The 72,089-nt window shown below is 36.0% G+C and overlaps 1 protein-coding gene and 1 long non-coding RNA gene across 4 annotated transcripts; both read left to right on the top strand.

Moving 5' to 3' along the window:
• The first annotated feature begins 4,033 nt into the window (after positions 1–4,033).
• Positions 4,034–5,576, top strand: LOC115959470. Its single transcript, XR_004084883.1, has 3 exons — positions 4,034–4,096; positions 4,571–4,876; positions 5,032–5,576. It is a non-coding gene; the product is annotated as an uncharacterized LOC115959470 (long non-coding RNA).
• A 21,484-nt stretch (positions 5,577–27,060) lies between these two features.
• On the top strand, positions 27,061–68,255 carry LOC115960988 (general transcription factor 3C polypeptide 3). 3 transcript variants are annotated; one of them, XM_031080026.1, is made up of 20 exons: positions 27,061–27,490; positions 28,688–28,896; positions 28,992–29,056; positions 29,147–29,249; positions 29,907–30,014; positions 31,499–31,680; positions 41,737–41,932; positions 48,459–48,716; positions 48,871–49,017; positions 51,967–52,045; positions 54,690–54,803; positions 54,892–55,058; positions 56,047–56,165; positions 62,871–62,994; positions 63,083–63,154; positions 63,229–63,355; positions 63,596–63,710; positions 67,067–67,257; positions 67,370–67,482; positions 67,655–68,255. In XM_031080026.1, exons 2-20 carry the CDS (start codon positions 28,792–28,794, stop codon positions 67,931–67,933), a joined length of 2,664 nt encoding a protein of 887 aa, XP_030935886.1. In that variant the 5' UTR covers positions 27,061–27,490; positions 28,688–28,791; the 3' UTR covers positions 67,934–68,255. The 3 variants fall into 3 exon arrangements, with proteins under 3 accessions (XP_030935886.1, XP_030935884.1, XP_030935883.1); XM_031080024.1 differs by having other exon boundaries at positions 28,688–29,056; positions 63,086–63,154; XM_031080023.1 differs by having other exon boundaries at positions 28,688–29,056.
• Positions 68,256–72,089: the final 3,834 nt, after the last annotated feature.

Genomic DNA, 72,089 nt, shown 5'->3' with positions numbered 1-72,089 from the left:
TTAGATGAACCTCTAACGCAGGACAACCAAAACAAAACTGAAATAACGGAAAAATAAAAGATATGACCTAGGAGTCAACACCTAGGCCTTACTTGTAGTCAGCACCAAGCGGGAAAATCACTAGGAGTCAGCACCTAGGGTAGACCTGGAGTCAACACCAGACCAAAAGAGACCAAACGGCCATTGTTTTCATTTATCAAAATATCAGCTATCTCCTCAATGAGTACAATAAGTTGCTTACAAAGGATTGCTAAACCCTAGTTCTAATTAGCTAGGAAACCCTAATTGCCTTATTACAAAAATACCCTTACTTCTAAATTAAAATACTAATAACTCAATAAACTAATAGGACCTAAAACATAAAAATACAATTGACTTGCAAACATAAATAATATTAAATAATAATTTTCTTGCATCTCCCGCATCATTCTCCTCTGGTTGGAGAAAACTCAACCTCGAGTTTTAAAGCATTGAAGGAATAAGATGCTGACAAATAACACTTGCTTCAAGTCTAAAATCACCTTAGGGAGCACAGTGAAAAGAAAAACCTTGAATTCCACCACATCAAACTCATTTGGAATAACAAAATCAATGTGTGGAATCAGTATAATCTCTTCTTGAACCTTATGAACCATAGGAAGCATTGTGGTTTTAACCTCTTCGACTTCACCAAGATGTAGATCTTCAAAGACTATGGAGGGTTGATCAGAAGCACGTTCAACAACTTCAACTTTCACATCATGTGCACCCTCTAACATAGTACTCTCTTTAGGTGCAATCTTTTCACATTGCTGCTCTTCAATAGATTCATTTCCTTGCATGCATGTTAAAGCAACACTTGTCGAGGCATGTACGTCTATGTCAACATTAGGTTGTGGGGTTGCTTGAGGATTCTCCATGGCCAAGATATCATCATCAATGCTGTCTTCTATAGGGGCAACAATAAGTTCATTATGATCAACTATCCTTGGTTTTCCAATTGAATCGATTTAAGTCTTCATTTGCTTCATCTGAGCAATCATGTCTTGAACATTTTTCATGAGCTTTACAGATAATTCCTTTAATTCCTTGATAGATTGTTCAAAAGTGCACTGAGGACATGAAATGGGATGAGGATGAGGATTCATCGTATTTGCTTCAACTTGAAAAGTACCACACTGAGATTGGGGTAGATACTTAGCTCGATAGTATGGTGATAAATACTAATAGCAGGTTCATAATTCATATAGCGGAAATATTCAAGATTCTCCCAAAACCTTTGTGCTTTACCTTTTAACTTCGACTTGGCATACCTAACCTTTTTGTTATCTACAAAATCTGCTTGCTCAAGGAATTGCTCCATCCCATTCATCCAGTTGACAAAATCTCGTGGATAAGTTTCATAACCATCAAAGTACGGTGCTCCTAGTATTTCCATGATTCTCTAAAATAGTGCTTCAACAAATAGTTAGAAGTTGGAACAAGAACCAGGGTTGCTGTGATGTTCTTTGGACAGGTTGTTGGAATGGGCTTCTAAGACTATTATCTCAAATAGTTGCTGGGGCTGGGCTGGTTGACAGGTTTGGATTTCGTGGGCTGGGTCTTTTTTTTTTCTTTTTTTTAAAGAAAACTGGTGTTGTAAAATGTGGGCTTTGGGCTTGTGAACAAATGGATCGGGCAAGTGCTTGAGTGACTGTGTACAAGGAGTTTGTTGTTTTGACTGGGCAATTTAATGGGTTTCGATTTGGAAATGGTCTAGGTTATAAAGGTGGGTCAGACCAGCTTTTTTTTATTTATTTTTTTTTTTAATTTATCAAAGGATGGGTTTAGACAAGGCTAGGGGGTTACCTCATGAGATCGGATTGACGGAGACTGATGAGATTGCGGTGGCCTGACAATGGGCAAAACCGACATCATGGCGGTGCAACAACAGGGAAGGCAGTGGCGGCATAAGACTTGAAGGAGTGGTGATGATGGTGTCGGTGGCGGTGGCTAGTGGGTTGACGGCAGCTAAGTGCTGATCTGTGGGTTTCAGCAGCTGATGGGTCAATATCAGCAGTGGTTGGTCAAGGTTGCCGATGGTTCCAACGTGGGTCTCTTCTCTCTGTCCGTGGTTGCAAGGGATTTGGAAACTTGATTGTGGGTTTTGGATTGGAGTCTTTGGTTGGCTTGAATATCTAGTCTTCTGATGGATAGCACAATTATAGGACAGCAGCTTTTCTTTTCTTTCTTTCCGATGGTTCCAACGTGGGTCTCTTCTCTCTGTCTGTGGTTGCAAGGGATTTGGAAACTTGATTGTGGGTTGTGGATTGGAGTCTTTGGTTGGCTTGAATATCTAGTCTTCTGATGGATAGCACAACTATAGGACAGCAGCTTTTCTTTTCTTTCTTTTTTTTTTTTTGATTCTTTCCTGCAGTCATACTTCAACGGATCGGTGTTTGCTCTGATACCAAATATGACGCAGGACAACCAAAATAAAACTGAAATAACGGAAAAATAAAAGATATGACCTAGGAGTCAGCACCTAGGCCTTACTTGGAGTCACAGCACCAAGCGGGAAAACCACTAGGAGTCAGCACCTAGGGTAGACCTGGAGTCAGCACCAGACCAAAAGAGACCAAACGGCCATTGTTTTCATTCATCAAAATATCAGCTATCTCCTCAATGAGTACAATAAGTTGCTTATAAAGGATTGCTAAAACCTAGTTCTAATTGGCTAGGAAACCCTAATTGCCTTATTACAAAACTACTCTTACTTCTAAATTAAAATACTAATAACCCAATAAACTAATAGGACCTAAAACATAAAAATACAATTGACTTGCAAACATAAATAATATTAAATAATAATTTTCTTGCATCTCCCGCATCAACCTCTATGTGTAAAAACTGGGTTATAGTGACCCATTTAATTCTTATGGAATGGCCAGAAAAATCTTCAACTTTCTTGCAATTAATTATCCTCTTCATGATGTCTGTAATTTAAATTTCTTATGAAAGTATTTATGACTGGAGGAATTGCATAGCGTTTGTATGTTGGATTGTATTGACAGCCCTATACTGTTAAGGGATGTTTAGCATATCACAAAACTAGGCCAACCAAGAACAACTTAACTAGTTTTAATTTTTTTAGTTCAAAAAACTAGTTCAAAATGGGACGCAATATGTTCCTTTAAAAAACAAGTTTTAACTTCTACCAAAAAAAAAAAAAAAAAAAACTAGTTTTAACTTTGGTTCTTTCAAATATACATTCTCTCCAAAATCAAGTTCTGAAAATTTTGATGTTTTCATATGCATATTCTCACCATAATCTAGTTTTAAATTAGGAAATTTTGCATGCCTATTAAGTAAAATTGGTTTTGATATGATTCTAGACAGACTCGAAATAAAATAAACCAGTTCAGTTTTGTTTTTGGTTCCACTTGTATTAGAACTGAACTAGTTCTGTTGTTTCCCAAACATCCCTTATTGTCTGAATTGGGTAGGTGGTTTAATGGGATGATCAAAGGGGTAGCTCCATCTGATCATGACTATTGGATTTGTGACAGACAATTGAGGTTGTGGCACATCATTTGAAAGGGTTTATCACTTTTTTCTTTGAATTAGATATGATTTTTTTTTTAATGTGAGATTGATATGATATGGTGAATTGTAATTGACTTTCACATGCGTCCATCACTAACATCATTATATTGTTTAGCATTAACAACTTGTCACCTCAATAGTTGTGAAAAATAATGTTAATTATGTCTATAAACTTACTGATAATGAATTATTGGAATGAAACTAGGTTGATTCAAGAGCTATAGCAGATGGAGATGTGATGACAATTTATGTCAGTACAATAGACCCAAGGGAGTCATCTTGTGTTCCTAGAGAAGTACAAGTAGTAGTTGTCCAAAGATCACAAGCGCATGCTGAGAAAAATTATACAAAAGCAGATGCAATTCACGAAAAAATTATTGAGTCCGGATATCGGTTAGTCATCTACTAGGCATAGGCCTAGATTCCAATTTTGATTCAATATTATAGTTTTGTAATTGCCTTCTTCCACTAGGGTACTCGATTTTCAGAACAATGAGGAAATCCTCGCTTGAATTTATCGAATTCGACTAAGGTAAAATTACCTAAAATTCAAATAGCTAATCTTCTAGTTTTTTGGTTAATTGCAATTTGCCCCCCTAAAAAATTGGGTCAAATTCAATCCCCCACTAATTGTGAAATCAAGCGAGTCTCCACTAATTAATTGGTGATTGAAAAAATATCCCTCGCAGTTAATAATTTCCATCAATTTCAAACTTTTAACAAAAAAATTTTGAAATCAAACAATATCCGCATAGAGAATTTCTCCAATAATGGATTTGTGAGATTTTAGTTAAAATTTTGAAATTAATGGAAATTGTTTACAGTGGGAGGCATTTAGCGTACTATCAATCAATTAGGGGGTTGATTGTATAGCTTATTGCGCTGGGGGGTGGGGGGGTGGAATTAAACTTCACTCCATAGTTTAAGAGGACAAAGTGCAGTTAATATCTTTTTTTATTTATTAGTTATATATATATAGCATCAGTTGTTAATAGCTTCTGAACAGGGGAATAGATGCACCAGAGAATGCAATGCCATATGGGAAAGAAGCAAAGGAGGAGCTAACAAAGATTGTGCAAGGAAAGTGCTTGCGAGTCCTTATTTATGGGGAAGATCAATATGGCCGTTGCATAGCTAACATATATTGTGATGGCAAATTTGTTCAGGTGCTGTTTCTCAGAACATTGGTTCCTTTTGCGCTTGTTAACACTGAGCTAACTTATCCCTCTTTTCTCACTGCCAAGAATTAATGCTCAAGAAAGGTTTTGCATGGCACTATGCAACCTACGACCAATGCCCAGAACTTGCAAGAGTAAGAAATTACCTTTACTTCATTCTTGTACTTTCTCCATGTTAAGCCTTTTTAATCTGACACTATGTTTGTGAGTTTTCAATAAAAATAAAAGGTAAAGATAAGACTTACTGACAAGAATTGTAAATCTCTATGTTTATGAATTATGATACCAGTGGGAAAAAGAGGCTCAAGCCACAAGAGTTGGACTGTGGGCTTCATCGAATCCTGAGAAGCCGTGGGAATGGAGAAAGAAGAATTAGAAGAAAGGACAAAAGAGAATAAGGAGAAAGGACAAAAGTGAAGGTAGATGACATTTTCCAAATAGGAAGGAAAGTGAGACCTCCTTTTGACTAATTATCTCATGCAACGGATTCCTTCCTCTATCATTGTATGAACCTTGCAATCCTATAAGATTCACACATTGTGAAAGGAAGGATGAATATTTATCTCCGATGTATGAGGTACTTGTTACGGGTGACTGCTTTTAACCATATGAGGCTAGAAGGCAAAGCCAATGCAATATATTAGGACGTACTTCCCAAACTAGGAGTTCGTAGCAACTTGACACCAAATGTCAAAAGCATCTCTCTTCATTTTTATGTACCAGTCATATGAACCATTATGTATTTAATCTTAGTAAAGGCTGTTGTAAGTTATGTTTGAATCAACAACCCAAGTAAGAGGTGGGTTGTAATTTGTAAGTTGTGTTACCTGAACAAAATAAATCAAATGACTATTGTGCAAAAGAGAATATGTATGCTAGTATACTGTACAGTATTAGAGGCCTGTTATTTAAGTGAATTCCTGTTGAATCCAACGCAAATTTATACAATGCAAGACCATTCAAAATTACCACTCAACAAACCAAGTGATATATTTAGAATCAATAGAAGAAAGGACAAGGGCAGGTTTTTACTGGGGAATTGATGAATTCCATAAATGGAAATATCCCCATTATAAAATTCTCTTTTACGATTGATCCTCTTTCTTTTTTGCACTTTGCATTTGCTCACCAACAAAAGGAAGCATGCAGACAATAGTCAAAGATTGAACAAAAATTATAAAGATGGGCTTCAACTCGATCAAGATCATTGAGATCTTTTGGCTCTAAAAAAAAGATCTTCTGACTCCACTTCCCAAAAGAAAAGAATTGATATCGTGGGGCCCAAATGGTAAAGCCCTCACATGCCTTCTGACGATGGATGGGAAATTGAAGTCCATGAAACTAAAGTTTGTGGCTATAAAATGAGATTGGTTGCTCTTGCTCCTGACAGAGTACATGCCTCTTGGGAAAATGGTATTTTTTTTTTTTTTTTTTGGAGGATCAATACGGTGAAATGTTATTAGAAAACTATAAATCTGAAAGTACAAAAGGAATCACATCCGGTGGAACATGCTCCATCCAGACTAACAATGGAAATGCAAATCTTGCTCTCTTTGCTAAGGCATGAGCTACACAATTACCCTGCCTCCTAATATGAGAGAAAGAGAAAGTTCGAAACGAACCGGAAATAGACATTATGTCTTTCACATACTGACCAATTGAGGAGTGACCCACATCACCTGACTTCAAAGCCTTGTAAACACTCTCTGAGTCTCCTTCAAATATTGACTGTGCCATGCCCAATTCTGCAATGAACTGTACAGCCCTTCTTGCAGCTAGGATTTCCACCAACTCCACCGTACCGGGGTAAGGTATTTTTTCTGAGAGTGCAGCAAGTACTTCGCCATTTCCGTTTCGCACCACCACACCTATCCCTGCCTCTCCCGCCTCTTCAAAAACTGCTCCATCATAGTTGGTTTTATACCCCTCGCCCAGTGGTGGACTCCACTTCGTTGCAGTCGCAGGGGACTTAGCCATTTTTTCTGGAAATTTCATCTGGAACGCCGAGAGATACTGAGCTGCTGTACTGAAAATTCTGCTCTTGTCCAAGCTGGATTCTTGGAGCCGTATTTTGTTCCGGCGATTCCAAACAAACCAAGCCACTACCGCAAATAATTCCAGCCTCTGTTTTTGTACTCCAATCAGATTAATTAGTTCCTGTACTTCATTAATATTCGGATGCTCTGTTCTAACCCAGCTGAAACAGGGGAGCCAAACTTCTTTCAATTCATCACAATTCCATATTGCATGGAGGGTGGTCTCTTGAGCAGAAAGACAGGCGCCACATCTAGTGTCCTCAAGGATTTTTCTTTTCTTCAAATTCACTTTTGTAGGTAGTGCGTCGAAGCATACTCGCCATAGAAAAGTTTTGATTTTGTTTGGCACCCGTAACTTCCATAGACGTTTCCAGAAGGCTTTCTGGATTGAGGCATCCGAGGCCGATGCTTCCATCATGTTTTCCTCCTCACACAACTGTTTGTACCCAGATTTCACTAAATACTCCCCATTTGTACAGCCCGGCCCTATTAACACATCCCGTTGGTTTGTCAAGCACAAAGGAATGGTCATTATGCGTTGGGCTTCAAAGGAGAGGAAGTGTTGAGATATCAGATCCTTATCCCAAGTTCCTGTGTCCTGGGATATAAGAGCCGACACCTTTGCCCCTTCTAGCTCAGGTACCCGTGGAGAGACTATTTTGGATGACCCTCCGCCTGGGAGCCAATTGTCACAGTACAGACTTATATTGTCGCCATCACCAATTCTCCACTTCATTCCTCCAGAAATTACCTTCCTGGCTTTCATGATACTTTGCCAAGCATATGACCCCGATGAAGTTGTAGCTTCCAAGACCGAACCATTTGGAAAATATTTGGCCTTGAAGACACGGAAGAAGAGAGAATTCTGATCCCTTAGCAGCCTCCATACCTGCTTAGCTAGCATAGCATCGTTGAATTTTTCCAGACTCTTGAATCCCATGCCACCCTCCACCTTTGGTTTGCAAAGAATTTCCCATTTTTTCCAATGGATCTTTCTTTGTTCCCCCTTCTGCCCCCAATAGAATTTTCGGATCATAGCCTCAATCTCATTGCATAAACTCACCGGTAATTTGAAGCAGCTCATTGCGAAGGATGGAATTGCTTGCACTACCGCCTTCAATAGGATTTCTCTACCCGCTTGGGATAGTAGTTTTTCTTTCCATCCTTGTATTTTATTCCAAACCCTTTCCTTTATGTATCTTAGACTCTCCTTTTTATTTCTTCCTACCACCGCCAGCAAGCCAAGATATTTTTCATACTCTTTTACTTCCGGAACCCCCAAGAAATCTGAAATCTCTTGCCTTCTAGCACCATTTACGGCCTTGCTAAAAAATATAGAGGTTTTCTCCCGGTTGAGCTTTTGACCTGAAGCACGTTCATATAAGGATAGAATGGCTTGGATTTCATGTAAGTCCGACATGGTAGCTCTACAGAACACCAAGCTATCATCTGCAAAAAATAAATGTGAGATTTTTGGGCCATTTTTGCATAAAGAAAAGCCTCTTATTTTGTCATTATGGGCTGCCCTTTGAAGCAACCTATTCAACCCCTCCGAACATAGCAAAAAGAGATAGGGTGACAAGGGGTCGCCTTGTCTAATTCCCCTAGTAGGTCTTATATCTCCCTTTGGCTCTCCGTTCACCAAAATCAAATAAGACACAGTGCTAATACACTCAAAAATAAGAGACCTCCACTTTTCACAAAAACCCATTTTCTCCATGATCATCATCAAGAACTTCCATTCAACTCTGTCATACGCCTTGCTCATATCTAACTTCATAGCCATAAAGTCATTCTTTTTAGATTTTTGTGATTTCATGTGATGTAGGGTTTCAAAGGCCACCAATATATTATCAGATATAGCTTTACTAGATTGAAAGGCAGTTTGAGATTCCGAAATAACACATGGTAATAATTTCTTAAGTCTATTTGCAAGGACTTTAGAAATAATCTTGTAAAGAGTATTACAAAGAGCTATAGGGCGAAATTCAGAAACTTTTACCGGGCTCTTAACCTTCGGAATGAGTGTGATGAAGGTTCGATTAATGGAAGGAGGGATCGTACCAGAATTAAGGCAAGTTAGGACTGCCTCTGTCACATCATCACCTACAGTTGGCCAAAAATGTTGGAAGAATAATGGGGGCATCCCATCCGGACCAGGTGCTTTTAGAGGATCCATCTGCTTTATGGCTGATTCCACTTCACTTCTTTGATAGGGGGCAGCAAGTTCATCATTCATCTCTTCTGTAATCACCAATGGAGTTGCTTCTAAAGCTTCCTCAATCAACTCCGGAGAGGATGAGGTAAATAAATTGGTGTAAAATGCTATCAATATATTTGCTATCTCCCCTTCTTCTTCACACCTTTCCCCAACCAGATTTTCGATCACTTCAATTCGGTTTCTTCGGTATCTATGTGTAGCGTGGCTATGGAAAAATCTAGTGTTTCCATCCCTTTCATGTAACCATAGGGTGCGTGATCTTTGCCGCCACATTTTTTCCTCCTTGGATAGAAGATCATTGATCTCCCTCTTAAGCCGAAATACCCTACTCATGGATTTCCCAACAATAGCTGCATCTTCAGCCTTACGTAGCTGCACCTTTTTTTCCTTTAATTGCCGAGTTATATTGCCAATAGCCAGCCTACTCCACCATGTCAGTTTGGATTGACAGCGCCCTATTTTGCCTTCAACCCGAGCCATGGCATGCCCAGTGGTTTCGTGTACCCATGCTTCTTCAACTACGTCCTTGCATCCTTCTTCCCCCATCCACATGTGTTCAAACCGCCATGGTTTCTGTCGGATTTTTGGTATCCCATTCAAACAAATAAGAATAGGTTTATGGTCCGATGAGCCACACTCCAAGTGCATTACTTTAGTGGCAGGAAATTTTTCGATCCACTCCATCGTTGCTACCGCTCTATCAAGTCTTTCCCAAATAGTGAAACCATCCGGATGGCCATTACACCATGTGTATTTGCCTCCCACAAAACCAAGATCTCTGAATCCACACTCATCAAGGACATCCCTAAAATCACCCATTTGTCTTTCTAGCCTCAATCTTCCTCCTTTTTTTTCATGACTGTGTGTAATTTCATTGAAATCACCTGCACACAACCAAGGGATCGCATTCCTATTCTTTAGTCTCCGTAAGCAAGTCCATGATATATGATGATTCTGTGTTTCTGGCTCCCCATAAAACCCCGTAAACCTTCATTCATCCTCCTTTCCTTTGTTCAAAATGCCATCGATATGGTTTGGAGAAAAGGTGCCTAGAGAAAAATCGACATCCTTTTTCCAAAAAATTACAATACCTCCTCCTCTTATTTCCCGACATACTTCAATCATACCACCAAGTTTCAACTTAATACGTATCTCTGCTAGCCTTGCTTTATCAAGCCATGTTTCGGCTAAGAACACGAATGAGGGATCTTGTGCCCAGATCAAATCCCCAAGCTCTTGTTCTGTCTGGAGGTTCCCAAGCCCCCGACAGTTCCAACATAGGAGATTCATTGCTCTTGGCGGGGCTGACACTCAGCCTCCACCACTGGTAAATTCGTTTTGATCTTCGAAGGAGCCAGCCTTCTTTTCTTCTGCCCCTCACACCCATCCACTTCCATAAAAGACCGTTTGATGCTATGCTCAATCCCTCCTTTTCCTTCATCATTCAAATCTTTGGCCTTTCTAGTTATCCTAATCCATGTTCTTGTAGCATTCTGCCCACTGCGTGCACTGCCAGAAGTTTGTCCACACACATCGAGTTGGAGTATTGCTATTTTAATGAAAATTCTGAATTCATTTTTTTTTTTTTTTGGTACTATTGGAAGTTAGTCAGTTAGTCTATAGCTGCCACTTAATAAAGAGAGAGAAATAGATGTGTAATGATGAGGAAACTTGGTTACAGAACTATTAACGGCTCGTTTGGTAGAGAAGTTCTAGTAGTGTTGTTTGTAATTTTTTGAAATATATGTGGGTGAAAAGGTGTGTGAAAATATATGTAATGTTATTTAAAAACTAAAAATGGGTATTTGAAATAACCTACCAACGAGCCCTAATTATTTCTTGGGTAAATTCATTATTTGTCTAATATGTCACTTTTTTTCCTAAAAGTGAAAACTTCCTAGATCTGGAACAACCATCCTTGAAAAAACAGTGTTGGGAATAACGCATTTAGATGCCTCTCTCTCTCTCTCTCTCTTTGCTGTATAGCATGATAGGATTTTTGTTCCAAAGCCAATTTTCCCAGGCTTCTCTTTATGCAGTACTTTTAGGTCCAAAACCCAACGTGACCCTTCTCTAGCTCCCTAATCTTGCCCATGTGACTTAACAAGTGAACAAGTCCCCACATGCCTGATATTTCAATGCCCAATGGGACCTACAGGGAAAACGACAGGTGCGTGTGGTGAAAAGCGTGGAGGTGGGTTTGGGCTAACTGGTGTTGGGAAGCAACAATAAAAATGTACGGGGGTTTTATTGAGGGGGGAAGCCTAGGAAGGTGTGTGGAAGGTGGAGTTGGGTCTCCCTTTTGCAAGGCTCGAGGCAAAACCTTAAGCTCGACCAAAGGGAGTGTCACTTCCATCTGTAATAGCTGCAGATTCTCCACTAGAAGAGTCCAAGGCATTGTTATTTAAAAAAATAAAAAAAAAATAAAAAATAAAAAATAAAAAAAAGACCCTACCAATGACACCTCTAATAGTTACGAATAGCAGTAGTAGAGGAAGCATATCAGCTTAAAGAAGAATAGCTTTTAATGTTAGCAAATGGAAAGTACAACTAAAGGCCTCAGAAAGTGCATTGTTGATTCCAATCGCAGGCATTTGTTTTAGCAGTTATATTTCTATTTGAAGACTCAGAAAGGTTTTTTTGCAAGTTGCAACCCCATAGAGCACAAATTTCATGATAGTTACATATCTTAAAACCCCACAAGTAATATACATTTTTCTGTTTTAAATATAAAATAAAAGGTATGTACAAAAGGCATAATAGCCCAAAAGAAAAACCAGATTGATTTTATTCTTTTTTGCATGGAGAAGAGAAGAGAATTGTAGGCTTCTGCGGCCTCTATACATGAGTCCAAGGAAAGTGATAGATGATTCATAATTAGATAGAGCTAAAACTTAACCCTAAACCCTAAGCCCTAAGCCCTAAGCCCAAAACCCTAAACCCTAAAACCCTTAACCCCTAAAACCCTAAACTCCTAAAACCCTAAACCCTAAACCCTAAACCCTAAATGTAGCACACCAAGTTAAGAAAGGGTGGTGAGAAAGAGAGTAATAGATTTTAGTGAGGAAGTCTCATGGACTGGTCCTACTGTTACAAGCCTGGTGGGAAGGTTTTTACTAGGGAATTGATGAATTCCATAAATGGAAATATCCCCATTATAAAATTCTCTTTTACGATTGATCCTCTTTCTTTTTTGCACTTTGCATTTGCTCACCAACAAAAGGAAGCATGCAAACAATAGTCAAAGATTGAACAAAAATTATAAAGATGGGCTTCAACTCGATCAAGATCATTGAGATCTTTTGGCTCTAAAAAAAAGGTCTTCTAACTCCACTTCCTAAAAGAAAAGAATTGATATCGTGGGGCCCAAATGGTAAAGCCCTCACATGCCTTCTGACGATGGATGGGAAATTGAAGTCCATGAAACTAAAGTTTGTGGCTATAAAATGAGATTGATTGCTTTTTCTCTTGACAGAGTACATGCCTCTTGGGAAAATGGTATTTTGTTTACTATTCTAATGAAAATTCTGAATTCATTTATTTTTTTTTTTTGGTACTATTGGAAGTTAGCCAATTAGTCTATAGCTGCCACTTGGAGTGAATATAGAGTAGGCCACTTAAAAAAGAGAGAGAAAGAGATGTGTAATGATGAGGAAACTTGGTTGCAGAACTATTAAGGGCTCGTTTGGTAGAGAAGTTTGAGTAGTATTGTTCGTAATTTTTTGAAATACATGTGGGTGAAAAGGTGTGTGAAAATATGTGTAATGTTATTTAAAAACTAAAAATGGGTATTTGAAATACCCCCAAACGAGCCTTAATTATTTCTTGGGTAAATAATTTATTTGTCTGATATGTCACTTTTTTTTCTAAAAGTGAAAAATTCCTAGATCTGGAACAACCATCCTTGAAAAAACAGTGTTGGGAATAACCCATTTAGATGTCTCTCTCTCTCTCTCTCTCTCTCTCTCTCTCTCTCTGTGTGCTGTATAGCATGATAAGATTTTTGTTCCAAAGCTGATTTTCCCAAGCTTCTCTTTATGCAGTACTTTTGGGTCCAATACCCAATATGACCCTTCTCTAGCTCCCTAACCCTGCCCATGTGACTTAACAAGTGAACAAGTCCCCACGCGCCTGATATTTTAACGCCCAATGGGACCCACAGGGAAAACGACAAGTGCGTGTGGTGAAAAGCGTGGAGGTGGGTTTGGGTTGACTGGTGTAGGGAAGCAACAAAAAAAATGTACGGGGGTTTTATTGAGGGGGGAAGCCTGGGAGGGTGTGTGGAAGGTGGAGTTAGGTCTCCCTTTTGCAAGGCTCGAGGCAAAACCTTAACCTTGACCAAAGGGAGTGTCACTTCCATTTGTAATAGCTGCAGATTCTCCACTGGAAGAGTCCCAGGCACTGTAATTAAAAAAAAAAAAAAAAAAAGACGCTACCAATGACATCTCTAATAGTTACGAATAGCAGTAGTAGAGGAAGCATATCAGCTCAAAGAAGAATAGCTTTTAATGTTAGCAAATGGAAAGTACAACTAAAGGCCTCAGAAAGTGCGTTGTTGATTCCAATTGCAGGTATTTTTTTAGCAGTTATATTTCTATTTGAAGACTCATAAAGGGTTTTTTGCAAGTTGCAACCCCATAGAGCACAACTTTCATGATAGTTAAATATCATAAAACCCCACAAGTAATATACATTTTTCTGTTTTAAATATAAAATAAAAGGTATGTACAAAAGGCATAATAGCCCAAAAGAAAACCAGATTGATTTTATTCTTTTTTGCATGGAGAAGAGAAAAGAATTGGAGGCTTGTGCGGCCTCTGTACATGAGTCCAAGGAAAGTGATAGATGATTCATAATAAGATAGAGCTAAAACTAAACCCTAAGCCCTAAGCCCTAAGCCCTAAACCCTAAAACCCTAAACCCCTAAAACCCTAAACCCAAAACGCTAAACCCTAAATGTAGCACACCAGGTTAAGAAAGGGTGGTGAGAAAGAGAGTAATGGATTTTAGTGAGGAAGTCTCACGGACTGGTCCTACTGTTACAAGCCAGGTGGGCAGGTTTTTACTGGGGAATTGATGAATTCCATAAATGGAAATATCCCCATTATAAAATTCTCTTTTATGATTGATCCTCTTTCTTTTTTGCACTTTGCATTTGCTCACCAACAAAAGGAAGCATGTAGACAATAGTCAAAGATTGAACAAAAATTATAAAGATGGGCTTCAACTCGATCAAGATCATTGAGATCTTCTGGCTCTAAAAAAAAGATCTTCTGACTCCACTTCCTAAAAGAAAAGAATTGATATCGTGGGGCCCAAATGGTAAAGCCCTCACATGCCTTTTGACGATGGATGGGAAATTGAAGTCCATGAAACTAAAGTTTATGACTATAAAATGAGATTGGTTGCTTTTGCTCCTGACAGAGTACATGCCTCTTGGGAAAATGGCATTTTGTCTGCTTTTCTAATGAAAATTCTGGATTCATTTTTTTTTTGGGTACTATTGGAAGTTAGCCAATTAGTCTATATTTGCCACTTGGAGTGAATATAGAGTAGGTCACTTAATAAAGAGAGAGAAAGAGATGTGTAATGATGAGGAAACTTGGTTGCAGAACTATTAAGGACTCGTTTGGTAGAGAAGTTTGAGTAGTGTTGTTCGTAATTTTTTGAAATACATGTGAGTGAAAAGGTGTGTGAAAATATGTGTAATGTTATTTAAAAACTAAAAATGGGTATTTGAAATACCCTACCAAATGGGTATTTGAAATATAATAAATAATTGATAACAATAAGCTATAGTAAGTTGCTACAGTTGCATGTGTGCAAAAATTTTTAGATATTACACCATTGATGTTGGGTGGTTTTTAGTACTTAGAGATATAAAATAACTTTTTAGCTCTTTTACCTCTTTTAGAACATTTGCATTGGTGTAGGAAATTTTCTATTTTAATTTACTGTATTACAACTCATGCCACATCAATGCTCTTATTTTCATATTTCAGTTAAATACTATTCATTTATTTATTATTTTCTCTCTCTCTTTATCTCTATCTCTCTATCTTCTCCCTCTCTTCAAATCACAACCACTCACGGCGCCACCAACCACTACAATTATTACAAACCAATCCACCCCCACTAACCCAATCACTAGCCACCATCAACCACTACAAACCGATCCACCACCACAAACCCAGGTGGTTTGGCAGCGACAACAAGGGATGAAGAGAGATAATGCTTGTGCTTAAGGTGGATAAAGATTGAGAGACAGAGTAGAGGAAAAATTAGAGAGGAGAGAGAAGAGATTGAAAGTGTGTGTGAGATTGTAAGAGAAACAATGAAATAATAAAAAAATTAATAGCAAGTTGTTACATTAAGCTGGTACTAGTACCAGATTATTGAGCTATGGCACCATTGATAAAATGCTCTTTTTGGTGTTTGAGGTGGTAAAACAGCAACTAATGTTAATACTCTTAGTGTGAATGCTCTTAGCATTCCAATATATGTTTATTATATTCCATAGATTTACATATCTTAAAATATAAAAGTTATAGTGTATCCTATACACACCCACTTCAACTTATTTTTTTATTTTTGAAATGGAAACAATAGAATTTTATTGAATAAGCTTGACAAAAACTGGCATAGAAAAAGAAAAAAACTGGACCCAAAACCGTCCAGTCAACATCATACAAATAACCCAGTCTTTAAAGCCACCCGTAGGGCTTAGCTGGGAATCCAGGCTAATAAAACAAAACAATACAATACCCAAAAAGAATCAATCCCTGTTCTGAGCTTCCATCAATTCTGGTATTCGGACTGCGGGGTATAGGCACCATCAACAATAACTTTCAGTTGCAACTGCACCTTTTCAAAATAGTACTGGTTGCGTGCGTTCCAAAGGGCCCAGGCGGTGACAACCCAGACTTCAACTTCTCCACGTTCTAGTCGGTCCTAAAGTCCTCTGAGCAACAGAAAAATATCAGTCAATATCCTCTTAACCAAAAAGTAGTAGATATTCATATTTTAAAAAAAAAGAAAGAAAAAAAAGTAGTAGATTTTTTTTTAAAGGATAATTTTGGAGTCTTGATGGCAATAGGATTTAAAAGCAGGGTTGACCAACTTTGGATTGACATATGACGTGGTCTAGGGAGGATAATACAAAACTGCTAATATCTTTTTCACTTTTGATCAATGGTTGCAATTAAATCCCTGTATTGTTTTGAGGAGCTGTGTGTTTTCCATTAAAATAAAACAAAGGTTAATTAAATTTTAAATGTAAATATTTGTAGATAATCACTACTCTTTATCATCGGACTTACACATCAATTAGTTTTTAATGTAAATGGAGTTTGAATTCCATTTTTTTATTTGGCATAATATATGTATATATATATATATTTGTATATATTAAGAGGATTCAGAAAGTTAGTTATTGTTTTTTTTCCTGTCAAAAATACTCCTAAATTAATTAACCAACAACAGAACTTCTTTCTCTCTCTCTCTCATGCCTCTAGGACTTCTTTTCTCTTTCTTTCTTCTATCATTCATGCCTAGAAGCTTCTCTCTCACGCAGAGTCCTCTTCAAACTCCTCTCTCTCCCTCTTTCACAACATATTCATTTGGACTCTACCTTAAGGTTTTGAAATCTGGACCATTCAATGAACTGTAAAAGGGAAAAGTTTAAGGTTTTTGAGGTTGGACCGAGATCAAACCGGAGTCGAACTGTGATGACGTCATAATTAATTTAATAATTAAATAAAATTAAAAAAATGTAACAAATTTATAAAAATAAACAATATTGATCTGAAAATATAGAATATTAATCTCTTTCAAATATATTTTCACAACTTTTATATTTTAATACTTTTAGGCCAAAAAAATGTAACAAACTGAATATAAAAAAAATGAAAACCTACTGCAACAATGTCATGAGCCAACAGATGTCATGTCTCATTTTTTTTTTTTTTTAAAGAAAAAAACACTTTACCCCAAATCAGGGAACTATGAGCATGAGAGCAGAGGGCTTTTGGTTAGTTTTAGTTTGTTAGTGAGGGTGGGATCTGAAAGAGAGATTAGGGGTTGGAATTATGATTCTAATTCTTAGGGTTAATGTGATTGACTGGGTTGGTGATGCAGTCCGGACTTGAGTGTGAAGACACGTTTATTGAGGGTCGGTGAGGATTAATGCAACCCACTCATATCTTATATCACCCTCTCTTCAATACAACATTAGAGCCAACCTGCCCCCACTTACCACTCTCCCCTTTCAAAATGACAGAGAGTTGAGAGAAGTTGGAACTTTCTTTTAACTGAACTGATCTTTACAAAATTGAATTAATGAAACTGTACAAGTCAAAATAGAGACTACATAAAAAACAGAGTAAGGCCCAAAATATCCCAAACTACACGGGATTAGTTACAGCACATATACCAGCTAATAACTCACGTGTGAACACATTCTAGTTCACATGTCATTTTAGTTCACGTGTGAACATATACATTACTGAACACTACAATTCTACAACTAGCACACTACACTACTTTTCTCTGACTTCATTTCTTCTCCTCTTTCTTCTTTTTCTTCATTCCTTTTCTTCTTTTCTGATCTGATTCACAACTTTCTTCAACACCCCTCAATAAAAATTTAGAAATGACTACATCAATGTAGCTCTTTTCTTGTGATGTTGGTAGTTAAAATTAGTGATTTAACTTTTTAGCACCATCAAATTAATGTTAATGCTTAGAATTGTTCAATTATCAACAGTCAATGCATATAAAAGTCAAGAACTTTTGGAACTTTAGCTAAATAATTGAAACTGCACTCATCAAGTGATTCGATTGTTTAGAACTTTAGCTAAATAATTGCATTATGCCTTTTATTTTTTATTTTTTTGGAGAAAAAATTGCATTATTGAGCTACAATAATTTGTCATCTATGGCAAATCACTGTAGGCTGTAGCTAAATTGGTGAAAAATTTAGAAATGACTACATCAATGTAGCTCTTTTCTTGTGATGTTGGTAGTTAAAATTAGTGATTTAGTTCTTTAGCACCATCACTGTAGGCTGTAGCAAAAGATTGTTTTCAGTTTTTAATTTTCAAAAATCAATGAAAACACGTATTTAATTTAATGAATTAGTTTCATTTAATGAGTTAGCATTAAAGTTCAAATCCTAGTAACAATATATTTTAGTATTTTCTTTTTTTTTTTTCAAAAAATTGTCTTTTCAAAAATATTTTTGATTTCAAAAATACAAGAAAATTGTTTTTTCTTTATATTCTCAAAAACAAGTTTTTGATTTCATATTTTTGTTTTCTATTTTTCAATCTCTTTTATTAGTTTTCGCCATGGTTTTAAAAATCGAACCGGACCGATCGGTTCAACCAGGAACGGGCCTTCAATCCGGTCCGGTTATGGGTAAAAACCGAAAATTACTTAAAAACCAGCAATCGGCAAGGTCGAACCGGTTGATGCCTGGTTGGGTTGAAAACCTAAACTACACTGTTTTTTTCTTTTTTTACTTTTTCCCAGCCTAAACTACGTCTATTTTGGGTTGAACACTTGATTGATCACTCTCCCTCATGCCTCTCTGTCACGCCTCTCACCTCGCTATCTCGCTCTCACACCTCTTGCCCCTGTCTCACTCTCACTCTCACCTCACTCAAGCTCACAGCCTCTTGTCTGATTTGCTTCTCATCCTCACGGGTAACTTCTCTCGTTAACTTAATTATTCAATTTATTCTTTCAATTATTAGTTTAGCATAGCATTTTAGTTTATTTGTGATTTTGTGTATGTTGAGGATTATTGTGTTTTTGTGTATGTTGAGGATTATGTTGTGGATTTGATTTACAGACCTTTATTGTTTGTCAAATATAGTTTATAGAGTAGCATTATTGTTTGTGAAATATAGTTTATAGAGTATTCTTTGTGAATGTTGTGTTGATGGATTTATTTGTTGATAAAATGGTTGCTACCAGTCTGAAATTATTGAGTGAAATGGAGTCTGCCTATGTACCATCTAATGAAAATGCTTCTACTAAAAGAATGGAAAAGGCTTTGATTGTGTCACTTAAATTATATAGAAATTCTTGAACTCAATAGTTAAGAATAAAAAGTTCTTCATTACCTAGCATAGAATAACAAAACAGATCATATTTGTCTAGAAGTGCAAAATCGTATGGATACAATCTTCATTGTGCATCTTGATCAATTGGATTGTTTCGTTGTAGATTCGGATACGAAGCTTTTCTAGATGTGTTCCCGGGTATTCCTTTATCATTTCGTCCAAGAGTAAGAGTTCCTCTAATTCTATGAATTTTTTTAGAATACTCTTTTCTTGAATATCATTCAAAAAAATTTCAAATTGCCTAGTATCCCACCAATTAGGTCTAATGCTAATTCTTCATTTGTAAGAGCGAAATGTGATCCTGCATGGGATCATGTAACTGAAGAGTTGAAAGTGGAGCATTTGGTTCACATGATGATATTGATTTCAATTTTCTTCATGACAAATGAGGCTTGTGTTATCAAATGAACCTTAAAACTTAGTAGTTGTTTTTTTGAAACTTTTTATTATTTGAATGTAATGAACTTATTTATTTAGTTCTCTATTTGAAACTTATTTGCTATTTGGATGTAATGAACTTATTTATTTAGTTTTCCGTTTAAAACTTATTTGCTATTTGGATATAATGAACTTATTTGCTATTTGCTATTTGGGTGTAAATGTAATGACTAATGAATTTATTTATTTGGTTTTGTTGAAAGTTTATTATGTTAAGGATGATTGTTTTGTAACGATATTATGTTAAATTCTTTAAAAAGATGTTATATTCTTGTATGTTTTTTAAGGAAACATATCTATTACTATTGGTTTGTTAGTTTTAGTATATTAAAAAACTAGTCGCTAACCCGTGTTATGCACGGGAACTTACCTAATTGTGAAGTAAACTAAAATAATTTAATAAAATCTTAAATTGATTAAGAAACTACACCGTTACATGATTTGTTCTTGTATGACTTCTGTGGGGCCCGGCCCAGAAATAATGGGCTATTCCAAATTCAGGCCCGTCCGAGGAGCGTCCGGTCCAAAGAGAAACCACATATGAAGCATTACTCAGTCCCGATAACGCCAAGGAAACCTGTCCGAGGAGTAACTCCTCCTCGGACACTACGAAGCCCAGATGAGGAACTCTCCCCAGCCAATTCAGTTCATCCTCCCAACATATAAAATGAATAAAATCCAAAATATCTCATGGAAAGCTACCACCACATTAATTGCGCCCCAACCACCCTCTTGGCCGCATTAATGAGGAAAAGACCCCTGAACAGTACCACCTTGGCCTCTGCAACTCACAAAGGGAGTGATGAGGGCGTCTGATGGGACAGGTGCTCAAGTAGATGCTTAGATGATCAACAAGTGTAAGGTTGAGATGAGAGGAGGAGAACTATATAATGTAGTGGAGTCCCTCAAAGAGAGGGACGGAAAAACTGTATTCGAAACAAAAGAAATAGAATCATACGTAAGAGATCCATTCTTGTGTTTTTATTTTCTGCAACAATACTGTCCATGTATCAGACCGAATAGGCTCACTGAGGCTAAGTTCTTTGACCCATCCTCTACAAATATTTATTGTGGGTTGCGCCTTGGGCCAAGGCCTGATCAATAAGATTTGGGCCAGGAAAATCGTGCAACTACAACTTCAATTTGTGTTACAATTTGATAAAGAAACCAATATAATAGAAAGATGGGTTATATTCAAAAGAATAATCCATTTTTATAACCATTGAAAGGAATAAAAAGATTCAGAACCTACAAATTATAGAAAAAAAAAAAATATATATATATATATATGTGTGTGTGTGTGTGTGTGTGTGTGTGTGTGCGTGTGCGCGTGTGTGATTACACAATAGAGAAATATAAGAAAAAGATGTGTTACCATCAAAAGAATAATTCAAATATTAAAACTTATGAAAGACCAAAAAATATTAAAGAATCATAAGATTTACTTTCTATAAATTTTTGAAACAAAACAAAATGTATATGATTACACAATAGAGAAATAAAAAAAATAAAAAATAAAATTGATTACCTTCAAAAGAATAATGCATAGTATAATTATTGAAATCTACTAAACATGTTGAAATAGAATTAAAGAATAAGTTATAGAAACAATTAAAAAAAAAAAGACTATTCAAAAGAGAAATATAAGAAAAAGAAAAAAGTACATGAACCCATGAAGTAATAAATTTTAAATTTTAACGGGTCTAAAAAAAAAAAAAGAGTTTGTTGCAAACTTATTTGTTATATTAGCTTATCGCTTTAAGTGAAGATAACTACATCACCCAAACCTGTTGTAACCATCTTAGGTTTCTTAGCATCTTTGGTGTTGTGTCTGTCCATGAGATGTTCTCTGTAGGTTCCTATGGTGGTATTATGACATAAAGACAATCTCTTTGAAAGAAAAAACAAAATAACATAGGGTTTCAAAAAGAAAGGAGGCGGCTACAAATAGTTTGAGAACTATTGAGTGATTACAATTTGGTGTTTTCTCCTTTAAAAAGAAATTGGTTTGTAAATTTTAAGAAAATAAATTAATTCTTAAATGAAATCTTGCAAATTTAGAGATAAATTACTAACATTTGAGTTTGAGTTTAAGTTTAAGTTGGATTTATAAGAGAAATAGAGTTTTACTCCTTATTAAGTTTGTTTTAAAAAAATAATTTTAAAAATAATTATTTTTTTATAAAATTTTATAATTTTATTTAAATAGACTAAAATTGATTATGAAACTATACTATTGCGTGAATTGCTCCTATCTTTTTGAGTTACAATTTGATGAATAAGCCATTGCTTGAACATGCAATGGGTTGCAAAAAATCTAGTTAACAAATTTAGATATTGAAAAAAATAACTAAAAAATTCTGATGTTAAAACGTCTGAAAGGAAGGAAAAAAAAAATTACTGGCACTGCCTAGAAATTATTTAAACAAAACAAAAAATATATGACTACAAAATAGAGAAATATAAGAGAAAGATAGGTTACCTTCAAAAGAATAATCCATAGTTATAACAGTTGAAATTTGCTAAACTGTTTCAGATATTGCAAAAAATTGAACCCAAAAATTTAGATGGTCAAACTTTCAAAAGGCAATAAAATTAAAAATCAAAAGATTCAGAACCTACAAATTATAAAAACAAAACAAAACAAAAAAGTCATTATTGTGAGACAATTTTAGTAAGGATGGAAAGCTTTTCAAAGTTTTTTTTATCCAATTCTTCCTAATTGATGAAAAATTTGGTTCAAACATTGTCAAACACTTTGAAGGTGCAAATAATATAGGCTTCCAACATAATCTTTAATTAGTAAATAAAGAAGCATGACACTATAAGAGAAAACATAAGATAACATATAGTGTATATACCTTATTCCACAGCTGTGAAAAAATATCCACACAAAAGGAATTGAAAACTTGTACAACAAATGCAATAAGCTACTTCTGATGTGAGACAACCTAACATACGACTCCATTAGGTAAATCTTAAGGTTATATAATCTAAAAGAATATAGAATATAGCATCTTTGAACCACACAAAAAGTTAGCAAACTTACTATAATACTTGTAGTTATACTATATATTGTAAAGTACTACTCCATCGCCAATGAAAGTCATGTAAAATCTCATGGGACCTGGAAAAACAATAGCAAGCGAAGCTTAGGGTTTTCTCTCTTAGTGGAGAGAGACAGAGGAGATTGCTTTAGGGTTTTCAAAGATTTTGTCTCTTATTTATATATATATATATATAAGAGACTTCTGTTAGGACTCTCTCACTATTTAGTTTTAAAAATTAAAATTTTTTTAAATTAAAATGATGATGTGGAAAATTGTGAAAGTTTTAAAAGTTTCGGTTTTATATAAACTAGTCGTTAATCCGTGCGATGCACGGGAAATGTATTGAGTACAATATATAATTTAATCTTTGTTTATTTTACTATAACACCAAAATTGAATTTGTAAAATAAAATCATATAGCTAAAACATTTGTTAACAGCTATACGTTTCAGACATTTATTAAACTATATTATTATTATTATTATTATTATTATTATTATTATTATCAACTTAACAGTATTTTAATATATGATACCAACATGCTTCAAGAAAATGTCCAACATTGAAAACAATTTCGAAAACAAACTCAACTAAATAGTTTGATGAATAAATATATTACAATCTATAATATAAGCAAAGAAATAAACTTTGAAACCAATATGAACAAAATCCATGTCAAACAAAACCATTTCGATCATTAAGAATATGACTCACTAAAGTCATGAAAAACACAAGATTCATTACAAAAAAAAAAAAGCATCTTTAGTTTTTATAGATTTTGCCTAAGTACCCAGATACGATGACACATACTCACACAAAAATCATTAAAGAAAGAATCAAAGAACATACACAACATGTACATACGCTATGAAAGTAAAAATAAGAAAAACAAAAGAGACGTAAACACAAACAATTAAAGAAAAAATATAGGAAAAAAAAGTTAGGAATAGAAATATAAGATAAAGATGGGTTACCCTCAAAAAGAATAATCCATGGATATTCATTGAAATCTTCTAGATAATTTCTGATAATAGAAAAAATAAAACCCAAAAGTTATGATGTTAAAACTTCCAAAAGGCCAAAAAAAAATTTTAAAAAAAAATCAGAAGATTCAAAGCTTCAAAAGTATTGAAATAAAACAATATATATATATATATATATATATATAATTACGTTATAGAGAAATACAATAGAAAGAAGGGAATCCATGATTATAGCTCTTCTACTATTGAAATTGGCCAGACAATTAAATGTATTGCAAAAAATGAACTAAAAAATTCATATATAAACCAAACAATTAGAAGATTTTGAGCCAAGAATTTATTAAAACAAAACAAAAATTATGTGACTACACAATGGAGAAATATAATAAACAAAAAAAATATGTCTACACAACATAGAAATATTAAAGAAATATGAGTTAGCTTTTAAATGTTAAAATTCAAAATATTAAAACTTTTAAAAGGTTAAAAAAATTTAAAGATTTAATTAAAAGATTCAGGCCCAGCAATTAAATAAACAAAACAACAATTGACAAACTTATAAGAAAAAGCAACAAATCTATAATTTTTATTGAACAAATCAGATAACCCTAACCTTGATGCATTGACCGAAGAAGGAGAGGAGTCCAATACATAAGTGGAATATGTGAATTGTGAAGCATGAGCCGCCCTCAAAAAAAATCTTGAAGAAAAATAAGTTTTAAGGAGAAATAGTTTTTGGGGCTATTAAGAATATAAAGTGTGAGAAAGACTGAATAGTCTGTATATTGATGTGTTATATCATGTTGTGTATGCTAGAATGGATGCGGAAGAGGAAGCATAGAATAGGAACACTAAAAACATGAGGGTTACGTGGTTCAGGCTTGACAGCCTACATCCACGGAGGAATCCCTTAAGGGCTACATCTTTATTGTATGAGAGTGTAGTACAATAACCTGTGTTACAATGAACCCTAATATGAGTGTATATAGGCGACTAAACCCTAGACTACTAGTACAAGCAGGAATGGGCTTGGGCCTATTACATTGGACTAATATGTCTAATATATATCTCTAAGACCCTCCCTCAAACTTAAGGTGGAAGCTCGATGAAGGCTTGAGGTTGGATAAGTATGAGAAGATCACTTGGAGATGCCCTGAAGAATGCCTTTGAAGAAACCACAATGAAGAATGTGCCAATTGACTAATTTCGAAGTCTCAAATGCAGAAACGAAGCCCAAAATTGGAATCTACGTGAAAAACTAAGCAAGATAGGCCCTTTTGAAAATTTTGACTTTTGGTCAAAGGTCAACGCAAAAAGTCAAAGTCAACTGGTCCAGAGTCAAAGTCAACAGTCAAAGTGCTCACGGGTCAAATCCGGGTGGGCCGAGTCGGGTCAGTTCGGGTCAATGGTCAGCTAGGTGACGTGGTGCTGACGAGACGACACTACTGACGTGGCTAATGACGTGTCACTGACGTGGACTAGGGCTGATGTGGAGGTGCTTGCATGGCTGTTGACGTGGAGTGATGACATCATCCGGTGACGTCAGATGACATCAGCAGAAGTCTTCGGCACGTGGCAGGCGCGTGACCGGCACGTGGAGGAGAAGCTAGAAACCCAGGTAGCGCGTGGAGGCGTGTGCAACATCGGTTGAAAGCCATATTTCTTCCGTAGGCAGATTGGTGGTCGACATGGCCGATAGGACGGCGCGTGTGGCCAACGGATAAACTACACAATTGGAAATCGTGGCGGTGCTTGGGAAAGATCCAGAAACGCAGGCAGCGCGTGTTGGTGCGTGATACCTCGTATGATTACCATATTCTCAGGCCAAGTGGATCGGTGGACGACAAGGCCGGCCTGGCGGCGCGTGTACCAAGAACACGATCTGGAAGTTAGGAATTTGAGGCGGCGTGTGTGAGTGTTCCAGGAGCCGTTGTCGGCGCGTGCGGCTGCCGTTGGATGTCGGGTTTCTGGGTTTTGGTCGCGATATGCCGTGGAGCACGTATGTCTTGTTAGTTTCATCAGGTGAAGGCTTAATGTGCATATATCTGATAAGTTAAGTCCCAGCTTTGCTTGAGTTTGTGGATCTTGGAAACAGCACTGCGCCACGGTGGCTGCGAGATGCCGTGGATTCTAGATCCAGCAGAGAAACATGTGTGACTTCAGATGGTGATATGTACGTGAGAATCTTCTTTGCTTGCTAGAGATGTTTTGTTTGATGCCAAGAACGAAGTTTGGCTCTAATACCATGTTAAGAATATAAAGTGTGAGTGTTACGTGCCTCCACGCGCTACCTGGGTTTCTAGCTTCTCCTCCACGTGCCGGTCACGCGCCTGCCACGTGCCGAAGACTTCTGCTGATGTCATCTGACGTCACCGGATGACGTCATCACTCCACGTCAGCAGCCATGCAAGCACCTCCACATCAGCCCTAGTCCACGTCAGCGACACGTCATTAGCCACGTCAGTAGTGTCGTCTCGTCAGCACCACGTCACCTAGCTGACCGTTGACCCGGACCGACCCAACCCGGCCCACCCGGATCTGACCCGTGAGCACTTTGACTGTTGACTTTGACTCTGGACCAATTGACTTTGACTTTTTTGCTCTGATACCATGTTAAGAATATAAAGTGTGAGAAAGACTGAATAATCTGTATATTGATGTGTTATATCATGTTGTGTATACTAGAATGGATGCGGAAGAAGAAGCACAGAATAGGAACACTGAAAACATGAGGGTTACGTGGTTCAGGCTTGACGGCCTACATCCACGGAGGAATCCCTTAAGGGCTACATCTTTATTGTATGAGAGTGTAGTACAATAACCTGTGTTACAATGAACCCTAACATGAGTATATATAGGCGACTAAATCCTAGACTACTAATACAAGCAGGAATGGGTTTGGGCCTATTACATTGGACTAATATGTCTAATATATATCTCTAACAGGGGTTTAGGTTTTCTACGCAAGCAATTCTTAAATAGGAGAGAGTAGAGGCGATGGGAGAGTGTCCTTATTTGGCTAGAAGTCTAATTTGCATTGGAAAAAGAAAACAGTGATGAGGTGAAAAATTTAATTTAATTTAAATATTGTGCTGATGTGGAAAATTGTGGGAGTTTCAAAAGTTTCGGTTTTATAAATATTGTGCTGACGTGGAAAATTGTGGGAGTTTCAAAAGTTTCGGTTTTATATATATATAGATAAATAATAATAATAATAATAATATAGATTATTAATTATTTATATAATTTAAATAAATAATAATTAAATTATTTATGATGTCACTGATTTGACCATCGGTCAGACCCCAATCTGACCAGAAAGCCGATAATTAGTGCATTTTTCGGTTATTTCACCGGTTTTCAAAAACATGGATTTTTGTTTCAGCTTTTTGTTTGCATTATTTTTTTCCGTCTTTTAAATTTGTATTTTATTAAACAAATCCCATAAATGAGAAAACTTAAAACAAAAACAAAAGAACAAAACAAAAGCTGAGAGATTGAAAACGCGCGTTTTGGGCTTCAAACGCTGAACCAAACGGGCACTGAGAGGGAGAAGGAGATTGAAATCGAGAGGGAGGGAGAAAGAGATATCGAGAGGGAAAAGCTGCTCCAGAAAACTCAAAAAATAATTCGTTCTTAGCGGCTCAAGGGAGGTATTTACAGGCGGCTCTGGCCAGTACTGGGCCGCTCCGGCCAGAACTTGGTTGGGTAAGTTCACAATATTTTTGGATTTTCCGTCTAAGTTTCAGTGTTTCTCTCGATTTGTCTCTCCCTATCGCTCTCCCTCGCTTTGAGGATTTAACGGCAACAGTGGATGGATGGTGAGTTAGCGAAGATTGAATTAGAGAGAGGGGGAATCTTTCGCCACTGTCTGACTGCCTGAATCGCCACCGGTAACTTGTTTTTCTTTTAAATTATAGATATATTGTGTGTAAAGTCTTGTTTGTTTTACCTTCATACATATTCGTTGCTCCATGAACTTTCCAATTGATGTGTTTCACTTAACAGACGCCTAGCAAAAAATGTTTTAGACTTGTACAATAAAATCAACAGGGTTTAATTTGTTGATGCGTGTGTTCTATTTTTAGCCTTCTTTTTGGGTATGCACTATCGCACACCACCTATTTGTTGAATTGCCTGACTGAAAATACATAATTTTCAGTTATGTTTGCTCAAAACCATCTTTAGTTCTACAATCCCATTTGTGTTTTTGGTAGGAAATATGCCTGGTTTATATAAATGCACATAATTGAAATACTCTCAAGCCAAGTCTACAAATATTATAATACTTTAGTCTCCTAGAAATGTTGAAAACTTGACTGTTACAACATCATAAATCTAGATTAGTAAAACAATTCCACTCAATATTTGGAAACTAATTCTATGACCAAAAACTAAATGAATAAATAAAATATGAATTAAGAAGATTGAATTTCAAAGTATTTAAAATATTGTGGGAAAACATAAATATTATACAACAAAATGAGTATAATAAATAGGTCTTTAAAAGCATAAAAATTATTTTAAATGAATTTGCAAAGTATCCAGGCATCACGCGGGATATTATCGAGTTTGAATTCAATAGGATTGCTTTCATCTTCTCTTGGTAGCCCTTGATTAATGTCCCATAAATTTTTCTCTGTAAACATTTGAGGAAGAGAGACGAGGGGAGTAGAAGTTTCTTCATATTGTAGAATTCTCATTTAGTTTCATTTTTTCTTGCTTCTACTGCCATTGATACTTGGCACTAATTTCATTTTGTTTACAAACTGGCGAAGGAAAATCAATGAGCCTGTGAGCCAAAATGTGGACCAATGTTATTTGATTTTTATAAAACCTCCTCCCCTTGATGTTGAGAGCATCTAGACTGTAACACATAATACATTTGTCCCGGCCAATTTTCACAAGGCACATAGGCATGAGCTGTATGCCTCTATACCTAGAGCATTCTAGATGCCTCAAAAGTTAGACTCTGCATAAGATGAACGGAACTTTCTTATGTTGCCAGTTCACATTGACTATTTTTGATGAATCTTAATGTGGTTGGTATAGATTGCTAATCTTGTTTGTATTTTCTTAACTGTTTTCAGGAGGCGAATTTAATATTACATTTAAATGGAGGAAGTGGAAAATGGAATTAGTGAACTTGAAGAGGGTTTGCTTGTCGTTAGCACTAAAGACAACAAGAAAGTAGATGTTGAGAAGGAAGAAGAAGAAGAAGAAGAAGAGGAACAAGAAGGAGAACAACAAGAAGAAGATGACGAGGATGATGATGACGGCAACGAAGACGAGAATGAAGGTGAAGGGGAGTATATGTTCAGATTTAAAGATGGGATAAACCCTTTTGATTTTGTGGAAGATAATGTTGATTCTGGTGTCCAACCTTATGAGCAGTTTGAGCGACTTGAGTATGAAGCTCTTGCTGAGAAAAAGCGAAAGTTACTTGCCGATAGTCATTGGTAGAAACTCCATTTCTTTAGTTTTTTCATGTGACTATGGGGTAAGAATTTGTGTTATTTACATTTATTATATCAAGCTCTTCTAAATAGTGAAGGATCAATGAAGAAGGCTAGGCAAGAAGATACATCTGGAGCAAGCATGGATGAAATAATGGAAGCCATGAATTTTGGTGTTCGAAGGAAATCAAGGAAGGTAGGGTTTTTTTTTTTTTTTTAACCACTGTTATTCCTACTTCACCAATCTCATAATGATAAATGGTCACGAAATTCACATTATTAGACATGCAAATGGTGCCTCATGTTATTTTTTGATGTCAAGGAGAGCTTCTTATACATTGCTGTCTTCTTGAACTTTTCTTTTTAACTTAATAACTTTAACTCTATTATTGTTTGTTATCATCAAAAGCTAATAATTTTGAAAGAATTAAGACTAGAAATCTACCTTTATCTCAAAAGATGATTTAGGAAATTTCATAAGTAAACTACAATAAAATGCTGGTTCAAAGCATTAGCTTTGGTTTGATTTAGCACTCTGGACTTTGAATCCAGCCACCTAGGATCGACTCTCAGTAGGACCTCAATATTATCATCTACTTTACTTATCAAAAAAGATTTAGTCACACAAGAACATAATTTAGTTCACGGGACTTATGAAAGCTTACACTAGAGTTGTGCCCTTATGTTGTGCTTTTCTTTTTAATGAATTGCTTATAAAAAAAATTGCTAATGGTGATTTTATGTGTGTTACTAGTCTAATTTTTTATGTTCGCCCTGCTCCCTTAACAAATAAATGGCAAATGGTGATTTTATGCGTGTTACTTGTCTAATTTTTTATGTGTGCCTCATGCAGCCTAAGAAAAGAGGTAGGCGGAAAGGATCAAAGAATAAACTCAGCCCTGAAATTACACGGATGCTTGGTGATGCTACCCTTCATTATGCACATGGTCATTATGAAGAGGTAAGATGCTTGATGAATTTTATTTTTAAGCACTAATTTTTGGTCACTCACTGAAATCGTTTGTGGGTTCTATGATGGGTTCCTCCAGCATACTAAGATATGGTCCCTGCAGTCTAACGATAGCCATATATTTTAGTTAATATGTAAGCTTTTAGATTCTTTCTCATTCACTATCCATTTCTTCTGCTTAGCACTCTTGAGGATTTTTACCACCATAATATGATGTTGGTACCAGTGTTTGCGTAGTTATTTTGTGGACATGATTACAATGTTATTTTTCATCTCTATTGTGCCCTCTACATCTAACTTTGATTTTCCTCATACGCCAAAATTTAGTGTTACATTTTGAATGTATTTGTGGCTCAATGCTCCTCAACTCAACCTTCCCCCCACCTCTGAAAAAAGAAGAAAAGACTATGTTATTAGCCCTCTCCCCTTTTCAATCCTCGTGATGGTGGGGAAGATAGCTTTCCTGAATACATTATATGATTGGCTGGAGGCTTTGAGAAGCCATTCTTTTATTAGTATTTTAGACTTTATTTATTGCTGTAATTTTCTTTAACTCTGCTGCACTACTTCTACATTTCCTGTGTATTGGGTAGTGCTGTCATATTTTTCTTTTTCACACACACACACATGTATGTATGTATGTATGTGTGTGTATATATATATATATATATATATACATCTTGAAGATCTTGGTGGGGTTAGTTGAGTGATTTGCCATCATTTTGAAAGCTTTTTATTGTGAACCATTGCATTGTGTCCTTGGTTATAATATTATTTTATCGCAGTGATCACCTATTAGAGTTTCCTAAAGTCTAAATGGAAAATTCTATTTTAGGAGTGGGCTCTTTGGCGTGGCAGCTTTAGTTGCTTTCAATTTAGTAAAGGTCAATGTTTTGAATTCTGTTCCGCTCTGGCCGAAATGGCCAGAATTTTTCATTCCGGTGGGTAGTCCGGTGCAAGTGACCCCCTTGTTTTGCACCATCCTAAATTCCGTCTAGTGTTGGCCTGATCTAGCGTTATGGGCGAAATTTCGTTATTCTAGGAGAAATGAGCGTTTCGGGCCAAACTTAGCATTTAGTCCATCTCAATCAACCCAAATTAAAATATAGCCCAACAAAGATAGTTATTTTATTATTATTATACAAATAATGGTCAAACAAACTAAAAGTCTAAAACTGAGAATTTTATTTATATTTTGAGAAGCTATTGTATATAAGTATAACTATACTTACTATCTTTATATATATAAAAGCTAGTGTGTATATGTGTGTGTGTATATATCCGGCACGTAACCCCAGAACGGTGCACTGGCACGCACCAACACCGGAATATTCTGTTCCCATGGCCAATCCGGAATGGCTTCCAGAACGGAATTCAAAACTTTAGTAAAGGTTCTTCATCTAAGGTTGTTCTATCTCAACCTTTATTCTTCAATAGCTTTTGACTACTAAAACTTCTAAAATATATTGTTGTAGGCCATATCAACGTTGCATGAAGTTATTAGGCTAGCACCAAATTTGCCTGATCCGTATCATACGCTTGGACTTGTCCATAATCGACTTGGTGAGGATAAGAAAGCCTCAAATTTTTACATGATAGCTGCGCATTTAACACCAAAAGATTCATCTCTTTGGAGGCTGCTTTTTACAAAGTCTATGTAAGTTTCCCCATGTTTGTCCATTCATTATTTATTACCTGATCTTTGTTGATGATGAGAATGCAACAGCTTTTATTTATGATGATAGATGTTCTTGTATTAAAATAACTTAAGGAAAAGTACACAAAATGCTCAGGTGGTTTCCCTATAAAATTTGGAAATGCTAGAAGTTTTGAATGTAACATTTAACCCTCTTGTGATATTGTTTTATATGTAAACCATTAAACATCGATGGAAATAAATAGTGAGTTGCTCATTTGATGAGATGTGTCCATACGTAGAACTGCATTTTCACATAAAACGGTACCACGGGGTTTTTTGTTACATATAAAACAATAACACTGAGGCAGTGTAGTTAAGGGTGAGTGGGGTGCTTGCCTAAGTGGCCCCTGAGAGGCGAGGCCTTGCTAAGGTACCTCAAAGGCCTCAAGGCAATGGGCCTTTAACGTGGCACTTGCCTTTGGCACCTGGTGAAATGGGTCAAAACATTTTTGTTCTAAGGCATTTTTGTGAAGTAACACGCATTTCAGGTTTTTTCTTTAACAGTGTGTATGGTTAAAGGTTTAGGGAGGAAGGAAAAGAGGAGAAAATGTCATTTTCCTCTGTTTGGTAGGGGAGAGAGGATGGAAGTAAAATGGGGTCGGGGGAGTTTTTTGCGTTGGCCCACAACTCTTTTTCCTCTCCAAAATGGAGAAGTTATAGACACTTTTCCATCCTTTTACTTTTTTTAATGAGTGCATGATGGTAATTAACTCTCCATCCTTTCACTTTTCCATCCTCTATACCAAACACATACATGGTTGAAAAAACAAATATTTTCTATCGTCTCACATTTCTATCCTCCCAATTAGACAAAGAAAAATTAGTGCAGGCTAGGGCTAGTTTAAGTTAGTAGTGGCCACCACTAGTCAACGAAGTCAAAGTTGATGAAAAGTAAAGTAAAAAAAATCTGCACGACAACACTGCGGTTGCAGATACTCTCTTTGGTTGGTGGAATTGGCTTGGAAAACATTCATCTAGCATTTGGAATTTAGCTCCTTTGTGCTTAATGTGGTGTATATGGAGGGAGCGAAATTGGAGGACGTTTGAGGACTTGGAAAGCTCGGATGACCAATTAATGGCTTCTTTCAGTGGCTCCCTTTTTTACCGGTCTAGAGCTTGGGGAATCACCTCTAGTGACTCTCTCCCTATGTTCCTTAGCTCTCTTCTTTGTATTTAGTATTCCTTTCTTTTTTTTCTCTTCTCTTTCTTTCCTATTTGTATTTTTCTCGCTGCCTTATGTTTTTCTTCATAAGGCAGTGTTCCTGAATATATATCCTTAATACTTATCAAAAAAAAAAAAAGCACTACATAGACTAAGGCTTCATTTTATTGGGGGGATAGAAAAGTGGGGGTATGGAAAAATGGGGGGATATAAGGGTTCTTAGTTCTCCGCATTTGTGTTTTGTTGGAAGGGTGGAAAACTCTTTTGTTTGGTTGAGAAAAAAAAAATGGGGAATAAGAAATGTAATTTGTATAAATTTACTGCCAGACCCCTATAACATAAAAAAACATTATAATTCTTTTACTCGCTTCACTTTGGCTATTTCCTTTTTGGCACCTCTAACCTTGGGCGATTCAAGGTCTTATCACCTTAAGGTTCGATAACGTACTCTTAAGCAACTTCAGTCGTCCATCTTTTGACAAATATAGCTTCTTCCACCCAGCCAACTTACATTCTATTTTCTCCAAGATAGGATTCCAAATAGTAAGGGACTTGTGGGAAGCCCCCAATGGCATATTAAGATAGGACATAAGCAAAGACCCAATCCTACAACCCAAAATCTCCGCCAAGGCATGGACATTATGAACCTCCCCAACAGGAAACATCTCACTCTTCAAAACATAAACCTTTAATCCTGTCACAGTCTGGAAACAAATTAGTAGCATCCGAACATGTAAAATCTGCTCCACATCTACATTACAAAATAGAATCATATCATCCACAAACAAAAGATGCAATACACATTCCCCTCCACCCTGCCTACCATCAGCCCTAAAACCATGAAGTAAACCAGCACCTTCAACTATTTTCATATCCTACTGAAAACCTCCATCATAACCAAAACCAACATAGGAGATAGCAAGTTCCCTTGTCTCAATCCTCTCAAGCTTCCAAAAAAGTCAGCTAAAAACCCATTAACCAAGACAGAGAACTAAATTGTAGATATACAAGTACAGATCCACCTACACCACTTCACCCCAAATCCCATTCTCTTTAGCAAATCTAGAAGAGCCTCCCAATTCACATGATCATAGGCTTTCTCAATATCTAGCTTACAAATAACCCTCGAAATCTTATTCTTTACCTAACTATCAACACACTCATTAACAATAAGAATTGAATCAAGTATCTGTCTACCACTTCCAAAACTATTCTGAGACTCAAATATCAACTAATCCAAAACCTCTTTCAAGCGATTTGCCAAAACCTTAGCCAAGATCTTATACACACTTCCCACCAAGCTAATAGGTCAGAAATCTCGGATATTGGAGGCACCATTCTTCTTGGGGATTAAAGCTATGAATGTTGCATTAAGAGATTTTTCAAACTTACTAAGTTGATAAAACTCTTCAAACACAACTAAAACATCACTTTCCACAACTCTCCAACAATGGTGGTAGAATGCCATAGAGAAACCATCAAGACATGGAGCTTTATCTCCTTCTAGCTCTTTGACAACTCGAAGAATTTCCTCCTTTTCAAACCTCCATTCAAGCCATTCCCTCTCCAACCCCTCAGTTTGATCAAACTCCAAGCCTTCCATAAAAGGCCTCCACTCCTCTGTCTTCTTATACAATTTTTTATAAAACTGTACTACTTGGTCCGCCACCTCTAATTATTCCTCATAAATAACCTCATCCACCTCCAACATACTGAGATGATTACATCTTCTCCGAGAATTAGCTACCTTGTGGAAGAATTTAGTATTGTTGTCTCCTTCCTTAATGCAAAGCATCCTCAATTTTTGTCTCTATGAGATTTCCTTCCTTAATGCAAAGCATCCTCAATTTTTGTCTCTATGAGATTTCTTCCAAGGAAAGAAGGTTCTCTATTTGAGATCTCACCACAACCCTCTCACTTATCTCCACTTCAGAATGGCCAAACTCTCCATCCTTAGCATCTAATAATTTCAAGGCCTTCAATAATTCTTTCTTTTGACAATCTACATTTCCAAACTCGCTACAGTTCCACTAAATAATGTCTCCTTTTGGAGCTTTCAACTTCTTGGCAAGCACATAACTAGGAGTACCTAAGAAAGAATATCGATTCCACCAAGCATGAATCCTATCTGTGAATCCTTCCATCTTTAATCACATATTCTCAAACCTAAAAGGACTCTCCTTCATTATCCCCCCTGCCTCCACTAAAATAGGAAAGTGGTCTGAAACAGGGCGAGATAAAACCCGTTGGATCACATCCAGGTAGTGGTCCTAATCATGAGATACCAGAGCTCTATCTATCCTAGACATCGAAGGCTAATTTGAACCACTAGACCAAGTATAACTCCCTCCCTCCCTCCAATGGTAAGTCTATCAAATTAAGCTCCTCAATAAATTCAAAAAAATTCTCCATGGCCGGAGTAAGATGCGATCCACCCAACCGTTCACTTAGGAAGCGAATGATGTTGAAATCCCTATGTAACACCGTGGAACATCCCAATATTGTGGAGTAGTATCCGGATGGGTTGGGAGGTTTTCAACAAAAATATTTAGTTTGAGGTAGGGGTGGGGGATAAAGTAAAGTTTTGAACGAATTAGTGTTGTGGGGATTCACCACTCCAACTGACCTTTCTGGCTGTGTTGGGATTGCTTCCAATAAAGCAACCTTTGTGGCCTCTTGTCTTGAACGGTTGGGGATAGAGAAATGGAGAAGTTGGGATATTCGTTTCATTTGAAGACCAAATGATTGGGAGATGGGTGTTGTGGATGAATTTCTTTGTACTTTGGGTTCTAATTTACCTTTAACTGAGAATGGAGACCGTATGAGATGGAAGTTGACGAAGAATGGGGATTTTGATATTCGCTCATATTCTAATAAACTACGAGGTCCCTTGCCCATTATCTTTCCTTGGAAAGGTATTTGGAAGGTTAAGGCTCCTCGGCGTGTTTCTTTCTTTGTTTGGACTGCCGTTTGGGACAAGATTCTTATAAGTGACAATCTGCGGGTAGAGGGTTTGATTTTGTTGACTGGTGCATTATGTGTCATTGTAATGGGAAGACGGTGGATCATTTACTACTTCATTGTGGAAAGGCTTATCAGTTGTGTTGTGGAGTTTAGTTTTTAGATCATTTGGGATTTCATGGGTCTTACCAAGATCAATTGTAGATACTCTTTTTGGTTGGTGGAATTGGTTGGGAAAACATTTGTCTAGCATTTGGAATCTGGTTCTGATGAGCTTAATGTGGTGTATTTGGAGGGTGCGAAATTGGTGAACGTTTGAGGACATGGAAAGCACTGACGACCAACTACTTGCTTCTTTTAGTGGCTCTCTTTTCAACTGGTCTAGAGTTTGGGGACTCAACTCTAGTGATTCTCTCCCTATGTTTCTTAGTTATCTTCTTTGTAAATAGTATTCTCTTTGTTTTTTCTTTTCTCTTTCTGTAATATTTGATATGCCTTATGCTGTTATGCATGAGGTAGTTTTTTGAATATACATCTTTATTACTTATCAAAAAAAAAAAAAAAAAAAAAAAAAAAAAAAAAAAAAAAAAAAAAAACTAAAGAGTATTATAACATGGAGGGGCTAAGAAGATACAAAAGGCTGAAAATTTTATTTCCCAAGTTCCCAAGCTAGTCACGTGGAGTGGCTCAAAAAACAAAAAAATGAAATACAAAAGTCAAAAGCTCAAAATAATAAAGCACAATGAAAAAACTGGAAGACAAATGGGCGAACAACCAAAAAAGAAAAAAAGAGAAGAAATGAAGGAGGAGGCCCAAGAGGGAGGGACAAAACTTAGAGAAGAACCAACTTGAAAATAGTTAAAAAAAAATGAACTAGCTCATAGGTAGAGATTTCTTTTGGATTCAAATTCAACTAGTTACAATGAGGGTAACCTTGCTTATTTATAGTTACATAGGCAAGTTGCTAAGTAAGTTACAAGAACCCACCATGTGGCTACCATGTGATTGGTCAAAACCTAACAATCTTCTCTAACTAACCAATAGGTTGTTGCACTTATCACTAATAATCTTATCAACTAACAAACTTTCTGTTACAAGTAAAAGGAACTACATATCATACAATATAAGCACTAGCAAACAGCTAGCTTTAAAAATGAACTGCATCATTATCCCACATCCATTAATATTATCTTATTTAACAAGTCTTAGTCCAATATGGTTTTTTTTTTTTTCATAACAACGGAATCTTATTCTTTACCTAACTATCAACACACTCATTAACAATAAGAATTGAATCAAGTATCTGTCTACCACTTCCAAAACTATTTTGAGACTCAAATATCAACTAATCCAAAACCTCTTTCAAGCGATTTGCCAAAACCTTAGCCAAGATCTTATACACACTTCCCACCAAGCTAATAGGTCAGAAATCTCGGATATTGGAGGCACCATTCTTCTTGGGGATTAAAGCTATGAATGTTGCATTAAGAGATTTTTCAAACTTACTAAGTTGATAAAACTCTTCAAACACAACTAAAACATCACTTTCCACAACTCTCCAACAATGGTGGTAGAATGCCATAGAGAAACCATCAAGACATGGAGCTTTATCTCCTTCTAGCTCTTTGACAACTCGAAGAATTTCCTCCTTTTCAAACCTCCATTCAAGCCATTCCCTCTCCAACCCCTCAGTTTGATCAAACTCCAAGCCTTCCATAAAAGGCCTCCACTCCTCTGTCTTCTTATACAATTTTTTATAAAACTGTACTACTTGGTCCGCCACCTCTAATTATTCCTCATAAATAACCTCATCCACCTCCAACATACTGAGATGATTACATCTTCTCCGAGAATTAGCTACCTTGTGGAAGAATTTAGTATTGTTGTCTCCTTCCTTAATGCAAAGCATCCTCAATTTTTGTCTCTATGAGATTTCCTTCCTTAATGCAAAGCATCCTCAATTTTTGTCTCTATGAGATTTCTTCCAAGGAAAGAAGGTTCTCTATTTGAGATCTCACCACAACCCTCTCACTTATCTCCACTTCAGAATGGCCAAACTCTCCATCCTTAGCATCTAATAATTTCAAGGCCTTCAATAATTCTTTCTTTTGACAATCTACATTTCCAAACTCGCTACAGTTCCACTAAATAATGTCTCCTTTTGGAGCTTTCAACTTCTTTTTTTTGATAGGTAATTTGAAAACTTATATTAAAGAGGAAAAAAAAAAAAAGAGAAGTACAAGATGTTCATGATGATGAACAACAACACAACACAACAGCAATAAAACAGCAACACAGCACAACACTACACAACATAATAGCAAGAGAGAAGTCAGGAAACTAAGCTAAGGGAAGGCATAAACTCAGAGAGGGAAGAACACTCAGTAAAACCCCAGCACTGAGACCACTCCATTAGACTGCGTTGGCATAAAATCTTTAACTCCTCCAACGTTTTCTCTTTATCTTCAAAAGATCGACGATTTCGCTCCAGCCACACAATCCACATTAAGCACCCTGGAACCAAGTTCCAAATTTCCGAATTATGCTTCCCAAGCCATTGATGCCAACTAGATAACAAACCCGCCACCGAACTCGGCATAACCCAATGAATACCAAAAGCCTGAAGCCTGAAAGCCCATAGGGAATGTATAATAGGACAATGAAGAAGAAGGTGGTCTACCGACTCTCCATCAGAGCAACACATACAACACCAATTAGCTAGAGGACGACCCTTAAGCATTAGGTTATCCAAAGTGAGGATCCGACCATGTGCAGCAGTCCACAGAAAAAAAGCCACGCGCTTAGGAATCTTTGGTTTCCAAACACCTTTCCAAGGAAATAAAGAATTCGAGGCACCCCGAATCTCATGGTAGTAAGATCGGGTGTCGAACTTCCCATCCCCTTTCAGCCCCCAGCGAAGAGTATCTCTCCTATCACCTCGAGGAATACGAGGATGGATAAGCTGAAAAAGAGAGTAAGAAGCAGCCAACTCCCAATCTTCAAACGCTCTATAAAACCTTAAATTCCACACTCTAACAGAACCCCCTTCTGGAGCCCACAACACCTCAGAGATGCAAGCATCCTTGACCGCTGAACATGCATAAAGCACAGGATAGCGATCTTTTAAAGAATTCTCACCAATCCACCTATCATGCCAAAAGCGGATACGAGTACCATCACCCACTTCATAGGACAGATGCTTAGAAAAGCTCTCCCACCCTTCATTAATACTTCTCCAAAGACCACACCCATGAGCCCTCCTGCAGACTTTAGAGCACCACCCCTCTTGACCCTCACCATATTTTGAGGAGATAACTTTCAACTTCTTGGCAAGCACATAACTAGGAGTACCTAAGAAAGAATATCGATTCCACCAAGCATGAATCCTATCTGTGAATCCTTCCATCTTTAATCACATATTCTCAAACCTAAAAGGACTCTCCTTCATTATCCCCCCTGCCTCCACTAAAATAGGAAAGTGGTCTGAAACAGGGCGAGATAAAACCTGTCGGATCACATCCAGGTAGTGGTCCTAATCATGAGATACCAGAGCTCTATCTATCCTAGACATCGAAGGCTAATTTGAACCACTAGACCAAGTATAACTCCCTCCCTCCCTCCAACGGTAAGTCTATCAAATTAAGCTCCTCAATAAATTCAAAAATTACTTATCAAAAAAAAAATAAATTCAAAAAAATTCTCCATGGCCGGAGTAAGATGCGATCCACCCAACCGTTCACTTAGGAAGCGAATGATGTTGAAATCCCTATGTAACACCGTGGAACATCCCAATATTGTGGAGTAGTATCCGGATGGGTTGGGAGGTTTTCAACAAAAATATTTAGTTTGAGGTAGGGGTGGGGGATAAAGTAAAGTTTTGAACGAATCAGTGGTGTGGGGATTCACCACTCCAACTGACCTTTCTGGCTGTGTTGGGATTGCTTCCAATAAAGCAACCTTTGTGGCCTCTTGTCTTGAACGGTTGGGGATAGAGAAATGGAGAAGTTGGGATATTCGTTTCATTCGAAGACCAAATGATTGGGAGATGGGTGTTGTGGATGAATTTCTTTGTACTTTGGGTTCTAATTTACCTTTAACTGAGAATGGAGACCGTATGAGATGGAAGTTGACGAAGAATGGGGATTTTGATATTCGCTCATATTCTAATAAACTACGAGGTCCCTTGCCCATTATCTTTCCTTGGAAAGGTATTTGGAAGGTTAAGGCTCCTCGGCGTGTTTCTTTCTTTGTTTGGACTGCCGTTTGGGACAAGATTCTTATAAGTGACAATCTGCGGGTAGAGGGTTTGATTTTGTTGACTGGTGTATTATGTGTCATTGTAATGGGAAGACGGTGGATCATTTACTACTTCATTGTGGAAAGGCTTATCAGTTGTGTTGTGGAGTTTAGTTTTTAGATCATTTGGGATTTCATGGGTCTTACCAAGATCAATTGTAGATACTCTTTTTGGTTGGTGGAATTGGTTGGGAAAACATTTGTCTAGCATTTGGAATCTGGTTCTGATGAGCTTAATGTGGTGTATTTGGAGGGTGCGAAATTGGTGAACGTTTGAGGACATGGAAAGCACTGACGACCAACTACTTGCTTTTTTTAGTGGCTCTCTTTTCAACTGGTCTAGAGTTTGGGGACTCAACTCTAGTGATTCTCTCCCTATGTTTCTTAGTTATCTTCTTTGTAAATAGTATTCTCTTTGTTTTTTCTTTTCTCTTTCTGTAATATTTGATATGCCTTATGCTGTTATGCATGAGGTAGTTTTTTGAATATACATCTTTATTACTTATCAAAAAAAAAAAAAAAAAAAAAAAGAAAGAAAGAAAGACTAAAGAGTATTATAACATGGAGGGGCTAAGAAGATACAAAAGGCTGAAAATTTTATTTCCCAAGTTCCCAAGCTAGTCACGTGGAGTGGCTCAAAAAACAAAAAAATGAAATACAAAAGTCAAAAGCTCAAAATAATAAAGCACAATGAAAAAACTGGAAGACAAATGGGCGAACAACCAAAAAAGAAAAAAAGAGAAGAAATGAAGGAGGAGGCCCAAGAGGGAGGGACAAAACATAGAGAAGAACCAACTTGAAAATAGTTAAAAAAAAATGAACTAGCTCATAGGTAGAGATTTCTTTTGGATTCAAATTCAACTAGTTACAATGAGGGTAACCTTGCTTATTTATAGTTACATAGGCAAGTTGCTAAGTAAGTTACAAGAACCCACCATGTGGCTACCATGTGATTGGTCAAAACCTAACAATCTTCTCTAACTAACCAATAGGTTGTTGCACTTATCACTAATAATCTTATCAACTAACAAACTTTCTGTTACAAGTAAAAGGAACTACATATCATACAATATAAGCACTAGCAAACAGCTAGCTTTAAAAATGAACTGCATCATTATCCCACATCCATTAATATTATCTTATTTAACAAGTCTTAGTCCAATATGGTTTTTTTTTTTTTCATAACAAAGTGGCTTAATTTATGCTAGCCATCAACTTACCATGGCCCCTCTCTTTTATTAAGCTAGGGATTGGCTGCGAAGTAAATATATGATACTAAGCACAAATATAGGCGGAGTTAAAAATATCTTATTCAAACAAACCTCCTTCAATTAAACGGTTTTTTTTTTCTTGGTTTGTCATTAAGTTAAGAAGTTGTAACTCTAGGACATGGTAAGTTACCCAGTAAGAAATTTCTTTTTAGCAAATAATGTAGTGAGGATACTCTGTTCTTTTTTCAAGTGATAGGAAAGTTTTTGACATGTTCAAATTTTTTTTTTTTTTTTTTTTTGTGTGTCTGTTTATTCACCTCATTACTTTTATGTGCATGAAAGGAATGGATTGATTATTAATTATAGACATTCTGTCAAATGCAGTGAACAAGGAAACATTGGTCAAGCTAGTTATTGCCTTTCTAAAGCAATATTGGCAGATCCTAAAGATGTTACTCTAAAACTTCATCGTGCATCACTCCATGTTGAGCTTGGAGATTATCAGAAAGCTGCAGAGTCATTTGATCAAATATATCAACTTAGTCCTGAGAACATTGAAGCATTAAAAACAGGGGCAAAGGTACTTTTTCCTTGTGTTTAAAAGGCCTCTTGAATTTGATTTGAATATGCACTTGTATGCCATAAATTGCAGTGGTCTTACTTTTTATTTTTATTTTTGCTTTTTGATAGATATTAATGGCTCTTTTTTTCTTCAAATACTATTTTTGGATATTCCCAATGCTATTTTTCATATCTATTTACACTTCTTCTTTTTTTTTTTTTTTTTTTTTGTAATTTGCTTTTTACCCCTAAGTGTTTATGTATTGGATGAGGTGGCTGGCTTGGATTTCATGGATGTTTTTACAACGGATTTGGAGGCCGTGGGGGATTGTAGGCAACTTGGTAGTGAGTGGTTGGTTAGCGAGGAGTATGTGATTCCAGAAGAGGATGGGGCATCCTAGTGGGTGGATATGAAGATGCTAGGGTTCAGCTCATAGGTCTATCTTGATGGGTTCAAATCTGAATGTGTTAACCTATTGCAAAAATTAGAAGCAGCAAAGAAGAATAAAATGGAGGTTGCGCTCTACTAAGCATTAAAGGGGTTAGAGAATTATGGAATTTGATTTCCTCTTTAATTTATGATGGGAGACTATCCCAATTGTTAAGAATCAAGGAGGCAATAAGCGTTTGGGTGGTCAGTGGTCTATTTTTTTTTAATAATAGTTAAGAATGATTACGTGGAATGCAAGGGGTTTGAATAATCCACAAAAACAATTAATGATGAAAAATTTGTTAAGGTATTTGAAGTGGATAGTGTGGATATCCAGCTGGCAAGAAATTTATGGGGTATTCCTTTTGTTGATTGGGTGGCTCTTGATGCTACTAATACAATAGGATGGGTGTTACTAATGTGGGATGAATAGGTATTGGAGAAGAGTGATTATTTAGGGTTTAGGAATGTAGGATTGGGCTTGATTTGGGCTTTATGGCCTAATTGATGACAGCATGACATTCACATTGGGATGATTTAATTGGAGTGAGGCAAAGGTGGGATGTACCCTGGTGCTTGTTGGGGAATTTTAATGTTGTTTGATTCCCTAGTGAGAGATTGGGTTGTAGCAGATTTACTCCCTAATGATGGGGTTCGCTGACTTTATTGAGAAGTTGGGTTTGTTGACTTGTCATTTGAAGGGGGCTTGTTTACGTGGTAGTGGTACAGATTTGCCAGTCATGTCTAGGATTGATAGGGTCCTAATATTGTCAGACTGGGAGGAACATTTCTCATATGTTACAATACAGATTTTTCCACGTCCACCATCTGATCATAGACCAATTTTGGTGGAGGTTGGGGGCATTTCAGGAGAGGAGCCATTTTTTATTTAAGAATATGTGGCTGAAGATGAAAGGGTTTGTGGATAAAGTATAGTCATGGTGGAGTACGTATTACTTAAGTGAAACTCCCTAGTTTTTGTTTTCCAAGAAGCTGAAAGTATTAAAGCTGGACATCTGAATTGGAACAAGAGGGAATTTGAGAATTTAGGTGTCAGTAAAAAGAACTTGATGGGTGAGCTATCGAGGTTAGATGAAACAAAAGGCGTCTAGGGGGTTACTAATTGAAAAAGGAGTACAATGGAGGAAGTGAAGTCCAAGTTGGAGGGACTCATTTCTATGGAATAGATTTCTTAGCGACAAAAACCAATGGTCCTTTGGCTTAAGGAAAGGGATAATAAACAAGATTCGTCATCAGACAACGAACTCTCATAGAAGGTATTATCATTTAGGGGTCATAGAGGTAAATGGTTTTGTTTTTGAGAAGGACTTGAAGGTGAGGGATTTGGTGATGAATTTTGACAAGACCTTGTATCAAGAAACAGAAGAACGGAGACCTATGGTTGATGGACTGGATTTTCAAATGATTGAGGTGGCCAAGAGTAGTTTGCTCAAAACAAGGTTCAAGGAGGAAATTTTGCAAGTAGTAAGGGTCTATAAGAGGGATAAAACGCCAGGTCCAGATGGGTTTCTATGAGCATGGAAAATTAGAGAAATCTCTCAAAACATCCGTTATTGCATTAATCCCAAGAAAAATAATGCTTCCAATATTGGAGATTTTCAGCCTATTAGTTTAGTTGGGAGTTTATGTAAGTTCCTTGTTAAGTCGTTGGCAAATTGGTTGAAACGAGAGTTGGACAAGCTTCATTTTGAGTCTTAAAATGCATTTGTGGGAGGTAATGAAATTATGGACTCCATGATTATTGTTAATGAATGTGTGGATTGTAGGATTAAAGGTCATATTTCAAGAATCATTGGCAAGTTGAATTTTGGAAAAGTCTATGACCATTCTAATTAGGAGACACCCTTGTATTTGTTGGTTAGGATGGGATTTGGGAGTAGATGGAAAGGGTGTATCCGTACTTGCATTTCCATAGTCCAATCTTTGGTATTGGTGAATGTTTTTCCCTCCTCCTTTTTTTTTTTTTTTTTTTTTTTTTTTTTTTGTAGTTCGAGGGGATTGTGACAAGGAGATTCTTTATCCCCTTTACTTTTCTTACTAGTTATGGAGGTGCTAAGTAGGATGCTAAGGAGAATGGAGGATGTTGGCCATAATTAGGGTAGGTAATAGGGATGATGATGGATTATGTCTCTCACTTGTTATTTGTAGATGATACAATATTGTTATGTGATGCTAATACCGAAAATATTATTTACATCCGATTGTTGATGATTTGTTTTAAGGCGGTGATTGGTCTAAAGTTTAGTAAGAGTGGCCAAGTGAGATGGTTCCGGTAGGAGTGGTTGACAACATGACTGCTCTTGTTTATATATTGAGTTGCAAGGTATGATACCTTCCAATGACTTATCTTAGGATGCCACTAGGGGCTTCTTTTAAGTCTTAATCAATTTGGAACCCCATTTTGGAGAATTATGAGTTTCGGTAAGCAAGTTGGAAGAGGTTTCATTCATCAAAAGGGAGTTTGTTGACTTTACTAAAGCGAACATTTTCGAGTTTACCCATGTGTTACTTATCCTTATTTACCATCCCCATGAGTTTGGCAAACAAGTTATAGAGGAATTTCCAGTGGGGTGGTTTAGGGGATGAATTTAAGCATCACTTGGTGGGTTGGGATAAGGTTTGCACTCCTATTGCTAATGGGGGGTTAGGACTTAGGAAGCTTACAACTCTTAATCAAGCGTTGGTATAGAAGTGGCTGTGGTGATTTGGAGTAGAGGAAACATGATTATGGAGGCGTATAATAATTGTGAAGTTTGGAGAGAAGTGGGGTGGTTGGACCATGAAACCTATTTGTGGCACTCATGGGTGTGGTGTGTGGAGGAGCATTAGGATGGGATGGGATACATTCTTGCATTATATTCAGTTTGATGTAGGTTTAGGTGACCAGATTCGTTTTTGGCATGACTAGTTGTGTGGTGAACAATCCTTAGACGTAGTTTACAATGTATTAAATGATAATTCCCCTAATCAAGTGGCTTCAGTGGAGTCTTTGTTGGGAAGGCTAACAACTGGAGTGATGAAGAGTTGGGATGTTAGATATGTTTGGTCTTTTAATGATTTTTTTGATAGGTAATAAAAACTTTATAGAAAAAAGTACATCTTGTTCACAATAGTGAACAAAATGTGTAAGAAACCATTACAAACAAATCAAGAAGAGGAAATAACATACTGTAGGAAATCAAAATTGGAAAAACATTGGGTAAAAGCCCAAGTCCTAGACCACTCATACAAATTCCTAATTAGCTTTTGATATTCATTCATTTTATAATGCTTTAAAGGGCTCCACTGCTGCCTTAGAAAGGCTTTTGGGGTTTGAGAGAACCATGGAGGGTCTCTTTTTTTGTGTGGTTGGCAGCATGAGGGAAGATTCATAGTTGTGATAACCTCATTAAGAGATGCAATACTTTAGTACGATGCTATTACATGAGCCAATGTAGTGGAGAGATGGTGGAGATTCTTGGTAAGGCTAACAACTGGAGTGATGAAGAGTTGGGATGTTAGATATGTTTGGTCTTTTAATGATTTTTTTGATAGGTAATAAAAGCTTTATTGAAAAAAGTACATCTTGTTCACAATAGTGAACAAAATGTGTAAGAAACCATTACAAACAAATCAAGAAGAGGAAATAACATACGGTAGGAAATCAAAAACGGAAAAACATTGGGCAAAACCCCAAATCCTAGACCACTCATACAAATTCCTAACTAGCTTTTGATATTCATTCATTTTATAATGCTTTAAAGGGCTCCACTTCTGCCTTAGAAAGGCTTTTGGGGTTTGAGAGAACCATGGAGGGTCTCTTTTTTGTGTGGATGGCAGCATGAGGGAAGATTCTTAGTTGTGATAACCTCATTAAGAGAGGCTGTACTTTAGTACGATGCTATTACATGAGCCGATGTAGTGGGGAGATGGTGGAGATTCTTGGTTTAGACAACCTCATTACGAGAGGCTATACTTTAGTACAATGGTGTTACATGTGCCAATGTAATGGGGAGATGGTGGACCACCTTTTGATTCATTGTACAATTGCTCATTAAGTGAGGCTATACTTTAATACGATGGTGTTACATTTGCCAATGTAGTGGGGAGATGGTGGACCACCTTTTGATTCATTGTTCAATTGCTCATAATCCATGGGCTCTTTTTTAAGGTGCTTTGGGATCCATTGGGTCCTATTGGGAAGGAGATGAATGTCATGTTTGGTTGGAGGAATTGGGTGGGTAAGCATTCATTGGCTTTTTGGAATATGGTTTCATTGTGTTTGATGTGGACTATTTGGAGGGAACATAACCAGCATACATTTGAGGATGTGGAGTGTATGAGGAGTTAGTTGTTAGCAACCTTTTTCTAGTTCTTTATTTGATTGGTCTTGTGCGTGAGGCTTTACATATTGTGATTTAATTGTGATGGTTTTAGACTCATCGTCTTTTTGTACATAGGCTTTTTTCATGTCCTGTGGGAGTGGTTCCAAATTTTTGAGTTGCTAGTAGATGCTTTCGGTTGCAAGCAAGGCTCACTTCCTATGAAATATTTAGGCCTTCCATTGGGTGCAAAATTTGGAATCCCATCATTGAGAAGGTGGAAAAGAGGTTAGCGGGATGGAAAAGGTTGTATCTCTTCAAAGCGGGTAGACTTGCTCTCATAAAAAGTACTTTATCCATGTTTTTGAGCATGTGTTTTTCAAAATTATTCAAATTAGTAGTGGAGGCTTATGTGGCTGAACTCATGCAATTCCCTAATGGGGTTCTTTATTGGGACTTGGAGTTCTTGTGAGCAATTCAAGATTGGGAATAGGAAGCTTTGTCTATTTTCTTGGATGCTATATATGGAGTCTCGTTGAGGGGTATTGGTGAAGATAAGATGTGTTGGACACTTGCTAAGAGTAGGGGCTTTGAAGTGAGCATTTATTATTAGGCTTTGTTGGGTGTATGTATTCAGTCCTTCCCTTTGATAAGTATTTAGAAGCAAAAGGCTTCTTCCAGAGTTGCATTTTTTGTTTGGACTGCAACTTTGGGAACTACTTTGACTATTGATAATTTACAGTAGAGGAAGGTGTTGATTTTGGATTGGTGTTATTTGTGCAAAAGAAATGGAGAGTCGGTAGATCATCTTGTATTACATTGTTCTATTGTTTTTGAGTTGTGGTCTATGGTGTTCACTTTGATTGGTACATACTGGGCAATGCCAAAGACTGGTTGAGCTCCTAGCATGTTGGCAAGGAAAATTTGGTCAACATCGTAATGGTGTTATCTAGATGGTTGTCTCTCATTGTTTGATAAGGTGCATTTGGCAAGAGAGAAAAAATTGGTGTTTTGAAGATTCTAAAAGGACTATAGCTGACTTAAAACTTTTCTTCTTTAAAACACTATCAGATTGGATGTCTATCATAAGAAGTCATTCTGTTTTTACTTATCAATATATATATATATATATATATATATATATATATAAAACAATTTAGGCATTGGCTCAGTGTGACAATATATTACATTTTTCCTCAGTTTATAGATTGGGTGAGGAGGCCTTCTCTGGGAGGCTTGGTGACACAAAAGGTTGCTATCTTTCTATGTTGGTAGTGTTTGATATTATTATTACGATTTTCAAGGTGACAAGGGCAGCTTCATTGAGTAGGGCATTTGAAGATGAAGAGAAGTCAATTGGAAGTATGAAATTGATTTTTCTCAAACTTAATAGAATTTCAAACCCAAGGAAAAAATTCATGGCTAATATAGTAATATGTTGCATAATCAAGATAGGAAAAGTGCATCTTCTGTGTTTTCTTTACAAACATAATCAATGAAACAGTTGTTTACATGTTCCCTTCTAAATTTAGCATCAGTGAGATTTTGGATTTCATGTTTTCACAATTGAACTGATTAAATTTGTAAGCATATATTGCCCTTGGTTCTAGAGTTTCACAAAGTTGAATATGTTTTTCTGCTTTTCCTTGCAGTAGTGAGTTTTTTCGAGCATTTTTTTGAAGGTGACTGATTGGTAGTTTGGCTCATATCTCATGCCTTTTTTAGGGCATTAATTAGTCTGACATAAGTTTTCTGTTCTGTTGATATTAGTTTTTGTCTTGCTTTTCATTCAGTTGTACCAGAAAGGTGGTCAGCTTGGACATTCTATCCGCATTCTTGAGGATTATGTTAAAGGTCATCCAAGTGAAGCTGATACAAGTGTGATTGATCTGCTAGCTTCCATATTCATGGAAAGTAATTCTTATGACAAAGCTCTCCTACTTATTGAGCATGCAAAGCTGGTCTACTATTCAGGAAAAGAGCTGCCCTTGAATTTGACAATAAAAGAAGGAATATGTCATGTTAACCTTAAAAATATGGAGAAGGCTGAGGTTGGTTGCATGTGTATTTTTCTTTCTTTTTTTACTTTTTTTGGTCTTAGTTCATAGGTGATCACTTATACTCTTACACGGCATACTCTCAGGACATCTTAAAAGGGATTAAAAGATAATAATGTTTTTCACTGAAGATCTTTTGCATTTATAGGTTCTCTTCAGTATTTTGCAGCGGGAAAGTGTAAATGATCATGCTCATTTGATTGTCGAAGCTGCAGACTCATTAATGAGTCTTGAGCATTATGACTCTGCATTGAAGTACTATCTGATGTTGGAAGGAAGTGCTAAAGGTGACAACGTAAGTAAAACAATGCTTGATATAAGACACATGCATTTTTATTGCTGCATCTTAGGTTGTCTGCTGCTGATAATGTCCACAAATAAAAGTAGATGGAGTCGTTCATTTGACTGAGCTATATTACTGAAATATATTGGGTCATCATCTTTGAATTGCTAGTATGAAGAATTGCTAATATGAAGTGTGCGTTTGGAAGAGCTTTTTACTGATTTGCTGAAAGTTTTACCTAGCAAAAGCGAGTTTTAAAAAGCTGTACATAAGCAAATAAACCTAAAAACAAAAACAAAAAAAACCGCACAGGAGAAGTCCATGGAAGTTCTCTTTTATTTTTATTTGCTGCTACACAAACAGGCATTTAGCTTTTTTGAGTGGTTAGTCACGTGATTCTTGACATTTTGCATGAGGGGCTTGATCAGAGTTATTCATCATCTTTGCCTTTTTCCTTGTAGAGCAGATTACTCTTTTTTAGATAGGTAATAAATACTTGCATTAAAAATAAAAATAAAAAAAGGAACAAAGTTCTATAAGATTCTCACCATGGACAATCCAATTATACGGGGATTCTAATGGTTGACTAGCGTTATATGTGTAAAAGGAATGATGAGAATCCTGATGATTAGCTACTTCATTGTTCATATTTGGAGTCAATGCCATATGATCCCTCAAGATTGAAGAAGGAAACCATACTCCTTCCAGCATAGAGCTTGGAAGTCAGTACCATCATGTCTGATGTGTAACTTGTAGAGTTAAAGAAATCAAAGAACATTTGAGGGAAGGAGCTGTCATTTGGGAGGAATAAATCAATATTTTTCAGTACTTTATTTCATTGGCTTTTATCAAGTCCATTTGCACCATGGGAGAAAATCTATTAACATGAAAAGTTCCACGTGCTATCATTTGGAGCCACAGTGATTTCTCTTCCTACACTCTCGCTATCTACTCATGTGAAGGTTATTATGGATCTGAACGGTCTGATTAGTCTCCAAGGCCTAAAGTGTATTGGACACCATTTGTAGTTAGCATGTTGTTGGCTGTGGAAAAGCATTAGAATGGGCTGGTGATGACTTCTCTTTAGATAATTTTCTTAGGGGACAGGATGTGGTTACTTTATTTGGTATATTGTCCAGTGAGGTACCTTTGATGGTTGTATGAATCTTGCTGAGGAATAGTAGGTGGTGAGCTACTTCTGCCAGTCCCGTAGTTTAAGTTTTTTCATGCTTAATGGGATTAGGTAGCTGAGCTGGCTCTTGCTTGTTTTGTCTTTAAGGGTTAAAGGCATAAGATACAATGTTTTGGCTGGTGTCTCACATATAAACAAAAGGCTAAAGTGACATTTCATCACCTTTTTCTTTTGGCTATTTTTGGTGGAGGGAGGGAGGTTTAGTGAGTGGCTGTAACATGAGGCTTTGACAAACATTGGAGGGGAAAACTTTTGAGGCAAGGGCTTTCTCATGCCATGTGCCCCATTGAAATAGTGCATTTTTTGTATCCAACTACTCTTGACATATTGTGTTAATTGGTTACTTTCTCAAGGGGAAGAGGTTTTAATACAAAGTGGATTTACGTGAAAAGGTTCTAGGCTCTTTGTCTGGTGTCTATTTTCTGTCTCTTTTTTTGTCATAATTAGGGAATTCTGCTATCCGTATGGGAGTTTGCTGACAAGCTTTGCTTGATGTGCCTTGAAAGCATTGCATTGCAATTGCATAAACTGATAAAAGAGCTTATACTCTAAATTCACGAGTTCTGTTTTGATATTGACTTAAAAGAGCTTATACACCCTTTCAATGTCTTTCAGTCTTTTGTGTGTGAATTTATATATATATATATATATATATATATATATATATATATATATATTTATATAGTAATATAGATTTATTGATATCAAAAAAGAGACACCCAAGTACACAGGGAGTATACAAGGGTGTATAGATCAAATACAAATTACATAAATCAAGTAAATCCAAAATTCAAGAAAAGGACCGGTTCTTCCACACTAATAGCCATTCCAATAAGGTTCTAAAAAATAATAACTTGAGATCAGGCAGAGAACACTCACTATCTTCAAAGCACCTACTATTCTTTCCTTCAAAATACACCACATCAAACAATGAGGAACAACGATCCATATATATCCATTATGATGATGACTAGGCCGACCTTGCCAGCAAGCAAGAAGCTCAACAACAGACTTTGGCATAAACCAACATTCTCTAAATAAACCTAGAACTCATAGCCCATAAATCCATAGCAAATGGACAATTAAGGAAGAGATGGTCAACAATTTCACTATTACACTTGCACATAAAACACCAATCCAAAACGCGTACCTTTCTTTTCCTTAAACTGTCAATTCTCAGACTTTTCCCCAAGCCGAAAGTCCATAAAAAGAAAGCCACTCTAGAATGAACCTTTTATTTCCAAATGCTCTTCCAAGGGTAGAATTGATCACTATGGCCAGCTAGAAGATGGTAATACGCACAAATCATAAACCCTCTAGTCCTATCAAGTAACCGGCTCCTCTTATCCTCCACAATCCTCCTTATAGGAATGTCATAAATGGTATCCATGAAGCTCGACAAAACTTCCAATTCCCAGTCATGCACAGCCCAAAAAAATATAAATCTCAATGAAGGACTCCATTGGTGAACTTCATAAGATCAACCACACTTGCCTCCTTGTTTCGGCAAATCATAAATAATTCGGGATAGCAGTTGCTTACCCTCTGGGTCTATTTTGAATTAGTTCATATACAATACAGAAGATTTATGGCTCGTAAACTTTTGGTTACAAGATTAATGAGAAGGCTTTAACTATTCTTACACTGGTATTGGTTGTCTTGGTAGTTTCTTTAGTCAGTTTCCTTGTATGTTTATATTATTAATCTATTTTGCGCATTGACTTGTTATTAGCTGCTGATATATTTATGTTGTATTTCTTTTCGAGTAGGGTTTTTTATATCTGAAAATTGCTCGGTGTTACTTATTCTTGAAAGAAAGAGTGCAAGCAATTTTCTTCTTGTACAAAGGTAAGGTGATGAACTTATGTAAAACTTTCCAATTGAACTTATGAAGGAAATGGATTTGTTACCAAAGTGATGATTATGATAACTTGATGGGTATTTGACCTGAGAACGAGCTGCAGGATTGGATTATATGAGCATGTGTATGGGTGTTTCAATCAAATTTTGAATAAAAAAAAGTATAAAGAGAAAAGTAAGGTAGGATGAGCATTGTTCCAAGTCTTTAAGCACAATAAAAGAAGTTAGATGACATGACATAGGACAAATTAGAGAACTTGTCTATGTGTGGTTGTGGTTGGGTAAGGTTTAGTAGGATTTTTTGGGTTTAGAACCTTATTAGAAAAAGGATTAGGGTTCAAGAGAGAAAGGGCCTGTTTTGTAGCTCAAAAAAAGAAAGTGTTTGGTAGCGATGTTTTATAATGGGTGTTTGAGTTACAATTCTCAAATTAGGGTGTTTAAAACATGTATTTTAAAAACCCATCCAAACCAGTTTTTACTTTTCAAGTAACGTTGTTGAATGGTCGTTTTGTAAATAAGTTGAAAATCGTGGGACCCATTGACAAGGCCAAACTCTTTTTTTTTCTCCCATGGGCCCACCTTTTTGCATTTTCTCTTCTTTTTTTCTTTCCTTTTCTCTGTCCTTAAGTAAAATAGTATTCTTTTACTGTACAATCATCACTTTTTTAAAATAACACATTCTAAACACGCAATTATGTTTTTTCATATTTTAAAATTTGTTATTTGAAATATGGTATCAAACACTTTTTTTTTTTGCATTATGTATAAACATGTTTTTCCACAACACTTTTTAAACCACACTTTTTACATCATTTTGAACACCTATACTTCAACACTGCTACCAAACAGGCCCAAAATACTTGGGTTATGGTTGAAAAGAGAGAAAATAATCATAAATAGACTCTTTTTTTATATATATATATATATATATAATGTGTGAACAGTACCCATAAACTAATAAGACTTAGTTATTAATAAAAGAAAGCCCAAGGCTCATAACTATACCTCATACCCAACAATCATAGAGTTATTAAAATACCCTTGACTCTAGAATGACCTAATAAACATAAAATATAAAAACCTAATCTACTACCATGGACTTTTATTCTTATTCTTAGGCTTTGCTTTAACCTTAGACTTCCAAAGAGGATTTTTTTTTTTTATATTTAAAATAGATAATCAAAGAAATATTATTAATGAAAATAGTAAAGAAAATAAAACAAGTTGTTCATGATGATGAACATCAGGATAAGGAAAAATCAAACAACAAAAAAAGAAGGAAATTAGGAAGCTAATCTAAAAGAAAATATAAACTCAAAGAGAGAGGATCAATCAGTAAAACCCCAACAACAAGACCAATCAAAAAGACTGTGCTTGCATAGAACTTTCAACTCTTCCAATGTCTTCTCAGTTTCCTCAAAGGAACGACGATTTCGTTCCAACCAAACAATCCACATCAAACAACTTAGAATCAAATTCCAAATATCCAAAGTATGATTCCCAAGCCATTGATGCTAGAAAAATAACAATACCGCCATCGAACCTGGCATGGCCCAATATCCAAAGAGGATATAGTTTCTCTAATCATGCTATGGATACGCCATCATGAGATAGAATATATGAGAGGGACAAAGATGGTGACTTATACGCGGTGTAAAAAAGGGAAGAAAAAACAAAGAAGACTTGTGTGTAATAATTATAAGTAGTAAATTCTGTTCAATTGACTAAAAGTGAGGAAAGGAACAAGAGCAAAGAGAAATTGAAAGTATTGAATTGGAGAGAGAGTCATTTTAATTTGCTTCATACATTATGCCTATTATTTTAATACCAGACATTTCTGTTCATTGAACTAAAGTCTGGTGTTCATTTCCACTTCATGTAGTGGAAGCCTAGGAGGTGGTAATGGAAACCAAAAAAAGAGTTTCTTGGAGAAAAGTTGTGTTAATTTTGTTTCTATATCATGTCTGAAAACTAATTTCTAATAAATTTTATTTGAACTATAATCTCTTCACTGGGATTGAGTCAAGTAAACTGTGTTCTTTGAACTTTTTTTTTATGTAAATAGTAATAGTTTTATTGAAGATGAATATTACTTTATTTTCATGATGTTGAACTTTACAAAAAGTAACTTAAAAAATTACAACTGTGTTCTTTGAACTTGAATTGTTGGCTAGCATACTTTATATTGTGTAGTAGAATTCTAACAAGCTGTAGGAACATTTCCCTTTCATTACAAAAGTTGTGATTGACCATAGGTACCAAAAAAAGACACTTAACAACCTAAGCTGCAGGAAGATGACTGTTGATGCTGTAATACTATGCAAAATTAATTGCTACAGTACACTGATCATTAGTGTGGCTATACCGGGAAAATGCCTACATAAGGTCTGCTGTTTGCTTCGTTAGAAAGCTTGGATTAATGTGATAAAGTTGCAAGAGCAGTGAGAAAATGTTTTTCTTTCTTGATGGTGGAGTTTATGTGTTGATTAGCAGAATCTGACATGATCTTACTGATAATATAGAATTGTTCTATCTTCTGCGAGATGTTATGTGTCATTGTATTATTTAGAAATATTTCTATATAAAAAATTATTATCTGTTTTCAACTAACTAATTTTCCAATCCAACTCAGCTCTACAAATGCTTGAGGACAATATTGATGCCCGATTAACTCTGGCTTCCCTCCTTCTAGAAGAAGCTAAAGAAGAAGACGCAATTTCATTACTTGCTCCGCCAAAAAATTTTGGTATTTAATTTTGAAATGTTCTATTATAATATTTGTTACGATAACACCTTCTTCTTTCCTTATAATGTCTTTTGGCTTATATGTGCAGACTCTATTGAACTACCTCCTGAAAAATCTAAACCCTGGTGGCTAAATGAAAAGGTAAAACTGAAGCTTTGTACCATATATAGAGCTAAAGCGATGGTTGAGGACTTTGTGGATGCTATCTTCCCCATGGTCCGTGAGTCATTATATGTTGAAACTCTTCATCCTAAGGTAATTATGAGAAACCATTCAAAGTACACACACATGCTCTCTCTCTCTCTCTCTCTCTCACACACACACACAGACACACACACACACACACACACACACACACACACACACACATACAGACCCACCAAGACGTATATTATTGGTGTAAAACCTTGACATGCATGCTTGAATTTGCATATAGATTCTGGAAGGGAAACAGAAACAAAAACTTAAACAAGTTAGGGTTCACAATATACAGATATGAGACTTTGTCCTCAAGGGGAGAAAGGGAAATTTTGAACTAGCAACCTCAGCTTCATGAGGCGGGGTCCCTAACCTTGGGGTTTATCACAATATTCAGATATAAGACTTTTTAGATAAAAAGGGCTTTCAGACCATGCTGGATAATATCGGAAGTACTTGCCAGCATCATAAATCCTACTCTGAATATAAATAGTATGAGGAAAGGCTTGAGTGAGGAGTGAGAGGAAGGGATCCAACTCTAGGCGATTTTAACTTCTTTGAATCACATTTTTATGGACTTAAAATCACACAACGGTAGGAGACCCAATTCATTGCAGATTGAGTTGGGCAGAGGCTTCATGTATTCACTTATTGAGAATCATCTAGTGTTCATATGCACTTTTGTATTTTTTTTCATGTATTCTTTTGTTTTCAATGAAATTTTATTTTTTGTGTGTGTGTATTGTGCATCTTAAAAATGATTTATCCCAGTCATTTAGAAATGAAAAGCATCTTGTGTTGTTAGCATGTTTTTACAAGCAATCTTTCCAGGTAAAACATGCAATATATTATCATTTATGTGATTTTTGGGCTTAATATATGAGGTGTTTGCTGGATTCCTGAAATTTGACATGGGGAGAATTATCCAAACTCGTTAATTGTAATTGCCTATTATTTGGAAAAGCTCATTATTGATTTTTACTGTCAGATGCTCATAATTGGCTTTATTGTTATTGTCAGTTGCTCATAATTGGTGATTTTTTAGGTTAAAGTAAAAAAGAGGCTCTCAAGAAGAGTTCTGTTTGAAAGGGTTAAAGTACTGAACGATCGTGAAACTGAGAATGTATTTTGTGGATTTAGACCAGTAGCTCCTTCATCAGATCTGTGAGTTATGAATTTCATCTTGTTCAGTCTTGTCTACATACGTGTGTGCGGGCATTTGTAGTACTAGGACTATGGCATTTGGTTGTTTCTGATTTGTTATTTATCAATATTATATAATATACTGTATACATATTTGGCATAATAGGCACCCATCCTTGAATCTCTCCCCTCCAATTTGATCAATCCAAAACCATCCAAGGGGAAATCACACCACTTAGTCTTACGTGGGATAACTTTTGGACATACTCAATGTGCTGATGAATTCTTCTCCTTTGAATAAAATTCTTCGAACTTTTATCCCAAAAAAAAAAAAAAAAATCCAGTACACACACAAATGGCTTGTAGTCAGTTTAGGAATAAATAGTCTGATATTGCAGATTTTACGAATTCTCTAGCTGCTTTTGCTATGGTATATCTTGTGATATCAGGTGCATTGTTTGAAATTTGCTAAGTTGACCGCTAAGCATACATCATAACTTAACCCTTTGACTATTTGATCATCTTACAAATTATTTATCATCGATGAATCTCAGGTACCATTTGTTGTGCTTGAATAGCCTTTAATGTAGGAGTGCCATTATACCAGCTTTAAGCCTTGAGTGTCAGGCTAAGCGCGGTCCAGCCTCAGATTGATAGCCTTTTAAAAAGTTTACTGAACAAATTACGCTTCAGACTCCTAGGACTATTTTGTATAAGTAATATTTAATAGAAGTATAGAACATGGTAGTAAGTACCTGATATAGAATAAAAAACACTCGTTCTAGATCTTAAGAGTTTAGGAGTTCAATGAACACCAACAAATTGAGAAGGAAAGAATTGGTAGATACCACTCAATCTTAAAATTACTTCCCAAATACTGTCATACAAATGCTGAGCCTTCACATATCACCAGTTGGAGTTATATGGGAAGTGCAAAGAAATATTTAGTTTAATTTTAGTTTTGTAAGTCAACTGTATTTTTTATTGGTCAATTACAATTTTATTAGGTATTAGTATTTAGGATTATTAGGATTTCCCCATTCAATTAGAATTAGGGTTTTCTAAGTCAATTATTATTAGGGTTTACTTTTAGTACTCTATATTAGCATAATTTTGTTTTCCTATGGAGAAGTATATTACATAGTTTGATTATGTTAAGGTTTTTTATTATTATTATTATTATTTTTAAGTTGGCTTTATTGTGTGTCAATTTGATTATAATCCATGCATCTATTTTTTTTTTTGTTTTTTTTTTTGTGGAATTTAATGTATATGGGTTTAGTCTAGAGTTGGTAAAGATTTGCACATTCAGTGGAGCTCGGGACTGACTCACGAGTAGGTCAGGACTGCAACACCCGGAAGTTGACATGTGAGGAGCACGTGAGGATTTTCAAAAGTCAGTTACAATTGTGGTAACTCGTAAGTAACTCGCGAGTCAGTTACAATTGTGGTAACTCGTAAGTAACTCGCGAGTAGGCCAACCCACGAGCAGTTTTGTTAAAAGCGTGATTAAGCTTAAAGCTCAAAGCCCCAAGGCTCAAGTGCTTTTTGCCTCAAAAGCTAGGCTTATTCAAAGAAGCGTGCTTTAGGTGTGCTTTTTGGAGCTTTTTATATTTTTCAAAAAAATAAACCAAAACTGAATTAAAACTATAGGATCTTGACATTATTGATATAAACCATTGATTTTGCATATTTTTAGTGTAACTTACTTATCAAAAGAAATAATTATTTTTTGAGTATAACTTGTCCTAAAACCCTAACCACAACCTCCCAGTTCTTCTCTACTTTTATTTTTTCTCCTTGAAACAGTAACCCACCTAGTTCTTTGGTACCAATTACCATGTTGCAATGTCCTCATATTCTTAGCTATTCATGAAAAGAAAAAAAAAAAAACGTATGATATAATATATGTGGTAATTGTTTAGTTACTTTAGTGGTTGATATTGAACATAGCGGACTAATTCTTATAGAGTTATAGTCATTAAGTGATTAAATTATTAACTAATATTACTAAATAGTCATAGGGCATTATGGATATAGGAGATTTAAGAAAGGATGTTACACGGAAGTACTCATATCTAGCTTATCTAAAAAAATAAAATGACTTGACTTGCAATTTGTGTTAAAATTGCAAAAGTAGGGCATATCAAAATGTTATATGAATTATATTTACAATTTTATTTCAATTAATATCATAATTTGATCATTTGATTGTTGCATTTCTCATTAATAATAATTTTTAAAATTTTAAAATTATTTTTTAAAAATGTGTGCTTCACTTCAATCAGGCGCGCACTTGCACTTTGAGCTTTGCGCTTTGCGCCTAGGCTCCAATAGGCCTTTTTGCTTAAGTGCGCCCCTCGCTTTTACCAACACTGCCCACAAGTTACCCACAAGTTACACTGATAGCTCATTTTGTTGGAAGTTGTGCCTCTTTTTCCTCTAATATATATACATCTTTTTTCCACTAATTTTAACCTAGAGATTGAGGGTTTTACAGATTAGAAACACCCACTTTTAAGAGAGAGCTACTCATCCCTTAAGAGAGAATTCCTTGTAGTCTCTTCTCTTCCCTCTCCCAATTTTCATACCTTGAGAGGAGATTTACCCAAACACAGCCTACACAATTTTCATGGATTATATTCAATGGTTTGGTGATGACTCCAACCAACATTAGATGCTGTCTCATAGAGGTTTTCACTCTTGGTTGGTGCTAAGTCATAGGTTCTCTATCCTTTTTTTCATGTTCTTTTTTAGTGTTGCATCATTTCGGCATGACGTAGAGGTAGGGGTGTAATCGGTTCGGGTCGGTTGGTGTTGAAGGCAGTTTTTGTACCGAACCAAGACTTTCGGTTTTAACATATTGAGCACCAAAACCGACTTGTAAGGAAGTAACGCCGAACCGACCGATTGCATTCGGTTTCAGTTCCATTCGGTCAGGTTTCGGTGTTTGGTACGTGAGAAACAAAAGCAAGAAAAAAATAGAAAAGAAGATTTTTTTTGCATCAAACAGAGACATTATTAGAAGACAATCAGTACAACAACTAACAAGAAAAGCAAGACCAACACAGACTCTGTTTTCTACACAAAATACAGAGCAACACAAGAAAAAAACATAAAACACAAACTAAGATTAAGCAAACATCACGCCATGTTTTCTTAAAAACCAAATAGATCAAAGAAAAAAAAACTTATTTCCCTTTGCTTTCCCACATTTTCTCAACAGCCAAACACCAAGCAAACACAAAAATATACTCAAAATCATGTATGTATTTAGAGAACATACCAGAATAAGAAGAAACCTATTTCCCTTTGCTTTCCTACATTTTCTCAGCACCCAAACTCCAAGCACTTAGCAAACACAAGAAACATATACTCAAAATCAAGAAGATTTTTTTTTTTTGTGGTTAAACGTTTTTGGGATTCTTGAACTTTGTTTCTGAGAGACTAAAAGAAATGGAGAAGAAAGAAGGTTGTGGGGAGAATAGTTGCAGCTTGAAGTGAGAGAGAAGAGATAAAACTTAGGGTTAGTAGGGTTATATACAAACCCAAAATAACATAGTCTTGTTATTGTAAGGAGAGAATAAATAAAACTGCATTTACTATGGATCGAACCTGAGTTAAAAACATGAAAATGTGTGTCCTTGCCACTATGTTACCAGGAACTACCTTGACATAACTTGTATATATTAATATTTTATATATTTCAGTTCGGTTTCGGTTGGGTCGGTATTATGTGTGATACACCGAAACCGAAACCGAAATATTTCGGTTTCAAGAAATTCAAGCCAAACCAAACCATACCAAAACCGAACCGAAAAATTGGACCCAATTTGGTCAGTTTCGGCCGGTTTTTTCAGTTTTTTGCACACCTCTATGCAGAGGTTTTCTCTCTTTGTTGGTGCTAACTTGTAGGTTCTCTATCCTTTATTTCTTGTTCTTTTTTATTGTTGCATCATTTTGGCTTTGTCATGCATCAAATTCCATATCCTAGCAATGGGATATGGAATTGCTGACAAAGCCATAACTACCAAAAAATGACAAGACCATCGCTGACAAAAGCCAATCCATCAATAGATCCCAGCCAAGTCCCCAAAGCCACCTCCCAGCACAACATGACCTGATTTGAAAGGCCACACAATCCAAACATTGCCCATCGACCAAACAACGCCCACAACTCCATCCACAAAATCATCGACTTTCAACAACTCCAGTTGACTATCTCGTCCCTCGTCCCTGCTTACATCAATGAATCCACTAGACTAGTCACCGTGTGTCGCCAATTGCCACCTGCAGCACCAGGCTCAATCAACATGTGATCCAATACACGAAGGTCATATGGTAGTCTCTCTTTTGGTATTTAAACAATATAAAGCTCGTAACTTGTGAAGTCCAGGCCCATGCCTAGTGATGATTTAATCAGCTCTCTAAGTCAGCAAGCTCAGGCTCTTGTTATAGTTATTTTCTTTACTTTATTCTAGTGAACCATGGTAATATTTGAGGCACCTTCTTTTGTTGGTCATCAAGACGCAAGGATTTTCACTAATTGTTTAAGTGGGATGAACTAATTCTTTGCACAAGTAGGTATATCAAATAACAAGAAAGTTAGGTTTTGGCAATTTGGGGATGAGATCACACATTTATTGAGACGAGCTATTGCTACAAAGTATGGGGAGGAATGGGAAGATTGGAGTTTGAAACTGGTCAAAGACATGGGTGTAGTCTATGTAGAAGTATTAGGGAGGGATGGAACCATGTTCTTCAATTTGTGTTTTGAGGCGGGGATGGCACCTAGTAAGGTTTTAGCATGATATTGGGTGTGGGAATCATTCTCTAAAAGAGATACACCTTGATTTATATGCATGCTCAGTTAATAAGAATATCTTTGTGGCCTTAACACACCAAATTCTCTTCCAAGCAAGGTTTCTCTTTAGTTGGTTGGTGTTGCATGTGCCAATGTAATGGGGAGACGGTGGAGTATTTGATCCATTGTGAGGTTGCATATGCTTTATGGAATGTAGTATTTGGAGCTTTTGGGATTCAATAGGTGTTACCAAGGACGTTAGTTGATCTCTTGTTTGGATGTAGGAATTGTTTCAGGCTTGGAAAGCACTTATTGGATAGTTAGAACTTTGTCCCATTATGTTTGATGGGGCTATTGTGGAGAGAACAGAATAGTTGTATTTTTGATACATAAACATCAAAGTTTCAGTTTAAATCATTGTTGAATCAAAATCTTTTGGATTGGTATCATGTGTGAGGTCTTCCAAGTAGAAATTTCCTTTTAGATTTCACAGAATCAGTTTAACTCTTATGCATAATATATTTGAAATTCTTTTAGGTTAGGTTGTGTTCATCATCAAGAATATGAAGTAAATTTTTCTATTAATAAAATATCATTACATTTTTATTTTTTTTAAGTTCAGTTTCAAAGATGAAGCTAAGTAGAGCCCAGTTTTTCTGGTATGACCTCTAACAACATTGTTCTCCTATGGAGAAGTATATAAAAGTTTGATTGGATAATGAAATTTCTATTGGAATTTTTCCAATGTTTTGGTGCTGAGTCTGCCGACTCCAACTAACCCCAAGTGTTGACTCCTAGATGTTCTCCCTTGTCTGGTACTAACTCCAAGCAAGCCTAGTTCTTATCTCCTAGGTTATTTATCCTTTATTTTCTATTTTATTGTTGCATCATTTTGGTTTGTCCTGCTTCATGGTGTCTTCCTAACTGTCCCTTTCAGCAAGCCAACCAGTTGATCAACATTCTTTAGAACACAAATTTCTAAAGATCTTTGCTATCCTAAATGAATAAGAAGATGATATGTTGCCTCCCTTTTAGCTTTACACTTCCAACACCAATCAGCCACTATAATCCTCCTTTTTCTAAGATTTTCCATTGCTAAAATCTTCCCACTAAGAAGAGTGTCTCGTTACTTTGGCACTAGGCAAGAAAGTATTTAGATTTTGGGGGGGAATATAAAGTATTGCCATGTAGTTTTATTGAATTTGGAAAGGAGTTCTACTGTTGTCTACATCCGTGTACAAGGGTTGCAGCTTTTTGCATTTTATTATAGAATTCTTATTACTTAAAAATTTTGAATGGAATTCTGAGTGCTTATCTGGCATTGGGTTGGGTAAGAATATAAATGTTTCATAATTGTTTTTGTAGTTTTGAGGAGCCTGTTGGTGGGCTTTATTTTGTGAGAAATGGAATATAAGCTTTGCCTGTGTTATCTAGTTAAAGAAAAGCCCTTTTCTGGGACTGTAGTGAAAGTTACATTCATGTGGCACTAGAACAGGTGACCCATGCATGCTGGAATGTAGCTTTTAGTATGTTTGGCTGAAGTTTACATAGACATAATTTTTTAAACCAATCATGCATGATTTTCTTTGGCTTACAAAGACCCATAAATACTTGATGTTGAGTTTTCCCCCAAATCCAGTTAGTCTGATTGGTGCTATATCTTTTCCAATGGACTCACAATATTTTACTGTTGAGCTCTTTTCCTGAACCATTGAATACTATTGTCTACAAAATATATTTATTTTACATAGCTTTCATGTTTTTGTTTAATCTACTATAGTTTGAGTTGTTTTGGCTTTTTTAATTCGTATTTTTTTATTATGTGTTCATGCTTGTACATGCTATATATGTAGACCATTTTCTCCTTTATTAATCTACTCTGCCCTGTTTTCAACTACTTTTTGTTCAATGCTCTGAATTAGGTCAAAAGCTGCCAGAGCAAAGCGGTTACTTCAGAAGAAGGCAACAATAAGGGAGAAGAAGAAAGCTGAGGCACTGGCTTCTGGCGCTGATTGGCAAAGTGATGACTCAGATGATGACCCTCCGGTAAATTGTGAATTGTATTTAGTTATGTTGTGACTTGCTCGAGGACTCAATATCTTGAGTGATAGAATCTTATATGTGATGCATTCAGCAGGAAGTACACCGAGAACCTCCCCTTCCTAATCTTCTGAAAGACGAAGAGCATCATCGCCTTATAATAGATGTTAGTCATGTTTCATCCCCTGTTTTTTTGTGTACCTTATTACTGCTCTGACTTCTTCGTTGCGTTGTTTATAGTTGTGTAAATCGCTGGCTTCTTTGCAAAGGTATTGGGAGGCATTGGAGATTATTAATCTCACTCTAAGATTAGCTCATAGCATGCTGTCTGTGGAGAAGGAGGAAGAGCTTAGATCTCTTGGAGCTCGTAAGTCCTCAACTCCAAAGAACTTGTTCTTTTTTTGAACTCCCCACATTCTCATTTCTTTCTTGGTCTCCCCTCTTCTCGTTTAAATTGATAATTTAGTTATTAGTCCAAAATATATAATCCCATTTAGAAGGATTCCTTCATTGAAAGTTACTTCGATTTATTTGTTCTTTGAAGAAGTAAGATTTGTAATTGTTTTTACTCTGGCTAAGGTGCAGTACCTTTGTTGATGTTTTACAGAGATAGCTTACAACACCACAGATCCTAAGCATGGATTTGACTGTGTAAGATACATTGTTCAGCAGCATCCTTACAGCCTTGCTGCCTGGAATTGCTATTACAAAGTAATTTCAAGGTACTTACACCTTTATATATGTGCAATATACGTCTATAATAATTTTTCCTCATAGGAAATAGCTTTGTTTTCCATTTAGGTACCCTATATTATTATGTTATTTTCTTGTGTGTTATTTTATGGAGTCATGTCATGAAACTTTGGGAGACTGTATATAGAGTAGCATGAAATAACACATCAGATAATCAATTTTATTACATGCTATTATATTCAGTTATGAAAACTATTTTCTTAGATACTGACTAGAAAAATATAGAGGAAATGAGTAAAAGATCTTTATATGAATTTTATTGACCTAGAGAAAGGATATTTTGTTGGCCTTTGACAGGGAAAAAAGAAAAGTTTCAATGTATTGTGGATTGGTGTTGTATGTGTACTAAAAATGGTGAGATTGTAGATCATTTGTTACTTCACAGCCAAATTTATATGGAATGATGACCTGCTATTTTGTGGTTTTTGGAATGAGAGGGGTTATGCCAAAGTGACAGTATGATTTTTTAGATACATGATAGAATGATAAAGAAGAATACATTTGGTCAACCCTCATTACTTTGGTGAGGATCTATATCTGACCTCAAAATTTTGGATCTAATTTCACTGCTAAATTAATACGGAGCTTTGACCTTTTTTTTGATAGGAAAGTAAGAAATTTATTAGAATTGGGCAAGGCAAGGATAGGAGCTTTAGTTAACTTCCTCTTCAGAAGTTGGAAACTTTCTTGGTGAGAGGTGCTACAATGGTGAACTTGCTAATAAACCTTCTATAGAAGGTAGCAAGGCCACGGAAACTCCTGACCTCATGCACACTAGAAGGTGTAGGCCAATCAACAATTGCCTTATTCTTGTTTTCATCCATGAACACTCCTTTGGAAGACACAACATGCCCCAAGAACACCACTCGATCCATCCCAAAGCTACATTTCTTCATGTTACCATAGAACCTTTCTCTCCTCAAGATGTCGAGCACAAGCTCTAACAATTTCAATATATGTGTCATCACCCTCATGAAAGTGCTAGGTGCATTTGTCAAACCAAATGGCATAATAAGTCATTCAAATAATCCACGATGCATCTTGAAGGCCATCTTCTATTCATCTCCTGGGCGAATTCTAATTTGATGATACCCACTTTGCAAATCAATCCTGGAAAACACCTTCGAACCTGCCAAGCAATCTAGCATGTCATCCAATCTAGGAATTGGAAAACAATACTTGATTGTGATCTTCTTAATAGCTCTACTACTTACACATCCTCTGAGAACCATGTTTCAATCTTGAAGTTGTAGTCAAGCCTTGGCTTGTTTCTTTCTACATAAGGCCTACCCCTTGGAGGAACTCCAAAAGGATTCTCAAAATGAGAATGAGAGTTAGTAGCTTCATGAGGTGGCTGCATACACTGCAGCACCTCTGCAAGTGACGCAACTTGTCTCCTTAATTCAGCAATCTCATCTCCTCTCTCTATATTTTGATTTTGTCCACCATTCCTCCCCACCGGAGGATTGGCTTCAACTCTTTCCCCAACATTTATTTGATTCCCCCTTATTCCTCCTCTTCTTCCACTCCTCCTTTGGGCCATTAGAAGCTTCACAATCTTTGAAAAATTGTAAATAGCAGCAGCAGCACAAGTGATTAAATCTGTGATATTTTGCAGCAGCAACACAGATTTGATTGGTACAAGGAACCTAGATCTGAATTCTAGGATCTTGAATGGAGAGAGAAAAAAAGAAACACAAGGAAATCTAGGATGGAAATGATGGAAATCAAGATCCAATAACTGAGAACTTGAACTAGAATTGCCTTAGAATTAAGAATCAAAGCTGGAATTACATAGAAAAACTGGAGAACTAAGCTAAGTTACATCTAAAAACCCAATTCTACTCTTACATAACAAGCCTATTTATAATCTCTAACTACTAGGAAATAAACTAACTAATAGTTACAGCTAGGAAGGCTATCACAACATAAGTCAAAGCTGAAATTAATGAGGGTTTTAGATCGATTACTGTCCTTTCAGAATTCTCAAAACACCAGTTGTTCTGCTCCCACCAAATGCACCACATCAAACAAGGAGTGACAGCCATCCAGGGAATATCGTTGCGATAACAACCAAACTTCCCTTGCCAACATGCTAGAAGGTCAACCACACACTTCAGCATTACCCAATAGAGACTAAACAATGTGAATACCATAGACCAAAGCTGGAATGCAATAGGACAATGCAATAAAAGATTATCTAATGATTCCCCACCGCATTTACACATGTAACACCAATCTGGAACCCAAAATTTTCTCACTCCACTCTTTAGAGCTAGATCTGTGACAATGAACTCTCCCTTCCCAACAGCTTTAGCGTCTAAGCTACTATCTTTGGCATAACCCAAGATACTCCAAATAAAGTAAAGAGAGCAATGGCTGTGGTAGACTGATGTTGCATGTGTAGTAGAAGTGGTGAGATTATGGATCATTTGTTATTGCATTCCAATATTGCACATGCATTGTAAAATTTCATCTTCTTGGCATTGGGGTACAATGGATTATGGATCATTTGTTTGGTTTGGAAACACTTTTTTGTTAGTTTTGAAGATGAAAAAACTTTGGTGAAATTAAAGCCATCATATACTAGAAAATTGTTTGAATGGTCTTAGAAAATTGTTTGAATGGTCTCAGGCTTTGGGCCTTAATGATACTCATTCTAATTGTTATACTTTATATGCAGTGTTGGATTGTAAGTTGTAGCAAATGCTACCTTACAATCACAATGCCAATTCGAAAGCGACTAAACCTCCATTTCCAGCTCATTTAGGAAAGTATTCAATCACATAAGCTCATAAAACACAAATTCTTGCTCTAAACTCATTTTCTTAGCAAGCATATTTTGTTTACTGCATGCCATGACTACTTTAGTTAACTCTTACTAATTGTTATTATGGCGTCTCATTACTTGGTTTTTGGATACCTTGTTCTTTTAGGTTATGGGTTTGTGAATACTATTACTATTTGACATGTATAAATTATTTGGTGGTTTGGTGTTGATTTCTTGTTAGTATGTACTTCATTTGTTTGATTCGTTAGTGCATGTGATATTGTTAGTATGCTAAAGTAGGTCAGATGTAACTAAAAAGCTATAACCATGATCCTTCGCTGCTAAACCTTGTAGACATTCTCATTGCCTAGCCTTTCGAATTTTTGTGGGTTTCTTTTTTGGGGGGTGGGGAGGGTGTTTGTAATTGGAAGGACTGGAAATAAATTTTTTTAATTAGGAATTGAAATTTTGGTTAGGACCATGGTGGTTTTATTTATTCTTCATAAATTCTTCAAATCTATGTCATCTTTGATGGACTTTCTTAATGTATTGTAGAGTGGACAATCGAGATTCAAGGCATTTTAAGTTTCTTCGTGGTATGCTAAGCAAACTCGTAGATTGTGTACCACCCATTATCATTTATGCACATCAATTTACCATGGCCAGCAATCATCAACATGCCGCAACAAAATACCTTGAAGCATATAAACGGTTGCCAGAGAATCCCTTGATTAATCTGTGTGTTGGTGAGACCCTTTATTTCTATTTAATTTCTTGAGTGCTACATATAAATGAATTTTTATGCTTTTAGTCTACCTGTACATGAAGCATGACCTGTTTTTTTTTTTTTTTCTACAGGAACTGCCTTGATTAATTTAGCACTTGGATTCAGACTTCAAAACAAGCATCAGTGTCTTGCACAAGGCTTGGCTTTCCTCTACAACAATTTACGGCTTTGTGAAAACAGTCAGGTTCAATTTGGTTATCACTTTGTGCTTTTGTTTTGTTTCTAGTTTATATGCATGCTTTTGGTAAAAACACACTCTTGCCTTCAGGAATATTAACCCACACCCACACCCACACCCACACCCACACACTCATACAATAGTATGTTATAACTATGCTGTTAAAAACTTCATGCAGGAAGCATTATATAACATAGCCCGAGCATATCATCATGTTGGCCTTGTAGCTCTTGCAGCATCATATTATGAAAAGGTGCTTGCTATTCGGGTGAAAGATTACCCCATTCCAAAGCTTCCTTGTGAGAATCCAGACATTGTTGGAAATCAAAAACCAGGATATAAACCAGGGTATTGTGACCTCCGCAGAGAAGCAGCTTACAATCTGCATCTGATTTACAAAAAAAGTGGAGCACTAGATCTTGCTAGGCAAGTCTTGAAAGATCATTGCACCATTTGAGCATACATCCTATATACTAACTATTAGCAAAGCTCAAGCACAAGCATGAAAAACTGGATCATCTTATTTGTAGTTTCACTCAAATGTAAAGATAAATTAGCTTAAAATTCATCATGTTCTATTATTGACCTATTTATGGGAACATAGTTGTACAACTTCACAATTCAAGAGTTAGCATTTATGAAGGATCAGGTTGATAAGTTGGCTATGTTGCCAAGTTTACATTGAAAAATAAAAACAATACTATCATTGGATTAAGTTATTTTTTCAATGGTCTTTGCTAATCCTACTATCTCTGCCTGTTATGGGTGTTGACTGTTGAGATTTATAGTCCCCCATATCCTTATGTGGAGACTGACTCATGGGCATGAACATGCAAGAACACAAATAGTATCATCTTTGTATCTGTACCTTCTTGTTCTTATGGGCCAGTTGGCATCAACTAGGTGATAGAACCTTGTCCTTTACCAATTAGTAGATGGAAAACGTGATTGCTAATGGGTTCCTCCCTATTCTAAATTGTTTCATGCTGTACACATTCTTGAAAAACTTGATGCTTTAACTAATGTCAATGACACTTTCATTTTGTCATTTTCCAAATCAATTCTTTTTTCTTCTTGAGAAGCGAATCAAATTTTAAAATTGAGATAGCATGACTGGTAAATAAAATATTTAAATCAATCCTAAGATTTGCTTTTTAATAAAAGTTTCTGTTTTTTGGTGTTCGATTTTTAAATTTTTGGATGTAATTGGTGAAATAGCACGTAGTTATTTCATGTTTTGGTGAAATTTAATTTCTTGTTAATGAAAAATAGTGAATGATGATTAAATTGTATATGGGTTCGGGATTGGTGGGTATTTCTTGCTCTTTCTTGATTTAGATTAGCCTTTGTTTTGTTCTGAATTGGAATAGAATTGTATAAGTGCGACAATGTTGTCTATCTTATTTATACATTTATGTTATTGTCATGCCTATATAACCCTAAACCCTAAAAATGTGTGCATTGAATGTATACAATTGTGTGCATTCTTTAAAAATGGTGTACATTGAAGGTAATAATTGAAAAATTACGTATATTAAACAATTTTGTACGTTGAACAATTAATTTTATGTATTAAAAATGTCTAGGTTAAGTATAGATAAGTGTGTAAATTCTTTTAAAAACGTGCACAAAAAATATATGTTGAAAAGAGTGTATGTTGAATGTACATAATGGTGTACAATCTTTGAAAGTTGTGTATGTTGAAAGTACATAATTGTGAACTTTCTTTGAAAATTATGTTTGTTGTAAACACAATTGTATGGGTAATGACAATTTGGTTAATTGGATAATTATGTGCACGATCATATACATTTTTTTGAATAATGTGTACATTAAATTTTTGGCAGCAATTGGGTGGGTTAGGATGGGTCGATGTATTTTCAAAAAAATGTGTATGTTGAATACACAATTGTGTACATTTTTAAAAATTGTATGCATTGAAAATACACCGACCCATCCAAACTCACCAATACCACCACAAAGTCAATGTAAACATTTTCTTTTTTTAAATGTACAATTTATGCACATAATTCAGTACTAAACACCCATTTAGCCATTAATTATCTATTTAACCAAATTGTCATTACTCATACCCAATTCAGCCCATCCAATTACCAAATAATCTAGAAAAACATGTAATAATACATTAAATACTATTTTGTAAATTTTACCAAAAGTAGCAAATTTTTTATTCAGTGTATTAGACACGTTAGCAATTTTAGTCTATCCCGCACTTAATAGTTAATAGGAAGGACCAAATTGATATAGCACAAAAAGTTAAGGACCAAATTGACACAAGGTAAGGACCAATTATGTAATTTACTCTAAAATAAAATATTCCGAATTGTGTGAATCCCTCTCTCTCTCTCTCAAGTCCCTTCATCGCCACCACCCATCACGCTGCAATAATGGCGCCATTGCCAATTCTTGGCCGCCAATCATTGGTATGCTTTCTCTCTTTCTTCACTACCCTCTGTCTTCCTCTCTCTCTCTCTCTGTCCACCCATTTTCCCTCCCCGCCATTCTTTATTTCTCTCTCACTTTTATGCTGTTGTCGCCTCTCTCTCTACTTTTCTCTCTCTTTCAAGCCAACGATAATTCGCAGTTCACTAAACCTCTAAATTCTCCTTTATCTTGCACTCTAGTCAAGTGTCTTGCACTCTTTGGCTTTTGTTGCTGAACTTCAAAATTTGGTTTTGGCTAATCAAACCTTAATTACGTTTAGTCAATCACATAAAAATTGATGAAAATCAACATAAAAATTAGGTCTAACTAGTAAAATCATTACATCCTTCATTTTTAGGCTAAAACTTCTATCAAAATTTAGAATCGGACAAAATATGATATCAACACTAAGTGCAAGTGTGCAACTCCTTTTCCCATGTTATTTTATCTCATGCAAAAGGACACAAAAGAATAACAAGAACACAAAGGGTTAGATGTTTTTAAAATGAGAAAACAATTTCATTTTGCGATTTTATTATCTTTGAAGGAAAACCATTTTGTTTTGGCAAATCAAGAAATAGCATTTTTGTGACCTCAAAGGCCTTTGTGCAATTTTTTTTTTTTTAATATTTTAGGGTTAAAAAATAATTTTGAGAAAATTTGAGGATCAAAATGTGATTTTAAAAATTTTAGGGTCAACAGATAATTTTTAAACTTTTACTGTTGAAAGACAATATTGGAAATGTTTTGGGTTTGATAGGTAATTTGTAGAAAAGATTTGTGTTGTTGGTGGCAACTCTTAAAAGTGAATACATGGCATTTAAGCAATTTATTTTGGAAGGAAAAATTGAAAGTCATAGCTAAACATGTGATTGCATGGCATTAACCTAAAGGTAAATGACTTGATAAATTCAATGAGACTTACCTCATCGCATAGCATAGCATAGCATACCAAGTGCAATTATTTTTCCCAAGTACTTTTCCTCATGCAAAAGACAAAGAAATAACAAGGAATACAAATGAGTAAGTTCCTATAGAATGTGAAAACATTGTCAGGGGCCAAATTGTAATTTACAAAATTGTAGGGCTCATAATGTTATTTCAAGAAAATTGTGGAGTCAAATTATAATTTTGGAAAAGTTTTGGGTCAATGTTTAATTTTACAAATTTATGTGCTGATGGGTCCACAGGTTAGGCTTAGGTGAATTTAGTTTGATTTTCAGGTTGGGCTTGTTTTATATTTGAGCTTGATTGAGGCATGGGTTTGGGCCTAAATGCAAGAGGTTTGAGCTTAAAGGTTGGAAATGGTTTTAGTTTTGGGCTCAAATATTGGCAAACTCGCGCGCGCGCACACACACACAATTTACCTAAAGGTTGGAAATGGTTTTAGTTTTGGGCTCAAATATTGGAAATGCAAACTCGCGCGCGCGCGCACACACACAAACTTATTTAGATTCCACATCTTAGAGCCCATGGCTTAGATAGAGTCCACAACTTATCTGTACTATTATTTAAAGGGCTTTTAAGCCATGGACTCGCGCGCGCACACACACACAAGAGTAAGTTTTGGGCTCTTTTTTTTTTTTTTTAATTTACCTAAAATTTAGGGGTTTTATTTAGATTCCACATCTTAGAGCCCATATTATTTAAAGGGCTTTTAAGCCATGGACTCGCGCGCACACACGCACGCAAAAGAGTAAGTTTTGGGCTCTTTTTTTTTTTTTTTTTTTTTAATTTATGGCCCCTGAAAATTTAGGAGTTTTAATTTACCAGATATCCACATAGGGCTTAGAGCCCATGGCTATAGATAGAGTCCACAACTTATCTGTACTATTATTTAAAGGGCTTTTAAGCCATGGACTCCAAGTTTAACTTTCAAGCCATGAACTCTAATATTGCTAACAAATAGGATATTGTCTCTGATTAATTTGTATCTATATTATTATTTAAGGGTTTCCAAACTTTTAGGTAGTGTTTTGAAAATAAGATTGAAGTATAATTTTAAAAATTTTGCAATCAATGCAAAATTTTATTAATTACATACCCCCACCTAAATTAGTTAGCTCCTCTACTAAGCACCGTAAAGCACACAATTTTATCAAATCCCCTCCCTACTTAACTCTCTCCACATTACCATTTCACTTGCATCTCTTTATAAAGTGAGCTTA

Source organism: Quercus lobata, chromosome 9 (assembly GCF_001633185.2).
Source record: "Quercus lobata isolate SW786 chromosome 9, ValleyOak3.0 Primary Assembly, whole genome shotgun sequence".
NCBI lineage: Eukaryota > Viridiplantae > Streptophyta > Magnoliopsida > Fagales > Fagaceae > Quercus > Quercus lobata.
This window is presented reverse-complemented; position numbering and strand designations above follow the sequence as displayed.

Excerpts from the sequence above, each read along its gene's own strand:
- LOC115960988 (XM_031080023.1), top strand. The coding sequence starts at position 28,713 with ATGGAGGAAGTGGAAAATGGAATTAGTGAACTTGAAGAGGGTTTGCTT. Across the intron at positions 29,057-29,146 it reads TTACTTGCCGATAGTCATTG|TGAAGGATCAATGAAGAAGG; the intron begins GTAGAAACTCCA and ends TCTTCTAAATAG. Across the intron at positions 52,046-54,689 it reads AATTTTCTTCTTGTACAAAG|CTCTACAAATGCTTGAGGAC; the intron begins GTAAGGTGATGA and ends AATCCAACTCAG.